Source organism: Gopherus evgoodei, unplaced genomic scaffold, assembly GCF_007399415.2.
Source record: "Gopherus evgoodei ecotype Sinaloan lineage unplaced genomic scaffold, rGopEvg1_v1.p scaffold_67_arrow_ctg1, whole genome shotgun sequence".
Classification (NCBI taxonomy): domain Eukaryota; kingdom Metazoa; phylum Chordata; order Testudines; family Testudinidae; genus Gopherus; species Gopherus evgoodei.
The window spans coordinates 311,826-383,171 of NW_022060088.1; the positions used below are offsets into that span (position 1 = coordinate 311,826).

Genomic DNA, 71,346 nt, shown 5'->3' on the forward strand with positions numbered 1-71,346 from the left:
GATGAGGATGTATTGACCCTCATTTGGTGAGATTTAACATTCACTGATTTTTAATCGTTGCCACAATATATAGTGTAAGCAGGGTCAGAATGAACTCTACCCTGCCATCTGTTGTAAAGGCCTTTTGGGGCTGATGTTATTTGCATGGTTACACCCACCCCAGACTGCATGCTGGGAGTGCTTGTCCAAACAGACATTTCACCTGCTGTGGGATCCCCAGGCTCTTTGTTATTGGGACAGGCGTAATCAAGTGTATTTTCCAGTTTATTTTGACTCAAGGACAGAATAACTATACCTGACATAAACCTAGTCCCAGATTTGGACCTTAGCGTCCAAAATATGGGGGTTAGCATGAAAACCTCCAAGCTTAGTTACCAGCTTGGACCTGGTAAAGCTGCCACCACACAAAAAATTAGAGTGTTTTGGGGCACTCTGGTCCCCCCAAAACCTTCCCTGGGGACCCCAAGACCCAAATCCCTTGAGTCTCACAACAAAGGGAAATAAACCTTTTCCCTTCCCACCTCCAGGTGTTCCTGGAGAGAGACACAGAAGCAAGCTCCGTGAATCTAAACAGAGGGAGTCCACCCTCCCTGTTCCCAGTCCTGGAAAACAGAATTACTTCCCTCTTCACCCAGAGGGAATGCAAAGTCAGGCTATTAAATCTAACACACACAGATTTTCCCCTGACTTCTTCCTCCCACCAATTCCCTGGTGAGCTGCAGACTCAGTTCCCTGGAGTTCCCCACTAAAGAAAAACTCCAACAGGTCTTAAAAGAAAGCTTTATATAAAAAGAAAGAAAAAATACATAAAAATGGTCTCTCTGTATTAAGGTGACAAATACAGTGTCAATTGCTTAAAAGAAATATGAATAAACAGCCTTATTCAAAAAGAATACAATTCAAAGCACTCCAGCAACTATAGACATGTAAATACAAAAGAAAAAAACAATAACCCCTATTGTTTTTATGATCTCTGTACTCACAACTTGGAAACAGAAGATCAGCAAGCAGGAAATAGAAATCCCCTCATAGCTGAGAGAGAGTCAGACAGAAAACCAAGAACAAAGGACTCACACACAAACTTCCCTCCACCCAGAGTTGAAAAAATCCTGTTTCCTGATTGGTCCTCTGGTCAGGTGTTTCAGATATTTCTTTCCAGGTGAAAGAGACGTTAACCCTTAGCTATCTGTTTATAACAGAGGGGGCGAGAGCTTTGCCCTTCCTTGAAAAGTACTCACAATTAAGGTTATGGGGTCAAAAACCCAAAGCCCCAGAGAAGGAGAAATGGATGCTTGTTCCCAGTGTGTAAATGTTGCTTTCATTCCTGCTGTCCACGAAGTTGTTTTTGAATCTATTAGAGTTATTAGTTACTGGCACTAAATTTGAGCATTAGGTCTCTTGTCATAGTATGTTTTGGTACTGATAGATAAAAGTCTGCTCCATGCGTGGTGTTATGGAGTGAGGTAAAAAATGCTAGTTGGACAGGTGGTGCATGGACCCCAAAAGTCATCCAGCACCCCACCCCACCCACAGCTCTACTCTCAGAGTCCAGAAGTTAATCTGCAAAATTATCTTGAAGCCTGAGTGGAAAGAAGTGGCTGAATGCCTCATCCCACCATGATGTTTCACAGCTGACTTCACTGCCAGGCACTCAGCACTACATCTTTACAACTATCAGTGTATAAGTGAGGGCAGAGTCAACCACCCGAAGTATGTCTGAAGGACATAAATCCACATCGTGTAGAGGTCAAGCATAGAAATTTATTACACACAGCACTGACGGAGTGTTACCTGGTTTATTAGGCTCAGAGACACTGTCAATCAATTGATTACAATATAATATATAGATTTTCCATGGGTGGGGGAAAGTGATGGGGTAGGCAGTTCCACACCCCGGGATAGGTTTTGCTGCAAGACAAGATAACACGTTAGCCAATGGTTAACAGGATACATACTGCTTCCACCCATGGTCTCAAGTTAGCAAGTTAACATTTAATACTTTGATGAAATGTTATTAGTATAAAATATCTATGTTGAATTCTGATTTGGGGTCCATAGGAATGGAACAACTCCTTTGATTGTCCAGTGGGTACATTCCTAGGGGTTAAAGCAAAGAAACAGTGAAAGTATATGGCAATACAGATTACCCCATTTATGTCTTAAGGCAGGCATTGGTCCCTGGGAAGGGAGGTGAGAGGCTGCCATATCTTATACTGATATGTGCCAATTTTCATAAACTCAAGGTTGGATCTGTGGGAAGAATGTTCCCTACAGAAGAGACTGATGCAATAGGAACAGGGATCCTTTGTTCAATTTGCAACTCTGAATAAGACACAATTATTTAGTTCTTAGCTCCAACACCTGGCAATTTGCTGACCAGGCTTATTTTAGCAAAACAAGCTGACCTGTTTACACTAGCTTTCTCTAAGCTAATCACTATTTGCTAGGCCTCTGGTCTTTGGGTCTGGGAAAGAGCTGGCACAATCCATATACCAGGTTATTATATAAAATGCAGATGGATTTTAACCCCTCAGTGTCTGATGCTTAGAACCAAACATCACTGATTTAAGTTCAGGAGCACAGAACACCACTCCTAACAGACTGAAAATCAACTCTGTTTTTAAAACAGAAAAAACATAAAACCAACATCTAGGGCCATAAGCCCCCATCTATCTAATACCCATATTCAGCTTCATTCTCATTATGGAAACCCATGTCCCTTGCCTAGCGAATGTCATATAGATTAGGGCGAGGCCATCAATCATGCCATGCCAAGTACTGTTCTAGTGTCCTTCATTCATATAACCAGGAGAACTACACTGGACTCTCTCCAATTTGTCCACATCCCTTCTCATGTGGGTCCCAACCCCAAATGTACTCACATTTCACCCCAATGGCCCCAAAATGCCGGCTTTTAATATGCAAATAGGATGTTGCCATGGTCAGGTCACCCCCGAGCTCTCCAGTGGAGCCTGCTGGCAGAGAATAAGGTGAAAATTAGCCAGGACATCGCTCAGTCAATTCCCTGTGCTCCCAGCAGGTGGTATTGGAAAGCTCCAGGATCGCTCACTTCCCTTTCTCTCATCAGCTTCAGGCCACAGGGTTACAAATGCACAAACCAGTTGGGATTGTAACCACAGAACATCCCTTCTGCCCTGGGCTCAAGGAGCATGGGGTGTGGGGCTGCTCTGAGAGAACGGACTTGCACACTTGGGATGTTAGTGCAAAGATACAATTTCAATTTCTCTTAGAGAAATTTGAGGGCAATTTATATTTGGTAAAAATCTTATTTAGTGGAAGAAAAGCTACAGTGACAGCCTGGTTACTGGGGTGAAAAACACTTTCCTCCTGGGAGAAACAAGATGTTAGAATTAGAAATTTACATCGTTTGTTCCAGTGCTGGCACAGGTTTAATATTGCTTCTGTGTTAGGTTTGTTTCAGGCTGTGACCGTTTTGATTTATTGGGGTTTTTTTGGGTTCATTTTAGTTGGAGTGGAGCAATACCACTTTTGACACCGTTCTGCATGCTTTATACAGATTTGGCCAGTATTCAATTCCTTTCTAGGAGGGTGTATTTATTGTATGTTCATTTATCATCCTGCTGTTGCACACTTTTCTGATAAAATGTTGAAATAATTAATTTGTGGCATTTGTATGTTTTTATTTTTAAAAACCAAGTTTTCCTTAACGTTTGGGTTTTAAATTAAGCATTGTTTTTGGATTCAATTTTTTTTGTCTAGGTTTTGGTTTCTGATGGGATATTTAAGAGGATTTTGGATTTAATTCTAAATTTGGATAGATTTAGATTATTTAGAGTAAACCCTGTTTATTATTTTATTTTAATAAAGGTTGTATTGCTGGAACCCCTGGACAGGGGGTAGAGGAGATGAGTGGGAGGGTCTTGGGGCTCCGCAGCAGAGAGCCCATTCGGGGATGATCCCCCAGGGAAGGCTGGAAATCAGGGTCCCCCTCACCAGAATAAAGTCCCCAGGAAGGATTGACTGAGACTGGTGCGAGAGGTTAGTTTGTTAGCATGGCTCTGCGGCTCCCAGGAGGGCTAAAGGGAGGCACCCCCTAGACAAGCTGGGGAGCTGGGAGGTGGGTGACAGCAGAAGCACCTGGCCCTCAAGGCTGAGACTCGCCAACTCATCACAGCAGTGACTGTGCAAAGGGCCACCAGCTCCTGTGTGTCTGCACCCCCCCGCTGCATCCTGAGGGGGTTCTGGTGACTGCAGCCCCCTCCCCGCTGCACCCTAGGAGGGTCTGGTCCCTGCTGCACCCGGGGGCGGGGACTTCTAGTCACTGCAGCCCCCCCACCCCACTATACCCGGGGGTGGGGTCTGGTCCCTGCTGCACCCTTCACTGCATCCTGCTGGGCGGATCTAGTCACTGCAGGCAGCCGCCACCCTCGCACTCACACATGGGGGGGCGGAGCTTTTTTCTTGCACTCCGATTGGTCAGGGCTCTGTTTCCTCTTCCTATTGGCTGTGTTGGGAGGGACGGAGCTTCCCGGGGGGAGGGGGGAGTCCGTGGCCGCGAAGAGGCTCCTGAGCAGAACCTGGCGCAGCCCAGAGCGCGAGCGGGTAAAGGCGGGGGCGGGGGCCTGAGCTGGCCAAACTCCCCCCGGCCCCCAAACACCTCCCGACCCCGTCTAATACCTGAGACCCCCCGAACACCCCCTGCCCCCTCCCCAAATGCGTCCAGCCCCCCCATCTACCTCCCACAACCCCTCCCCAAACACCTCCCATCCCGTCTAATACCCCCCACCCCCGAACACCACCTGCCCCCTCCCCAAATGCGTCCAGCCCCCCTTTCTACCTCCCACAACCCCTCCTCCACCCCCCGCCCCCTCCCCAAACACCTCCCACCCCGTCTAATACCCTCCACCCCCGAACACCCCCTGCCCCCTCCTCAAATACGTCCAGCCCCCCATCTACCTCCCACAACCCCTCCTCCACTCCCGCCCCCTCCCCAAACACCTCCCACCCCGTCTAATACCCCCCACCCCCGAACACCCTCTACCCCTCCCCAAATATCTCCCACCCAGTCTAATACCCCAGACCCCCGAACACCCCCTGCCCCCTCCCCAAATGCGTCCAGCCCCCCTTTCTATCTCCCACACCCCCTCCTCCACCCCCCGCCCCCTCCCCAAACACCTCCCACCCCGTCTAATACCCCCCACACCCGAACACCCCGTCCCCTCCCCAAATGCATCCAGCCCCCCTTTCTACCTCCCACAAACCCTCCTCCACCCCCCGCCCCCTCCCCAAACACCTCCCACCCCATCTAATACCCCCAACCCCGAATACCCCTGCCCCTTTCCCCAAATACGTCCAGCCCCCCCATTCTACCTCCCACACCCCCTCCTCCACCGTCCACCTCCTCCCCAAACACTTCCCCCCGTTTAATACCCCCTGCCCCCTCCCCAAATGCGTCCAGCACCCCATTCTACCTTCCACACCCCTCTTCCACCCCCCGCCCCCTCCCCAAATGCATCCAGCCCCCCTCTTCTACCTCCCACACCCTCTCTTCCTCCCCCGCCCCCTTTCCTCAAATGCGTCCAGCCCCCCCTCTTCTACCTCCCACACCACCTCCTCCACCCCCTGCCCCCTCCCCAAATGCGTCCAGCCCCCCCTCTTCTACCTCCCACACACTGTCTTCCACCTCCCGCCCACTCCCCAAATGCCTTCCACCCCCATTTAGCTCCCCACCCCCAAATACCTCCTCCCTCATCTACCCCCATCCCCTCAAATACCTCTCACCCCCCTCTTCTACCCCACCCCCAAACACCTCCCCTCCTCCCCTTCTCCAATCCCCGCCCCCCCCCCCCCCCGAGATACCTCCCAGACCAGAACATAGTATGGATAAAAGCAGGGTTTTGTCCTAAACATAAGGCCAGCAAGCATTCACAGTAGAAAGTCGAGGAAGATCACCACCAATTAGTTTTTGAAATGGGCTCTGTAGCCAGGACATGATTTCATTGAATTGATGCCTTGCAGACTGAATTGTGTTTGAATACCTCTTCATGCTGCGTATTTAAACCACCCTCTTGTCTCGTGTTGGTTTTTTGCTTTGTTTTTTATTTAATAGAATCATGTTTTGCTTTTAATAGTGTTAGCAGATAAAGTGAAATCCACAAATCAGTGTGTAAGGTTAGGCTGATAAAGAATTATGCAATGTTTGTATAAAGTGCAATTTTAAAAATGTGGTTATAATATTTTCTGTTTAATTCCATTTTCTTCATACTGTTTTTGCTGTATACTATTAAATTACAAAACCCTTCTCTGTTAAAAGAATATTCATGTTATGAAGTCAAATACTTAAAAGTTAGCAAATGCCAGAATTTGAAGGCTGCCCAAGCATCTAATAAAAACATTTCAGCCCCCTTTACTTCCCAGTGCATGATAAACTAATATTGTCCCAAACCCAGGGATAAAACTTTTAGGCAAATAGGTTAAATATATACAGATATGTAATATGTTGGTCTGGATGACTACAACATTAGAGAAGGGAGCTCGGACATAAATCCTGTCCACTGCAGAGATTCTATGGGAATTTTCCCAAGGGAGTTTTCATCCTTCAGATAGATCTTAGTGTAAAATTGCTTGATTGGTTGCCTTTCAGAGCCAAGTCTTCATGAACAAGCTATCGCAATTGATCCATCACACAGAGGAAAGTAGTACCTTAGAGGCCTTTCTGAACTTGTGATTGCTGTTTCAGTTCCACTACATGGTCAGCGGATATCTGGTCTCAGAAGCAAAGCTGTCGTTATGTTCAGTACAGTGTCTGTGCTTTGAAATAAATCAAAGGCCTTCATGGAGGTTTCTCATTGATTTTACAAGAAATGATGAGAGAAATCATGCTCTTCTTGGCTGACATTCACATGTCAGGGTTTGTACATTAATTAGGGGTTTGTGGTTATATAAAAATAGAGCTAAAATAATCAAAGGAAATAATTCTTTTAACTATAATTAATGATCAAATTAATTCAAATAGTTTGGAGAATAAGAAAGGCACATTATCCAATTGACTACGCTACTGAAGCTGCTAAAAGTTTTCTTGTGCTAAAAATACAGTGAGATTTGATATTAAATTAGAAATGTGACCAAACACTGGTTGTAAGGTGCCAAGTAAACCGTTGGTGCTATCTGAATAATAATTAGGGCTCCGTGTCTGTCACGTAGGTTGCAGAAGTCACAGATTCCGTGAGTTTACATGACTCTGCAGGGGCCAGTGTGGCTGATCCCAGGGCCGCCAAGCAGCTGGGTCCTTGGCCAGCCGCTCAGGTGGCCCCCAACACAGCCACACAGGCTGCTGCTGGAGTGGCCCTGGGGATAGCCACAGCAGCTGCCTCTCTGGCAGCTCTCAGCAGTGATCCTGGGGTGACCGGAGCAGCCGTGGTCCACTGACCCAGGCAGCGGTCCCTGGGTAGCCAGCCAGAGCAGCCGCAGCTTCTGGCAGCTGGTGCTGCTGGCCCCAGGCGCCTCCCCCTGGCCCCTCCCCACAGTGTCCCCCTTGTGCCCCCCAACATCATCCCCCCAAGATTTAATCACAGCTATTTTTAGTATAAATCATGGATCGGTCGGGGGGGTGAATTTTTGTTTATTGCCTTTGACCTGTCTGTGATGTCTACTAGAAATACCCATGACTAAATCAGAGCCTTAATAATAATCCCAGAGAGAAACTGATTTTGATTAGAAAACTGACAGTCTCAGTCTCAGATGCCAATTTTATCAGGGCACTTCCCTTTTCAGTTTAAGATGAATAATTGTTGTAGGGTCATTACAGAGAATAATATCACAAAATATCTTTTTTTTTCTTTTAAGAATCCTGACAAAAATTCCCAATTTGCAGCTCAAACGATCAATAATAAAATGATAGTTCAGGGGGAGATTTTTTTTAGAGAGAGGGGCCAAATCCTGGGACTTCTCATCTCACAAAAGTGAGCAGGATGTAGCTGGCTACCCTTTTTTCCTGTGTGTTACCAGGATCCATTCCTCAGCTGGACTGCAGCATTTGGCCCTCAGTTGTACACTCGTGGATAGTGGCTCTGGGACCAAATGCATCTCTGGTGTAATTCCACTGCAGTCAGTGAAGTTACACTAGATTAAATTGATCCATGAAGCCTAATTGTTACCTCAGAAACATCAGTTCTCAAGTCAGTGGGGGTTATTTATGGATTTCTAAGGATATGGTAAAAAAATGGCATCACTGAGAGATGAAGATAACCACTGGGAAACATATAAATCCCTGGAATGCATTTTGATTATAGAGGGTAGGAAAGAAGGTCCTCTCTCCCCCCACCTCCCATCCGCACATACAGACCACTGTTGCTTAAGTGCACAGTCCACAGCTGAGCATTTGCAACATAAAACAGAGCGACTGTCACTGGTATTCCTAGAACCCTGATGAGTCACACAGGTACACCTGGGGAGCTATTCTGTAGTGTACATCTGTCTCCCTTTAACCTTTGCAGTGAACATCTGATTATGTAAATGGTGTTGACCCATCCGTGGGGTTGTGAAGGAATTTCCCCCCCGTTAGTTTGGCAGACCCCCTTGGAGCTTTTCATCTTCCTGTGCAGCATGGGGCATGGGTCCCTTGCTGGTTTGAACTAGTAAATGGTAGCTGTTCTTTGGCTGCTTGCTCATGTCCATTGCACATTGTGTGTGTGCTCTCCACATGCACCGGTGCGGGACGTTTTTCCACCAGCAGTATCCATAGGGGACCTGCTCCGGCCCCCTCTGGAGTGGTGCCCGCATGGCATGGTATAGGGGGTGCTGCCGGTTCTCCCCACCCTCAGTTCCTTCTTGCAGCCAGTGGCGGTGCATGGGATGTTTGCCGCTCTTACTAGCGTTGCTTAGGCTTTGTTTGTATGAACTAGAGTTCTTGTGAAGGGAGTGTTTTATAAGGACAAGGTCCAGCTGCAGCTCCACCCAGCCTTCCTACCAAAGCTGGTATCTTCCTACCACTTGAGCCGGGACGTATTCCTGCCTGTGCAGTGTCGCAGGCCACACAAGGCTGGACATCCAGGGGGCCTTGGCTTGGCAGAGCTGTATTACAATCTGTGTTTCTGTGCACTCCCACCCATCTCCACAGGAACTGCTGGGTCACCTAATGTGGAATGGACATGAGCAAGCACTGGACGAAGAAAGGACGGTTACCTGTTCCGTAACTGGTGTTCTTCGGGATGTGTTGCTCATGTCCATTCCATGACTCACCCTCCTTCCCCCCGTCAGCGTTTGTGGCAAGAAGGAACTGAGGGTGGGGGCTGCTTCAAAGTTTACACAAATGCCTGTGTGGGCAGTCAGGCCATACTCCTGTCTCAGCAATCCAGTCTAGCTTGGGATCCTTGCTGCCCTGCTGTTGTCCTCCCCATGAGGTGATCAACTGAGGTCTATGTGGTAACAGAAAAAGCAGGAAAGAACCCTGTGGCACCTTATAGACTAACACGTTTTGGAGCATGAGCTTTCATGGGTGAATACCCACTTCCTCAGATGCATGTAGTGGAAATTTCCAGGGGCAGGTATATATATGCTAGCAAGCAAGCTAGAGATAACAAGGTCAGTTCAATCAGGGAGGATGAGGCCCTGTTCTAGCAGTTGAGGTGTGAAAACCAAGAGAGGAGAAACTGGTTCTGTAGAAGCTCAGCAGTTTCTCTTTGAAGTCTGGTCCTGAAGTTTTTTTGCTGCAGGATGGCCACCTTAAGGTCTGCTATAGTGTGGCCAGGGAGGCTGAAGTGCTCTCCTACAGGTTTTTGTATATTGCCATTCCTAATGTCTGATTTGTGTCCATTTATCCTTTTCCGTAGAGACTGTCCAGTTTGGCCAATGTACATAGCAGAGGGGCATTGCTGGCATATGATGGCGTATATTACATTGGTGGATGTGCAGGTGAATGAACCAGTGATGGTGTGACTGATCTGATTAGGTCCTGTGATGGTGTCGCTGGTGTAGATATGTGGGCAGAGTTGGCATCGAGGTTTGTTGCATGGATTGGTTCCTGAGCTAGAGTTATTATGGTGCAGTGTGCAGTTACTGGTGAGAATATGTTTCAGGTTGGCAGGTTGTCTGTGGGCAAGGACTGGCCTGCCACCCAAGGCCTGTGAAAGTGTGGGATCATTGTCCAGGATGGGTTGTAGATCCTTGATGATGCGTTGGAGGGGTTTTAGCTGGGGGCTGTATGTGATGGCCAGTGGAGTCCTGTTGGTTTCTTTCTTGGGTTTGTCTTGCAGTAGGAGGCTTCTGGGTACACGTCTGGCTCTGTTGATCTGTTTCCTTATTTCCTCATGCGGGTATTGTACTTTTGAGAATGCTTGGTGGAGATTTTGTAGATGTTGGTCTCTGTCTGAGGGGTTAGAGCAGATGCGGTTGTACCTCAGTGCTTGGCTATAGACAATGGATCGTGTGATGTGTCCAGGATGGAAGCTGGAGGCATGAAGGTAGGCATAGCTGTCGGTAGGTTTTCGATATAGGGTGGTGTTAATGTGACCATCACTTATTTGCACCATGGTGTCAAGAAAGTGGACCTCCCGTGTAGATTGGTCCAGGCTGAGGTTGGTAGTGGGGTGGAAGCTGTTGAAATCGTGGTGGAATTTTTCCAGTGTCTCCTTCCCATGGGTCCAGATGATGAAGATGTCATCAATGTAGCGTAGGTAGAGAAGGGGCGTGAGTGGACGAGAGCTAAGGAAGCGTTGTTCCAGGTCGGCCATAAAGATATTGGCATATTGTGGGGCCATGCGGGTGCCCATAGCAGTGCCACTGATCTGGAGATATATATTGTCATCAAATTTGAAATAGTTGTGTGTAAGTATAAAGGCACAGAGCTCAGCAGCCAGTTGTGCTGTGGCATCGTCAGGGATAGTGTTCCTGACAGCTTGTATTCCATCGGCCAAACTGGACAGTCTCTACGGAAAAGGATAAATGGACACAAATCAGACATTAGGAATGGCAATATACAAAAACCTGTAGGAGAGCACTTCAACCTCCCTGGCCACACTATAGCAGACCTTAAGGTGGCCATCCTGCAGCAAAAAAACTTCAGGACCAGACTTCAAAGAGAAACTGCTGAGCTTCAGTTCATCTGCAAATTTGACACCATCAGCTCAGGATTGAACAAAGACTGTGAATGGCTTGCCAACTACAGAACCAGTTTCTCCTCTCTTGGTTTTCACACCTCAACTGCTAGAACAGGGCCTCATCCTCCCTGATTGAACTGACCTTGTTATCTCTAGCTTGCTTGCTAGCATATATATACCTGCCCCTGGAAATTTCCACTACATGCATCTGAGGAAGTGGGTATTCACCCACGAAAGCTCATGCTCAAAAACGTCTGTTAGTCTATAAGGTGCCACAGGATTCTTTGCTGCTTTTACAGATCCAGACTAACACGGCTACCCCTCTGATACGTGGTAACAGAACTGGTTTGTAACAGGTTTGTCTTTCACATTCTTTTGTCAGGCTTGCTGGCAGACTTGTCTGAGGATCTGACAGAGGCAAAGCACAGGGACTACCCAGAAGAACACAGGCAAACCAGAATCACTCCTCTCCTGCAGCAATGGGTTGGCTGGAAGCATCAAACTGGCAGCTTCATGTTTCCTTGATCGTGCTACTCTCCATGCACATGAAGGGTAAGGAGAAAAAAGTGTTCCGCAATGTAATTCTAACAGGGTGGTGAGCTGAAAGAGAAAAGGTAACTGTTCAATTTTATTAGGAAAGGAAAAGTTTAGTGTGGAGAATCGCAGCTTAAGACTCTCCAAACCGCAGTGCAGTCTGGGAAAGTACAGCATTTTAGCTGTCAGTATGGCGCTCCTCCTGCCACGCACCCCACTTTGGAGACCACTGTATGAAACAGTTCAGCGTTCTGTGATGCACCTACAATCGTTCAGTACTGGACATGTGGTTTGTTTGAGAGTATTTTTTTTTTGGTGCTTTAGGAAATCTTACTCTGGCTTCCTAATAGGACATGATACAGTTAAAACAAATGGCCAGAAGAAACAGCAGTAGTACCTTTGTAGAGTCAATTTGCTCTCAAAGATTGAATATGTGGTAGGAAGGTAATAATCAGTAGGAGAAAATTAACTTAATGAGTCTGCTCTGTGCACCGAGCCCAAATAAAACTGTGGATCCCAACACCCTGAACTATGGTGAAGTTCAGCTCAAGGTCCCACCTTCCCTGATGACAGCTAGCTTGGAATATGGTTCTTAACTGAGTGATTTGGACCAATCTCCAGTTTATATTGGGGAAACTGTTTATGAAGCATAGACGCCATCTTACTTCTTAAAACTCTGTGTAGTAATTGAGTAAATCTTGCTAAGTTAAGGTGAAGCTTCAAAATTCAGTTCTGTATCTTGGTTAAATGTACCGCGTTAAAACTGCCCAATATGGAACCTGAGTGAGGTTGTGTCTGACATTTTATTTTTCCTCAATTCTTTTTAAAGTTTGGGGATACAAATGCAAACTGTGCTTCCTGTCAAACGGAGTAAGTCAGTGCCACTTGCTCTTGAATTCACCCATCTTTTCAGCCAGAGATTTGTTTTGTACCTCAGCACTCACTAACTACTTACAGATTCTTTTCCTTGCTTGGTGTTTCCACACAGTCAGTTCAGAGGATGGTTATAGTAGGAGGTAAAAGAATGAGACTTTTATTGCATGTCAAAAGCAGCATCCTTGTTCAGCATGTGTGTGGTTAGCCTCACAGGAGCTTCAGGCAGTTCAATTCACTCCCTATTTTGGCAGCTAACCAGTACACTAATTTATACTGTTAGTTATTCAGTTACATAAAACACTGACTTTCTGGTTGGCCTGGTGACTTGGCAGGGTGGCATTTGCCTCAGAGGAGTTAAAATTCTTGCAAATGGTTGAGCAGCTCATTCGGCAAAATATGGAAATTTCAGCGCATCACTGAAGTCCATGAGACTTTTGGGTGTCGGGTGTCACTTTCCCATCAAATAACTCAGCACAGTATGTTGGTGTTTTCTGGCGGGATGAACTGATGCACCCACCCAACCCTCGCTGGGTACAGCTTAGGTCAGGATAAGTTATGTTGCTAGGGGTGTGAGAAAGCCACCCCCAGTGTGACATAAGTTAAACGAGCTAAGTGCCAGTGTGGAGATTGCTTCTCCTGCCAACATAGCTACTACCGCGTGCGTGGCCTGGAGTAATTAAGTCGACGGGAGAGCTCTCTCCCATCAGCTGAGAATGTCTGCTCTAGCAACGCTACAGAGGCACAGCTGCATTGGTGCAGCTGCGTCCCCATAAGCTCTGTAGTGTAACTGTAGCCTCTGGCACTAAGGGAAGAGGCAGTGAGTGCTGGCGAACAGGGGCTTGGGGCTTGTGGAGAGATTCAGGATGGATTAATCAGAGAGCCAAATATCATAAAAGTCCCGTACATTTGTAATGTCAAGTGTATGTGTATAATCACTTGCTTGCACAGAGGACACAATTTGTGTCAACTACGGTAGCGTGTATTTAAATTCTGCATGCCTGAATTTCGCAGCTGGCTTGGGATTCATTTGAAAATATGTCCTTAAGAGAGGGGAGATGACACAACTCATGTCATGGAACTGAAAAAGAAATGTCTCAAATATAAATCTATTTCAAAAAGGCGTTGTTACTCTGCGGCGCAGTCCGAACTGATACTGAATTTTTCTTATAGCCATGAACAGCTAAAACACAATTAGTTGGAAGGGCAGTGGCATGTGTGTATTATGTCAGCGCAGTGTTTTGTAAGCTTGGCTCATCCGTGCCGTAATTATATTTTAATATGCAGATATAGACTCTGCTTTTTGGCAAAAAAATCCAGTTGCTATTTTGATTTTTGTACTTAGTATTTTCTCCTGAATCCAAGTGAGATGGTCCTGGATCACTTTTTCATTGGAATAGGGAACAGGAGCTATGATGATTTATCAGTTGTATGGGAGGGATAGCTCAGTGGTCTGAGCATTGGCCTGCTAAACCTAGGGGGCCATTTAGGGAACTAGTTTAAAAATCTGTCTGGGGATGGGTCCTGCTTTGACCAGGGGGTTGGACTAGATGACCTCCTGAGGTCCCTTCCAACCCTAATCTTCTATGATTCTATACTAATAATATTTTTATTTAGATTTCCTGCCCCATGAGCCAGACGTCTGAAAATATTTGACTGGAACATTTTAAAAGTTCAGTCCTTATCCACAAGGAACAGTGTGATATAGTCAGAAAACATGCTTTGTGAAGGCTTGTTGAATGAGGACTTAGTTTAAAAATCTGTGTACCGGTGAGCCACAAAGAGAACATCTATTAATGTTAATTTGTTGCATATAGGCGGGATTTAAAAATCTGATAAATACATATGTAACCCTTTTTAGAGATGTAGAAGCAGATCATAATGTAAATATAATTTATTTAAAAAAGAAAATAATATTAATCATCGCTTCGGGAAAGTAGAGAATACATCAGATGCAGTGAATTCCTTGTGTAAATTGGTTTTAATTTCTGATTTTGCTAAAATTAAAAAAAAAAAGAAGCAGCAGCTCTGTGACTCTGGGGAAGCCAAGTGTATTGTGCACCAAATGCAAATACTTCACAATGAGTTTTTGGTTTGGCTTTCAGGAGTGCTGAGTACTCAGAGCTCTCATGGGGTTGAGTGGGATGAGGGCCCAGGCCATTCATGTATATTCCATGGGTCTTTGACTGTACATTCCGTGGGCTTTTCTTTCTCTTTCACATGCATTACATTGCTGGTTGTATTCAAATGTTTTTCCTGATAGGGATAGTTTGATATTTTCTGCCATGGTCCATGGAGGTGAAATTGGAATGGGAGGGCTATAATCTCCTCAAATCCAAGTTTTCTCTGTAGATCAGTGGTTCTCAGGCATTTCACCATCAGGTCACACTTTTATCAAAGCTTATGAGCTCAGAACCTTTTTTCATAGTTTTCTGAAGACTGTGTTCATTTGTGTCACTCAATGAATGAGGAGAACACTAAAGCTTGTACAGCCTTTGTAGCTGTTATCTGGACAGGTTTCCCTGAGATGGGAGAGCTAAGCTCTGTGTGCAGAGTTTATCCAGGTGTAGAGAGAGTGACCCAGTCTGAAACCCCAAAGCACCCTGTGACTCCCATGAGGAGACTGAGCCTAATAGGGGGAAACAGCCCTATGGTTCCTGTCCCTCTAGCCTTTTACCCCTTCAGCCTCTGCCATCCCATTCGATCCTGATCACATTCTTGCCATTAACATGCTGAGGCAGAGAATTCTTTGAACCCCCTGCCTCCCCCAAAAAAGACAGAGCCCTAAATCACCTCATGCTTGCTGGTTTGAGAAGGGATTAATAACGTCCATAAGGCTTGCAATTGTTCATCCTAAAGTGCATTCCTACTCTGTAGTTACTACATAAAACCTGGCACTTCCTTGCTTAATAGACTACACTATGTATATTTAAAGTAATAGTTCCTTGCTTTTGGTGACAAAAATAAGTTGGTTTTAACAGTTTGTTTGTTTTTTTAAATTGAAGGTAGTGGGGCTGCACAGGTACAACTGAGGGTTAAGTATGAAGCCACGTTTGCAAAGGTGTAACCAAGTACAGAATTTGTTTTACAGAATCTGGTACTGGTAATGATGCATCGAAAGGGGAGGGAGGGGGACCATTTGATTCTCAGCTAGGGTGACCAAATGTTCTGGTTTTATAGGGACAGTGCTGATTTTTGGGTCTTTTTCTTATATAGACCCTATTACCTCCCACCCCCTGTCCCAATTTTTCACATTTGTTGTCTGGTCACCCTATTTTCAGCTCCCACTTGAGGTTGTGTGTATGGCTGTTAGAAAATTTATACAATTAGAAAATTTGATATGGAAACATTGAGGCGCAATAAACGTAAAACCCCACAATTACATTTTTAGAGTCACCTTTCAACTTAAAACTGCGCTTTAATCTCCAGCACAAAACAAAGAACTGTCTGAAAGTTTTGAGAGTAAGAAAAAAAAATGAGACTAGTTCAGAGTCTTGCACGTCTCCCTCCCACCTGGAAACTTACATTTCTTCTTTCTTTTGTAGCCAACGGTGAGAGTACGGTACCTGCTCCTACCCAGAAGCCAATGTGGTGTCGCTGTAATCTCCACTGTAGAGCGGACTCGGTCAACAGCACCTGCAGGTTGATGGGACAACTAGTATTTCAGATATTCTGTGGGGGAAGGTTATGCGCAATAATCAACCTTTTAAAACTTGGGTGCCTCAAGTTCGGCATCTAAATCGCTTTAGGCACCTTTAGTACAATCAGTATCAAATGAAATGGGTGGTGGGTGCTCTATAAATCAGACCATTTTTATTTAGGTGCCTAAATACAGATTTTTAGGGGCTTAACTTGATGCATTCAAGGTTGAACATTTAGGCCAATACTTGTCTTAATAATTTGCATATGAAACAGAGTTGAACTACAAATAGGTTATCAAAAAGAACAAGCCATAGCTTATGGATGGATGGCACAAATTGCTCTTCCCCTGTGCATAAGGACCAGCGTTAAAGAAATTGTGCTTCTCCTGCAGTAGTGTAATGCTTTGCCTCTTTGGAGGGTTAGTGGTGGTTAGCGGGTAAATAATGGCACAATCTAACCCATGATGTATATGTGGTTAGCCTCTCTTGTAGCAACATGAGGGGAAAATGCTGCTGTCAGATTGGTGTGGTGAATCTCAACTCTGTTGTTCTCTTTTCCCCGTATGTGAGGAACTCTGAGTTCTGCTTCTGTAAGGAATGTGGAATACTGAATATTTTGCTATTTAATGTTAAGTCCCTACAGCTTTTAGGCTTTCATCAGAGTCCAGTGGAGTATTGGGTATGCAGGAACTCTAGAACTGGGACACAGATATATTACTGTGACCGGACATTCCAGCTGGGTATGCAGTTCAATCTGTGGAGGTTACAGGGAGTCTGATATTTTAATACTACTGGACTACTTTTTAAGGCAAAGTGTTATAAAAGAACAGGATGAAAGGAATCTCCAAGATTGTTCAAGATATTGATAGAGATTTGGAGGGTTTTAAAAAAAAACAAACCGATTGCTTCTAAGTTCAACGCTATCCTGCACAGCCTGCAATTTCAAGACTTGTCAGACTTACAAGTGCCAAAGCTTCGATAAAAGCCTTGGATAGTATTTTTCTGTCCCACTTTCCACTCCTCTTCCAAGTCCTAGTGCTCTGTCTGGAGCAGCAGTTAACTGCTATTGCGTGGTCTTTTGTTTTTAAGGTTTAAAACTCCACACATGACTATGAGTTTGCAGGTTCTCTGCTGTGGGAATCAGTCATTTCCTGGTCATGTCTAAGGAGAGCCACTGTTTTTACACATACCAGCTTTCACAGCAGAGCACTTGTGAAGCAGTAACTAAAAAGTTGCAGCTGATTAGAAAATAAGAAAACACAAAGGTGTCCGCTTCGGAAACATTCAGTTAGCTGGTGGAAGCATCCCCAGGAGCTAGAAGCAGAACCTGCCACCAAGCTAACACCTTATTAGCAGTGTAATGTGAAGTTTCTGAGGGTTTGTCTATACTTAAAGCACTACAGTGGCAGCAGATGTGCCACTGTCACATCTCAGAGTAGGCACTACCTAGTTCCTCCTGTCACTATAGGTAACCAACTTCCCTGAGAGGCAGCGGCTAGATCAACAGGAGATTTCTTCCATCGACCTACTGCTGTCTATGCGGGGACTTGGGTCGGCTTAACAACACAGCTCAGAGGTGTGAATTTATTACACTCCTGAGCAACATAGTTAAATTGGCGTAATTTTCTAGTGTAGACCAGCCTACGGCGATAGCTACATTTAAAGCGCTGCAGTTGCAGTGCTGCAGTCTAGACTCTCACTACAGCAATAGGAAGTGAGGTTCTCCGGGCCCTGTAGTTAATCTACCTCATCTCCGAGAGGTGATTGCTAAGTCGATGGATGAATCGTTCCTTCTGTTGACCTAGTACTGTCTCCACCAGGGGTTAGGTCATCAGAACTACATCTCTCAGGATGTGATATTTTCACACCTCGGAGAGACACAGCTGTGCCGATGGACGTTTTCAGTGTAGCCAGGAGCACAAGTCCCACAGAGAAACATCAGGATTTATTCAAAGTCCTTCGATGTCACACTTTTAAAACATCCCTTTAGTTTTACATCATAACCTCTAGCTGTTTTCAGCTATGTGTACTTAAAGCTAACCACTTACAAACAGTTAAAAAAAAAAGTGAAATACCAGAATACAATGTCATGTCAGCCCGAATGAGAGGGGAAATTAATGTTAAATTTATGTTCTGTTAACCCGAGTCTCCTGTTGTTAAACACCTGTCGCAAAATCATCCTTATTGGAGTCACACCTCTCTGGAGCTTTATTTCCAGTTTTAATTAAGGTGTCAGATGTTTAGTTTAAACCGGAGTTTACCTAACAAAACCTTATTCTCCCTCCAGCCCAGCACAACCCTTCGACCCCTGAAACGCTTTCATTTTCCCCCACCAGTTGCCCTTTCCTATGTCATCTGAACACAGTACTCTTTGTTCATTTCACACTGAGCAGCGGCATAAAAGAAGAAATTGCTAAGCCAGTAGCTGGAAAATGGAAGTTTGTACCATACTTCTTATACTATATTTCTTTGTAAAGATACCCTATGATTTATCAGCAATAAAGTAAAGATATAATTCAAAGGGGCCTCTTACCAAATATAATATACAAGGACTCTTTTCAAGGATAACGATTTAATATTTGTACACCTCCCATCATTGTAGAATCTATGTCTGAGCTCCAGGTGACCCCGATTTCCCTTATATTTGCAGAGTCCAGTTACTTTTTAATATTTTTTTTCTTTCTAAAATCTTCCGAACATAATTCAGAATTAAGGCAGAGAGATGCAAAGGGACCTCTGTATTGCGAAGGGTGCCCAGCTGCTGAAGGTGGGAAGGAGTGAGTGAGCGATATTAGAGAGACGAGGTGGGTGAGGTAAAATCTCCTACTGGACCAACTGCCATTGGTGAAAGAGAGAGGCTTTCAAGCTACACAGAGCTTTTCTTCAGCTCTGAATGGAAGGATACCAAGATGAAGGGGATAGCACTGAGATAGATTGTGAGGTCACCAGTCAGCTGACTGTATTGTAGTCAGTTCTCAAGAGACTTGGCTGAGCCTACCCTGCTAAACTGGAACTCCTTTTACTTTGGGATCCTCACACCATAGAACCTTTAACCATTTTCACCCTTCACTGTAGTCTGAATTGCTGTTTGCACATTGCAGTGCCTTAAAACAAGCAGGAACTTTCATTCTGCTTCTCTATAAACGATGTTTCTCCTTGTAGCGGGGTGGACCTCCACTCCTGCCCTGAAGGGTTAGAAACAGCCCTGGGAGGGGGCTGTGGCTGGAGAAAGCAGTTTTTAGGCTGGGCTGATTGAGGGAAGTGGCTGCAGCTGGAGCCATTCCCCAAACAGACTCAGCTGGCCATATAAAGGCAGAGAAGCCAGGGGCAGAAGAAACAGTCTTCCTCTGCTTGTAGAGGGAGAAGGGCCTGGTTGCAGGGAGCTAGAGACAAAAATACCTAAGTGGAGCAGGTCTAGGGAAAGGCAGAAAGTCCAAACCCTAATTGCCAGTGATGAGTAGGCTGATACTGCTTGTCGACCACAATGAAAACCCAAGAGTAATGAGGGGCTATGTCAAGTCTCATCTCCCTGTAATTTGGAAGTCGAACAGAAAGGCCTGGATGACATGCAGTATTTTCCATGAGTGGTTTGTAGACCATGCCGTCCCTGAATTTAAGGTTTATTGTCAGAAGGAAAATTTGGCCTTAAAGATTCTCCTTCTGCTGGATAACACAATTGTCCATGAACTGGACTATGAAGCCCTCTGCCCAAAGGTCAATGTCCTATTTTTGCCGCACTACACCTCATTGTTGCTGCAGCCTATGGACCAGGGTGTGCTGGCCACTTTCAAGGCTTATTACCTACGGAGGACATTCTCCATGCTGATTAAGGAGATGGCAGGTGAAGGAAAGCCCAGTGCAGAGGAGCTCTGGACGTCCTACAACATCATGAACAGCATGGAAAACACTGATCCGTCAGGGGAAGAAGTCACTTCACAATGTATGAATGGTGTTTTGCGCTGTGCAGTGCTAGATGCTGTCCACAGCTTCATAGAGTTTGATGCCATTTCTGCTTTCGAGCAAGGAATTGTCAAGTTGGGGAAGGATATTGACTTTGAGGAGGTGGAGGAAGATGATGTACAGGAGTTGTTGGAGTTTCACGCTGAGCAACTGACAAATGAGGAACTGATTGAACTGGACCAACAACGGATATCTGAAGAAAGCAAGGACGATGATGAGGGTGACATAGGGCAGGAAGCCAGGAGTCTAATGACAAAGTATCTCTCCCATTTCTTTAGATTGCTGGGTGAGATGACGGAAATCATGCAGAGGGGTGATCCTTTTCATTTTACGGTCTGCCAAAGTCTCCAGGGCTCTGTGATGCAGTGGCCTGCTACAGGGAGATCTATCATTCAAAGGGTCATGAAGGAGAGCAGACATCGACAAAATCCTTTTTTAAGACTTCTGCAACCGAAAAGCCAGTCCAAGAAAACCCAGCCGCCACCCCTAGCTAAGTTTAGCAAAATTGGCATTGTTGTATCCTGTATCACTGTACAGTATTTACTGTGTTAAAATGTTCTGTGTGTTTGAACAGTGTTAGTGGGATTCTACATTCTTTTGTTCAATGTTTTTGTGTGTAAAATGTGTGCTGTATAAGCCATCAGTGTAAAAAGGTAACACTGTTCAGGTGAAAAGAGCGTTGTCATAGGCGAGTGTGGTGAAGTTGTGAACACATCCAGCTCTTATTCCATTATTTCTTATGGGGAAAAATTCACCGGTATACGTCGTTTCAGTGTCCACCGTCCTTTTCAAGAACACAACCCCAGTGTATATAGGGGACCCCCATATTCATCATTCACCATATTCTGTCTTATACACACATACTTACATGTAATATGCAGTGAACTACAGCATAATAGATGTGCTGCATGCTTGTTCAGATTGTTTTTAATGATGGAAAGATTTTAGTTTCTGACACGGCTGAACAGTGCAGCTGGAGTGTGCTATGCACTCCTCTGTATGTAGAGTGTGTTATAGTCACCCTTTGAGGATCTGTTCCCCACCAGCACAACAGAGCTGTTCCAGGGGTTCTAGGAGACACTCTCTCTTCTATTCTCTTGCCCAGATCTCTGGGTGGCTTTCCAAGGGGTGAAGGTAACTTTTACACTGAAAATTCTCCCTCTCAAATCTCATTTTTCCTATATAAAACATTCCCCTTTTAATTTCGTTCCACATTCTTCATTCATTGTATCATGGGCTGAAGATTGTGTGACATTCTTCTATTGCTGTCTCCGAAAAGAATCATTTCCTCTATCCGTCAAAGTTTTTGAGCTCTCTCCCCCCCTGCTTTCCATGATCTAACTTGCTTTGTCATTTTACATCAGAAGTAAAATTTTCACAAGCACTTAAGTGACTGAGGAGCCTATGTCCCATTTTCAAAACTGATTTATGAGTCTATGTCGTGTTGAAAGTCAGTGGAACGCCAAAACTTCCTGAGTCTTCTCTTTCCCTTCTTAATAGCACCTCTTCTAATGATATGATTCTTTTCTTTCTCCTCCTTGTGTATATTGACTTTATTAGAGAACATCAGTTGTTGACTTCTTTTCTTTTTCAGTTGATTGCAGTTCACTGTTTCGTTACTGTGTCCCTGAGTTACATTTACTCATTGCTTTGAATCTAAGGCACCATGTAAACAAATAAAATGTAGTATATAATATTGTATGCTAATGGATTCTTTTCAGTCTCTTTTCTTGGCAATCCTGTCATTCCTATCCTGAGACTGAGTAATGAAGTCATGGGAGTTGTTATCCAAAAGGGTTGTTGTCTTCCTTACTTTACTCATGCACCACATCTAAGTAGTATAAAAGTAAATTGTGTGCTTTTGTGAGAAAGTGATCTGTAGTGTGCAACTGGTTACTGTTCAGATCCAGAAGTTAGTAACTTGTACTGTTGTTGAAAATAACTGTGAAACAAGCTTACTCTGACTAGATTTCACACAGTTAATTTAAAAACGTGCCACAGCAAATGTTTGGTGTTTTCCTATCCGGCGTCCTTCTGTGCCACAGCTAATATTTCCAAATTGTGTTTATGCCTTCAGTGTGTAACAGGATGTTCCTCTTTTCCTACAACGTCTTTATTGGCATTTGTGGTTTTGTTTGTTTGTTTTGTTGGGTTTTCCTTTCTTTCAAGTAAAAAAAATAATTATCTGAAATTCCAATTTATATAAGTCTTGTAAAACCATTTAGTTACTTCTTCTGTCTGTTTCTCTTTTATTGTCCTTGTTCATTTGTTCTTTTGTTATGAAAATATCTAATAAACATAAATATTCGAAAGAAAATAAGAGGTTAATAAAACATTATATTGCTCTAGGACTTGATTGTTTGAGGATAAGGGGCTCTTTCTTTTTTATTATTTGTTTTATTTCTTATGATCAGGACAATTTTCATTCGTGTTGATAGGGTGTTGAGTCCCCAGAAAGTGATGAGAAATGAGCAGAGAAGATTTTCACTCGGATGCAGGCGCTCTTTTTGTTTCCCTGATAACATTCATGCATTTGACCTTCATTAGGGAAGGACATTTGTCACCAGCACCATCTCGCCATCTGTTAGTATACTTGTCCTCTGTTGTACATGTTCTTGTAAAAGGAAGTATAATGGATCACTTTAGGCTTATAACCCAGGTAAGCAGTTATGAAGGATATTGATAAGTCAAGAATTTGGACGCAACAGTGTTGCAGTTTGCAATATGGTTAAAGTAAGGAGGACCACTATCACTCTTAATAGTGTTTCATGGTCATTAGCTCAGTGACGGTGGCCTCTTCAGGTCTGCTTCTGTACAGTGTGTGCACGCACAAGTGGGCCTGCTTTAGCATTGATGCTTTTCCTAAGATAGGCTTTGCATCACTGGAGACCCATCGATTAGGAGAGACCAATGGTTACCAACCTGTTTACCACTGTGGGCTGCATATGCAACTCTCCATGCGTTATGTGGGCCATATCCACACAATATATTACTCTACCTCTATGGCCCTGAGGATATCACACAGGCCGCAGCTGTGCGCTGATTGAGCGCAAGCGGCCTGCAGGCCATGGATTGAGAGCCACTGGGATAGACATTTGTACAGAGGGGACGGGCCTTGGGTGAAGATTTTTAATTATAGGGGTTAGGGGTTTGTGTGACAATGTCAGCTTTGTGGCCTGGCTTCTTTATGAAGAAAAGTGATCAGTTTGTGATTGCCATCTGTCTTAGTTAAAATTAAATCCAGCAGTGTATGTGTGCCAGGAGCCTACAATAAGCATTTGTTTGTTTTGTACGTTGAAATAACACTGCGTAAATAAATAAGATTTTAAACGTGATAATAGTTTAGTCATACGCATTTTATTACATTGCTGTTCAAAGTGTGTTGATTTATCAACAGTTTGTTTGTGGGGCACAGCATGTCCAATAGCAAATCTCTCATTTTAAAAAAAAACTAACTCTGCTTTGCTCTTTCCAATCTTCAGGACTGATGGCTACTGTTTCACCACAGTAGAAGATGAAGAATCTGGAGGACATACAATTGCCTCAGGATGCTTACACTTCGAAGGCTTAGACATCCAATGCCGGGTAAGAAAACAGTTATGATCAAGATTTGGTCTGGCTATTGTGATAGTTTTCATCCAGCAACAGTGTGGTCAGGATGAATGCACACATCTGCTGCTTTGAATTTTGGTCATGTGGGGAATGTGCTCTCTGCACGGAATGCTGAGGAAATGGAGTCTGCTCCCCAAAACTCTTGCTACTTCTTCAGGCGCACCGTATTGCTAGTTCACTAATGTTAGACCCTGCTCTTCTGGTGAAACTACCACTCTGGTAATTCCATTCTGAATCTCTAAATTCCCCCTGCAGCTTGAATTAGGTAAGACATTCTTCCCTTCCTTTCCCAAACTGCTGTGTGCTGCGTAGCCATAAAAAAGTTGCTGTTTTCACATGCGGAGTTGTTGCATATCACTGATGTGTAACGTAAGTCCTGTAGGTGTAGACAGTCCATCTGGTACATTTGGGGATCCACCTTTATGAAGGTTTTCTTGTTCCAGGGAGAGAAATGTGTGTCCATTTCAGGTACTGCCACCAGCTTCTCACCCTATGTAGCAATTCTCTTTTGGGCTTCTATGTTTAACACAGAGAAATCACTTGGGGTTAAGTCCCCAGCTGTTCCGTGCAGACCTCAGCATGACGGTGGAGGCAGAACAGCCGGTGGAGTGAAGATGACTCTGAGTACCTCTACACTGCAAAATAAAACAATAAAAGACAACGTCCATGGCAGCGATCCTCAGAGCCTGGGTCAACTGACTTGGGCTCTTGCTACCGGGTGCTGAATAAGGGTACAGGGTAAGAATAGCAGTGTAGACACTCCTGCTCAGGCTGGAGTCCAGGCTTTGACACTCTACCCCTTGCTGGGTTTCAGAGCATAGGGTTCAGTCCAAGCAGAAACATCTGCAGTGCTCTAGTGTGAGCCCAAGTCAGTTGACCTGGGCTCTGAGACTGGGCTGCCGCATTTTTTGTTTGTTTGTTTGCAGTGTAGATGTATCCTTAAGTAATCTTTCAGCTCCCACACCTATATCTGGGCCTGTCCAGGGGGGCAACCAGCTATTGGTTCAAGTTAGAGCAGGCTAAGGGTTGCTCTTATTTGCACCTGCTTGTAATAAACTCCTAGGAGCCATTATTCCAGTAAATATCTCCAAAGTATAGTGCACTGTGTTCTGTCCCCTCCTGCTCCCTCTTCATGCCCTTCACAAATCTATTTTGCTGGGGGGAATAGATGACAGAGTTGACTATGTTGGCTTTAAGCCGTCTGAGGATGCCCCTACATGAAGGGAATCATGCACTAAAGCCAAGATTTTCAAAAATAGGAGTCTAAAATGAGGCTTCTAACTGCTTACTAAATAAGTAGCCAGATTTTCCAAAATGCTGAACATCCTAAAGTCTCTGAATTCATGCCTGATGTTAGGCATCTGTTTCTGGAAATCTTGGCCTTGGGGCAAAATTCTGTCTGCTTTGCTCTGGGAGGTGTGATGCTGTTTCCCATGTCAGGTCTGTCTCCTTCTCCAGTGCCAAAACAACAGTGTCTGTTTAAAAGAACCAAGTTGCTCACACAGTTTATTGTGATTTTCTCTGTTGCAGGATATGCTCATAATACATGAGAGAAGAACTCTTTCTATTGCGTGCTGCAGAGACAAAGATTTCTGCAATGAAAACCTTCACCCAGCGCTGCCACCTCTGAGAAATAGTGGTAAGAGGAAGAAGAAAATATAGCCTTAAATCAGTAGGTCCATGTGCTTCTCCTAGAAAAGAAAAGAGAATTAGACGACCTGCATGGAAAAACAACTTTTTTTTGTATCGTGTAGCTGTTCTGGTAATATTCAGAAACAGTATCGTCTTGGTTGTTGCTGGTGTTTACCTCTGTTTGTATTCCCATCATGCCTACAGGCATCAGTCAAGGATCAGAGACCCATTGCCCTAGGCACTGGGCGTAGTAAAAGAATGGTTCCCGCTCCAAAGAGCTCACAGTCTAGCTTGGGCTGGGGCAGGGACTATCTCTTACTTTGTACAGTGCTTAGTGGGGCAGCAGAGGTGACTTACCGAGGCCTCTGGGTGCTCATGCCATACAAATATAGAATAACAATCATGAATGGTGTCACGGAGTATGTGGGGAGACCAGGCCCCGCACCCCCCACTTCCTGCGATTCACCGGGACTGTCAGCCAGCCAGTAACACAGAAGGTTTATTTAGACAACAGGAACGCAGTCCAAAACAGGTCTTGCTGGTAAAGACAACAGGACCCCCTTTAGTTAGGTCCATTTGGGGCCCCAAAGAGATCACAGCCCCGGTGGGAAGCCCAAGCCCCGTCGGGTGCCCCTCTCCATTTCCCAGCCAGCTCCAAACTGAAACTCCCTCCAGCCTCTCACTCAGCCTCTCCCCAGCTCCTCCCCCAGCCTTTGTTTCCTTTGTCCAGGTTCCTGGGAAGAGGTGTCACCTGGCCTCCAACCCCCCTCCTGGGTTCTCATGTTACATGTTCAGGTGTCCTCCCTTCCCCAATGCAGCCAGTCCCAGCAAAACTCCCTTGCAACATTCCCAGGTCAATACTCCTCACTCAGCATTCCCATAATACAGCAAGAACATTCCCACTTCGTCACAAATGCCCTCTGTCATCTCAAAAGATTGTAGTTTGTAGCTACACAACAGTTTCTGAATGACGCTTGGGACCAGATCCTCAGCTGCTATAAATCAGTGTAGTGCCACTGAAGCCAATGGAACTAATGACGATTTATAGCCGCTGATAATCTGGCCCTCTGAGAATAAGGTCTAGGCGTCACCATGACCTCTGTGTTTCAGAGCTATAGAACAAACAATACAGTAACACTCTGCACAAAAGCATGTCCAGTTTGGGTTAGAAGTTGTACAATATTTATTTTTTTTAAATACAGCAGTTCCTGGGTAAGCACGACATTTATAGACATTGGCATAGCCTCCATGGTGTCCTATATAGGGGCCCGCCGACCTCCACCTTCTTACCGCCGGTGACAGCTAGCTGGAACTTCGCTTGCTCTTGCAGCAAGCCTAGCAGTGTCTCGTTTAAGTGTATATAGTTGTTTCCTCTCTCATAGTTTAGAGTTAGTGTTAGTTCTAGATAGTTAATAGTTGTTGGGGGCTTCCCCCCTGTAAGGAGGCGCCCTGGCTCCCCGCCACGCCTGAGGGGGACGAGCCAGAGCAGGCGCTTCAGTGGGCGGAGTCAGCACGGCCTGTCCCTGCCCCCTGGAAGTCAAGGGGCAGGACAGGAAGTATAAAAGCCCGGCCCCAGCACTCAGTTGGGCGCAGGCTGCCGGAGAGGACAGACGCTGGTGCCTGAGCTCCCGCCGGGCCGGACCTGCCCCGCGCCCACTACCCAGAAGAGCGCTGGTCTGACCTGCCCCGCGCCCATTACCCGGAGGAGCACTGCCCGGACCTGCCTCGCGCCCACTACCCAGAGGAATGCTGGCCGGACCTGCCCCGCGCCCACTACCCAGAGGAGCGGTGGCTGGACTTGCCTCAGACCCGGTACCCGGAGGAACATCGGCCTGACCTGCCGTGTGCCCGATACCCCGAGGAGTGGCCTGAACTTCCCCACGACCGGTACCCGGAGGAACCTATGGTCTGGGACCCACCAGACGACACCGACAAGAACCAGGTACCCAGAGAGGGGGAGGTTGGAAGTAGCCCGGGGATAGCCGACCCTGGTTCGGCTCCTGAAGAGCCCGAACCCATGTCAGTGTGTTGTAGCCAGGATCCCCACTGACTGCAGCGGTTCTTGACCGCTGCTAGGGCCCCGGGCTGGAACGCAGTGGAGTGGGAGGGCCTGCGTTCCCCCTGCCACCCGTAACCAGGTGGCAGACTCCCCCTCTTCCCGCCTATTGCCACTGCATTGCCCTGACCCAAAAGGCCAGAGCGACTTAGACTTGTGTTTTGGTGCCCCGCCCGAACCAAGGGCTGGGCCTCATTGACTTTGCCACTGCCCTGCCCTGACCCAATGGGCCAGAGCGACTTAGACTTGTGTTTGGTGCCCGCCCGAACCAAGGGCTGGGCCCCATTGACTTTGCCACTGCTGTGCCCTGACCCAAAGGGCCAGAGCTAATTAGACTTTTGTTTGGTGCCCCGCCCGAACCAAGGGCTGGGCCACGTTGACTTTGCCATTGCTCTGTCCTGACCCAGAGGCCAGAGCTAAACTAGACTTGTGTTTGGTGCCCCGCCCGGACCAAGGGCTGGGCCCTTTGACTTTGCCACTGCGCTGCCCTGACCCAAAGGGCCAGAGCTAATTAGACTTGTGTTTGGTGCCCCGCCCAAACCAAGGGCTGGGCCCCGTTGACTTTGCCATTGCTCTGTCCTGATCCAGAGGCCAGAACTAAACTAGACTTGTGTTTGGTGCCCCGCCCGGACCAAGGGCTGGGCCCTTTGACTTTGCCACTGCGCTGCCCTGACCCAGAGGGCCAGAGCGAACTAGACTTGTGTTTGGTGCCCCGCCCGAGCCAAGGGCCCAGGCTGATACTGTGTTTGCTCATCCCCTGCTAGGGGCCTGAGCCTGAACTATTGCTGCCCGCCCTGTCCAAGGGCCGGGGCTTATTGACTTTGAGAGCCCCGACCCCGGCTAGAGGGCCGGGCTCTACCCTGTTTACAGACCGTATACCCCGCTCAACACCTGCCGAGGGGCTAAGCCGACCCGGACTGCAGTGCGTAAGGAGGCGCCCTGGCTCCCCGCCGCGCCTGAGGGGGACGAGCCCCGACACAACCGGTTTACACCCCCCCAACATATTCGTCGCCCCACTAGGGCATGCCCGTGTCCCCAGGGTTTAAACTCTGCATGGACTGCGTGAAGTTTATGCCAAAGAGTGACCTGCACTCATCCTGCTTGAGGTGTCTCGAGGAGAGACACCAAAGAGACTGGTGCGGTATCTGCAGGGGATTCCATCCCAGGACTCTTAAGGACAGAGAGCACAGACTCAGAGTGCTCCTGATGGAGGCGGCTTTACAGCCACACTCGGACCCTAAGCCTGCCAATCCGGCGCCCAGCACCTCATCCTTGGTGCATGGTGCTCTGGCACCGCTAATGAGACAGGAGGCCCAGTCTAAGATCTCTAAATCCCAACATCGGAGAGAATCGGGACATAGAAAATCGGCCTCTGTGTGGCACCGATCACCATCTCCAGTGCCTGCGAAAAAGAAGAGGCCGGTGAGGGACCAATCACCCCACCAGGACCTTAAAAGGCCAGCGGCATCCACGACTGCGGTGGGACAAGCCGAGCCACAACCGGACCCTCCCAAGGTCCCGTTGACTGCTGCCCCGGTGGGGGTGCTGTCGAGTCCGGACCAGTCTAGATCCCCGGACCTCAGTGAGAATGTGCATCCCCCATTGACGCCGGAGGCGTTCGAGGTGGGCTCTGACTTATTAAGCCTCCCGATGCCGGCCTCCCCACGCCTGTGGAAAGAGCTGCTAGACACGGCACTACCCCCGATTCAATCAAGGGGCAAGCAGGCCAGGATGTTGCCCCAGTTCCCACCTTGTGCCGCTCCGGCAGCACTGGCACAGAGAGAGCACTCCCTGGCCTCATGGCACCGCTCCCCGGTGACAGTGGTTACTGCTCCCCCTCGGTCCTCCTATTTGGAGACCTCGGACTCAAAGGCGGAATCCTACCGCTCCAGTAGATGGAGGAACAGGAGTTCGGCTTCTCAGGCAAGCTAATGGCCTTACCCGGCGTAGTGGCAGCAATAGTGGCAACTGCCGTCCCAGTGGCCGTTCTGGACTCCCTGGGCCTACCGTCAGTCCCTGGGACATGTGCATGGTCTGTGCTCCAGATCTGTGTCGGTCTCCTCGACGTCGGTGGCTCTGGCGCAAATGCATCTACCACCGGCACCACTGTCTGACAGGAGTGTGCCACAACAGAACCCGGCATCGCCTAATCAGACACTAGCACTGACAGGGACCATGTTTCCGATGCCGCAGGCACCGCCCAGCACTCCTCATCGTTTGGCGTTGACCCTGGTACCAGCCACGGTGCCGCATCCTACATCTGCACCAGCCACGCAACCAGAGTACTGTGTGCTGCAGAGCCCTGCAGCGGCTGAGGGTACAGAGGAAGGTCCTTTGCAGGTGGTCATCTCCTCTTCCTCGCCAGATGAGGCACTTGTGGCAACGTCAGTGGCACCAGCCCTAGAGGACAACCAGGTGCTTCAGCAGCTACTTAAGCGTGACGCTCAGAGCCTGGCGATCCAAGTGGAAGAAATCAAGGTGGATGTAGATCCGGTAGTGGATATCCTGGCCCCCTCGGACCTACCTAGGCTTGCCCTACCATTGATCAGAATGCTAGCTGATACATCCCGCACCTTGTGGCAGATGCCAGTTTCGTTGGCCCCTATGGCCAAAAAGACAGAGAGACGCTACTTTGTACTTTGTACCCTACAAGGGCCATGCTGCAAATGTATTTCCCTAGTCTCCAGAGTATGAAGAATTCTCCCCCTATAGTCTGCAGACTCTGTTTAGCCTCTCCTGAGCCAATAGACAGTGACAGCTTCAACTGTTCCAAGCCACACCTTTAGAGAGAAATGACCGGCAGACCCAGACTGCTAACAAACCATGAAATAGAAGCTTGGCCCCCTGAGCTGCCACCTCTTTCACAGAGAGAACTGGACTCCCCAGCGGGCTCTCAGTTTCAGCTCCTGGCACACACAGAGTGACAGTTCAGGTAGAAATCTGCTGCTCCAATGAGAATGATGTGCTCTAGGTTTTTTTCCTGATAGGCCCTGTGTTGGTGTCTCCTTTCAAAGGCGATGGCCATGGCTTGAATGTTTACATTGTTAATGCTCCAGGACCAGGTAATGTCAGGTTAAAACATGACCAATGTGCTCACAAGGCAGATAATGGTAGGTCATCTCTGCTCATGATGGGAAGGAGAGGGAAGGAAAAAGTTGGAAGCAAAGGTGGGAGAGGGAAGTGGATCTTTAAAAGAAAAGTGCATGACAGTAAGCCAAGATTCCCCTATGATCCTCTTTGTCTCATTACCCTAGTACAGGGGTAGGCAACCTATGGCACATGTGCTGAAGGCGAAACACAAGCTGATTTTCACACTGCCCGGGTTCTGGCCAGTGGTCCAGGGGGCTCTGCATTTTAATTTAATTTTAAATGAAGCTTCTTAAACATTATAAACACCTTATTTACTTTACATACAACGATAGTTTAGTTATATATTATAGACTTATAGAAAGATCTTCTAAAAACATTCAAATGTATTACTGGCACGCAAACCCTAAATTAGAGTGAATAAATGAAGACTCGGCACACCACTTCTGAAAGGTTGCTGACTCCTGCCCTCGTAAATCTGAAACATAATAGTGTTATTCCAGGGTGAGTCAATAAGGCTAGAATTGTCATAGTTTACTGTGTGTTCAGCATTTGTGTGGAAGATGCAAGACAATCAGATGGTGAGGACTTGAGAAAATCTCATCTTTATCTGCCTAAGAGTGAACACCAGGCTGGAGGTGGGGAGTGTGCTAAAGTATCACAGTTTTGAGACTCTGCAGTTTTAAAAGAAGATGGTGCAGGATTTCTTCAGTTTTCAGCATGAGAATATGCATGACGGTCCAACACGTGTGTTTGAAATGCGTCTACAAATTTGGAGATGACAGCTAAATTTTAGAGCAGAAAATGGGTATAGCGTGCAAGGATTAATTCAAACTTTTCAGTTATTTTTATATAATCACAAATATTACGTGTTGCTTGGTAATGTTGCATTTTGAAGCGGTTTTAAAGAATGGCTCATCTGCAATGATACATTTTCCCACAATTGCAAGAATAATAATAATAATAACAAATAATTTTTCCTGCTAAAGTGCTGTGAGAGAGAGATCGATCCTTACATTGATATAAATATAATGTTAGGGACTTTAGCTCTATGCCCTACCAGGGATTAGACATCCCTTATATGTCTTCTGTGCTGGGGTAGATACAGTTGGGTATAGGAATTGCTTTTGTTAAGACTCTCAGTTTTCTGAAATTAATAAAAGTTAGTTAAGATAAAGAGGCATCAAACAGGACAAAGTCTGTGTCCCAGCTGACAAGATACGTAAGATACAGGAGTGTAAATCCCAGGTTTGAGGTGGTGGGGGTTAGTGGATTGGTCATGAAGGGCTAAATACTCCCTTACAAACTCAGTCACAAGCACTAGAGTTACCAGTGAGAGCTTTGACTGAGTAAAGACTGCAGGGTCAGTCAGGCCCTCGATTGCTGTTCCATGTGCTGTGTTTGCCCTGTTCAATGAGAGCTAAAAAAGGAACACCTCAAATGGGTCTGAAATCAAGTGCTGCATTACGCAATGCTGCAGTAGAAAAGAAAGGGAACAATTCTCTTGCTTAATATAGTTATAAATTCTTGTGTGTCTTTTTACATGGGAAACTAACCCCAGGAAGGCAGAATGCATGTTACACCCAACCTAATGGGAAAGGCATCTCAGGTGTGAGAGAGCAGCGTTGGCTTCTAAGACAAAAACACAGCCATTGTACAAAGCTTTTTTTGATTTTTTTAAATCAGATTGTGTTGAAGGAGACATTGGTCATAGGGCCTTGCTGATCTCAGTGATCGTTTGCAATATACTCCTGGTACTTCTCATCATATTCTGGTACTTCAGGTAAGTGGGAAGTATTTCAACTTTGTCTGCTTCAGATTTCTTCCTAACATCACTTTCCCCTCCCCCACCCCAGCTTATGAACTGTAAAATTAAAAAAAAATTAACAGGAGGGAATTGGGGAACAATTAAAAACACATTGTTTTTATTATAGGGAAAAATTGTATATTTTGTTAATGTTAAAATCACAAAGTCATTAATATAATGTCCCATAAAATAGTTGGTCTTTTGTATAGCATCCTTCATAGAAAGTATGTCCTAAAAAGTTTTCCAGTGGGAAACAACACAGAGTAGTATACACTGAAAATTAAAGAAAACAATAGTGCAAAGACACGCTATAGTAAATAAAGCTCACAACCCAGTGTACACAAGGTTGACACAAATTCACAAACTCTACCCAAAGAGGCAGAGAGATTCAGAAAGCACAGGTAAATTCATAACAATACCTTTGTTTGGTCATAAAAAACCCACAACATTCATAACTAAAAGGCGAGGGATTTACTACATCTCTGTTTTTAGGACTATTCTCTGAATTAGGGGTTTAAAGTTGGTACTTGGCTATGCAAAATTATGCTGGATTCCCCAGCAGATGATACTCATCCTCTTTCATAGACCGAAAGCGTTCTAATGTTGCGAATAGATCAGAAAATAGTCGTTGATGAGACTAGCTCATACTTTGGGTAATTGCTGGGGACTTCTGAATGACTAAATATTAAATGTGAGTAGCGTTTTCTGTGTAGCATCTGTTCCTAATTGCACTGTCAACTAATTTAATTTTCACTAAAATCGTAGGCACAAAAGGCAAGCAACCAGACCTCATTACTGCATTGGAGTTGAACAGGATGAGACTGACTTTGCTCCAGGGGAAACCCTGAAAGACTCAACTCAATGGTCTCAGAGCACAGGAAGTGGGTCTAGTTTCCCTATGGTAAGAAAGGAATGTAATTTAGATACACACAGAGAGTCCTGTGGCACCTTATAGACTAAAAAGTATTGGAGCATAAGCTTTCGTGTGTGGATACTCACTTTGTCAGACGCATATAATGGAAATTTCCAGAGGCGGGTATAAATATGCAGGCAAGAATCCATCTAGAGATAATGAGGTTATTTCAATCAGGGAGGATGAGGCCCTCTTCTAGCAGTTGAGGTGTGAATACCAAGGGAGGAGAAACTGCTTTTGTAGTTGGCTAGCCATTCACAGTCTTTGTTTAATCCTGAGCTGATGGAGTCAAATTTGCAACTGAACTGAAGCTCAGAGGTTTCTCTTTGAAGTCTTGTCCTGAAGTTTTTTTTGCTGCAGGATGGCTACCTTTAAATCTGCTATTGTGTGTCCAGGGGGGTTGAAGTGTTCTCCTACAGGTTTCTGTATATTGCCATTCCTAATATCTGACTTGTGGCCCGTGCATTCCAGCTTTGTGCAAGGGTTCCTATGTTTTAGCATGAGAGAAGGAGATGGACAAAGAGAGATGAAACCCATGTTGTGGAGTATATTTAAACAACATTTCTTGGGATTTAACAGGTCGAAATTACTATAGCAAGGCAGATTGAGATGGTGAAACAGACCGGTAAAGGTCGCTATGGAGAAGTTTGGATGGGAAAGTGGCGTGAAGAAAAGGTAGCTGTAAAAGTGTTCTTCGCCACTGAGGAGGCCAGCTGGTTGAAAGAGACTGAAATCTACGAGACTGTCCTGTTGAGGCATGAAAACATTTTGGGTGAGTGAGTGAAATAAAAGATAGAAATGATGCTGTTTAAAGTTTCTTAGTTATTCTTGCTAATAACTTTGTACTTGCTGATGTCCTTTTCTTCATGCATTTTGTCACCTGCCATGCTTTGCCATTAACCACAATATGCTTCTCTCCGTGGGGCAGATATCAAAAAGCAAATCGTTTTAAGGGTCTCCATGCAGATAGGGAGTAACTGGCTTTGGGAGGTTGTAATCCCCAACAACCATACACCTGTTTTTCCCACCGGTGTCTGGGGTTCTTTTTTTAGAAAGCAAACTCCAGGCCACTAAACTGACATTTAACAATGACACCATGTGGAACTGAAAAAGAAGAGACACTGAAGGCATTCTCAGGGTATTTGTTTAAAACTCAGTTATGCACGTTGTACAGAGCTCTCTGTAGGGGACGATGTGGAGCCACGCTATGCTAGGGAGAGCCGTCAGGAGGTATGTCTCCCTTGTGGCTGCTGGATGTTTGTGTGATCCTTCCCCACACAATTATGTCCCTAGAGTGACCAAGAACTGAGCAGACATAGGAACATAAGAACGGCCGTACTGGGTCAGACCAAAGGTCTATCCATCCCAGTATCCTGTCTGCTGACAGTGGCCAATGCCAGGTGGCCCAGAGGGAGTGAACCTAACAGGTAATGATCAAATGATCTCTCTCCTGCCATCCATCTCCACCCTCTGACAAACAGAGGCTAGGGACCCCATTCCTTACCCATCCTGGCTAACAGCCATTAATGGACTTAACCTCCATGAATTTATCCAGTTCTCTTTTAAACCCTGTTATAGTCCTAGCCTTCACAACCTCCTCAGGCAAGGAGTTCCACAGGTGGACTGTGTGCTGCATGAAGATCATCTTCCTTTTATTTGTTTTAAACCTGCCACCCATTAATTTCATTTTGGTGATCCCTAGTTCTTGTATTATGGGAATAAGTAAATAACTTCTCCTTATCTACTTCCTCCACATCACTCATGATTTTATATACCTCTGTTACATCCCCCTTAGTCTCCTCTTTTCCATGCTGAAAAATCCTAGCCTCTTTAATTTCTCCTCATGTGGGACCCGTTCCAACCTCCTAATAATTTTAATTGCCCTTCTCTGAACTTTTTCTAATGCCAGTATATCTTTTCTGAGATGAGACAACCTTGCTTAACCGAGTGGTTTCTTCGACTCTTCCCTTGAACAAGCAAAGGACAGAGAGGGTGTTTTGTTTTGTTTTTTTGGTGAAGTCCCTGTCCCCCTCGATCACAATTTAACCTTTAACCTGGGGATTAGACAGAAACCAGCGCTAACCTTTAGCTTGAGCTGGTCTTAATATAGCTTTGAAATCACTCAGAGTAATTGTTGCACACTTTTTTCATGCAGTATAATCCACATTTTTAATACGTGCTGATGCAGGCATGGTTCATATCCTTACTAATTGAATACAATATAGATAGAATAAAGAAGTTGAACTTTGTAGCTGAAACTCACAAGTGGATGAGAGAGAATGTAGAGTCACGTGTGGTGTTCAAAAGCCCCAAAAAATATTAATCTGAAAACATTTCCTCCCTCCCCATAGGGTTCATTGCTGCGGACATTAAATGTACGGGGACTTTGACCGAACTGTATCTTATCACAGACTACCATGAGCATGGCTCCCTGTATGATTATCTGAAATCCACTCCCTTGGATCCAAAAGCCATGCTAAACCTGGCCTATTCTTCTGCTAGCGGCTTGTGCCACTTGCACATGGAGATCTTTGGGACTCAAGTCAAGCCAGCTATTGCCCACCGGGATCTGAAAAGTAAGAACATCCTAGTGAAAAAGGATGGAACCTGCTGTATAGCAGACCTAGGCTTGGCAGTTAAATGGTTTAGGTGAGTAAAATGAGGTGCATTTCTTTGTGGGTGAATTCTTTCCTGCCCCCAGGCTTGTTAATGTCAGCAATAAAATGGGTGTTTTTTAATTGAAAGGGATCGGAGAGATACCACGGTATCTTTTTGTATCATTGACATGCATCCGACGAAGTGGGTATTCACCACGAAAGCTCATGCTCCAATAGGTTTGTTAGTGTATAAGGTGCCACAGGACTCTTTATTGTTTGTGGGGTGTAATATATATGATACACCCTTATACTGTACTAGGGGCAGGTACAAGTCTGTGACATCTTATGCGCATTTAACTTGCACAGTTTCAGTTTTATGCGGTTGGCAAAAACAAAAAAAAGAGAAAAAATAGCAATTTTAATATCGTACTTGTAGTGCGGGCGATTCCGCCCGCCATTACACTCAATGTAATTTTGACTAGACGCGATTTTCGCTTTATGCTCTGAGTGCGGAACGTAACCCCAGTGTAAGATGCGACAGACCTGTATATTATATATTGCATGTTTATAAACAGCGGTTTTGTATTTAAATGGTAGTTCTAATAGTTCCATTTTCAGTAAGTTGTCCTTAATAGATAACCAATTAATATTACTGTATGCTGAAAACAACATGTTAAGAAAACAACATTTAATGAAGATTTGATTGGTATCGCCTGCATTAGCGTTAAGTCTAATGCTAAACAAAATCTCCCAAATGTTGCCAGGGTCCCTATTGAGTCTTCTCTCTGTTGTGGTTCTGCATTTGAATGCTTAATACCACCTGAGGCAAGTAAGCCTTTTAAGAAGTTGGGGGCTGGTCACAGTCTGTACCTTTCTCTAGAAGAACTGTTCCATTAAGATTATGCATTATTTTTGACCTTGTTCAAGAGTGATTTTTGTTTGAATTTGTTTTTTCTCCACATCCAGTTGGGTTTTCTGAGGTGATTTTTTTTCAGATTACTTTTTGTATGTTTGATTTTTTTTTCTTTTCCTTTTAGTGATAAAAATGGGGTGGACGTACCACCTAAAAAACTGGTAGGCACAAAGCGCTATATGGCTCCTGAGGTGCTGGATAAAAGGTTGAATAGGAATCGCTTCCAGTCATATCTCATGGCCGATATGTACAGTTTTGGACTCATCCTTTGGGAGGTAGCAAGGAGATGTGTGTCAGAAGGTAAATGGCAAACATATTGTTGGTAAGTGGGACGTGATTTTTCCTTGTAGCAGCAAACTCCATTTATAACCTGAAGCTTCAAGTTCCGTCCTTTCTTTCTCGGTAGTAGATTTTGTTGCAATAAACTAAGCTGGGTAGACACCTTGGCAGTCCTGAGCCTATTCATTTCTGCTTCCTTGCACTGAGGGCTTGTCATCTTCAGTCTTAGTTTAACAACAAAGATTTACACTATGTTTTAGTAGCCTATTTAAAGATGCAATGACTCATCCCTGTGGTGGGAACATGGAGCTAATTTGTGGGCTTTTTCAGGGAAGGTCTACACTGCAGCCAGGATTGACTCTCTGAGATCAATCCACCAGCGGTCTGTTTAGTTGGTCTAGTAAAGACCGACCAGATCAACTGCAGATCACTCTCTAGGCAACCCCTATACCGTAACCCTGATGAGAAAAGTAAAGTAAGTCGATGGGAGATTTTCTCCTGTCGCCCCCCACCCCCACCCCATGGTGTAGACCCCGCGGTAACTCCACCTAACGTACGTCGACTCCAGCTACATTAGTCACGTAGCTGGAGTTGCGTAGTGTAGGTCAACTTACCGTGGTAGTGTAGACATAGCCTCAGAGTGGTAAACATTTCTGCTGGAGTAGGAACACTCTGCTGTTTGAGCAGAAAAAAAATGAGGTGATTTTGCATAGGTGTTACAGTTGACAAATGATTTAAACAGACAACTATTAGGCAGTTGACTGTTTTTCTCTCTCTGTTATCTTTAAAAAAGACAAGTTGCTTCCGTGGCAAGCAGAAATGCAGCCAGGATGCAGGAATTAGTAAGAGGGAAGAGAGGCACCTATTCAGTCATCACCATTCCAACATCATCCTGAATTTTCCTTGGATATCTGCTATCCAGGTACAGAATGAGGCCCCGATATTACAGTTGGATGCTATATGAAGTCATCGAGGCTCTCTGTAGGCCCATGAATCCACCCATGTGTATCACATTGCAGGATCAGGTCCAAAATCCGCTCATGCTCAGATTGTGAGATCTGGATCCCAAATGGTATTATTACAGGCCGCAAACCCAGAAAAGCAACAAAGAGTTCTGCGGCACCTTATAGACTAACAAATGTATTGGCGCATATGCTTTCATGGTTGAATACCCACTTTGTCAGATGCATACTTCATTTTCTTCAAAAAGATGACCCCCTCTCCAAAGCAAAATAGAATAGCTCACATGGCTAATACTCTTTAAGCCTGGTCTACACTGGGGGAGGGAGGGGATTGATCTAAGATATGCAACTTTAGCTACGAGAAAAGCATAGCTAAAGTTGACGTATCTTAGATTGACTTACCTCCCATAAGGATTGATGGCCATGGCTCCCCTGTTGACTCCGCTTCTGCTGCTCGCTCTGGTGGAGTTCCAGAGTCGACGGGAGCACGTTCGGGGATCGATTTATCACGTATGGACGAGATGTGATAAATCGATCCCCGATAGATTGATTTGTACCCACTGATCTGGTGGGTAGTGTGGACGTATCCTTAGTGTCTATGCTGAGCAAGACAGAGGTAAGTGTGACTGGTAGAGTCCAAAAGGGTGTAGTTGATATAGTCCAGACATCCTTAGTCCCCTGGGATTTTTATCCTGCAGTTATGATGCATCTGGAAAATGTTTCTTTCAGGAATAGTTGACAAATACCAGCTTCCATACCATGATCTTCTGCCCACCGACCCCTCCTGCAAGGACATGTGGGAGATCGTGTGTAGAAAGAAGCTTCGTCCCGCATTACTCAGTAGATGGAGAAGTGACGAGGTAAGAAATCCTTTTAAAATAAAGCAAGTTTTATTACGTTGCCATTTATCTGTCTTCAAAACTGTTGTGATTTCACCCAGAATAGACACGTGGGATTTTCAAACATAGCACTGTGCCTGTTAGGATCAGTGAGATGGTTATATTCGATTTTAGCACCTGCCATGTTGCCCCAGAACGGAAGGGCCACTGAGGTAGATGCTCTGATTCCCTGAGGAGCTGGCCTGAAGTCTTTTCAGAAAGATGTGTTATGTTTTTCCTACCGACCGGAATCACATCGTGAAAGCACGCAGACTGTATGTTTCAGCTCTGCTCTTATGCATGTTTTCCCTTTCCCTTGTCAGAATTACTGTTGTTAAAGACTAGCTGGCCAGAAGCTCAACCTATTTGCAAAATTACCCGCTGCACAGTGTACTGGGTACGACTGTTTGCTTTAATGCAGGGCTACGATTGTCAGTGGCCCTTTTTCTGAGAGCCCTGGTTCTGTTGCGATGGGGGCAATCCCAGGCTTGCAGTTCTGAGGGCATGATTCCAGTAAGTTTCATTTTACCATTTGTACACAATACCACAGCGTCCAGGAATCGCAGCCAAAACCCTCACCTACTGCACTTATTTAGAAATACAGCTAACGGGCTACGTTGGGGTCCACTTGCCTTTACACTGTACCTTTTAAAAAGGAGATTGTATTGTATCCGCATCCGATCCGCCATCTGCAAAAATTCATGGGGGGTGCGCTGGCAGCTGTGAGGTGTCTGCGTGGAGTTGGCAGGTGGAGACACGGCTGGGGGCTGCTCTTGGTGCGGGCAGGAGGAGAGTCCGCTGCAGCTCCCTGCCTGGGTTCCACGCCAGCGTGGCCGAGGGGAGGGAGGAGACCTGTGGAGCTGCACTGGGGCTGCTCGGGGGCCCCCGGCCAGGGCAGGTGGAGGATCCGCTGCTGCTCCTCACTGCCGCCTGCCCAGTTCTTACCATGGCCAGGCAGCAGCTCTGAGCTGGCAGCTGTGAGGAGCCTCCACTTACCCTGGGCCTGAGGCCCAAGCAGCCCCAGTGTCCCTGCCACGGTTCCTCACAGCTGCCTGCCAGCTCTGACTGTCTGAGCCCTGTGCAGATTTGTAGCCACAGCTGCGCTGCTATCTGCAGAAATGGTCCGCGGATCGAAAGCAGCTACTGGTGGATTTGCAGGGCTCTAGGTATCGATGCATCTCTTTGCCTGCACATGTGTATGTTTCCCCTAAGAATGGGCTCTAGGAAACGGCATTCCCAAGCGTACTGGTGTTTTTCCTTTAGGGATGCTGGGTTTGAGGGGAGGGGAGGATCTGAACTCAGTCCTCTGAGAATTTCTAATGAATCAAAATGGCGTTTCTGCTCAGTAGAGCAATAATGGATGTACCTCAAACAAACTTGCCTACTGACAATGACGCTCTGCGGAGGTCACTCATCTTGTGGAAGGGGATAGTGTAGTGCTGTTATTGTAGCAGACAGGTGTGGTTTGGGAATAGCAGCATTCGGCTGAGCATTTGGCAGTTGGATCAAAGATCTCAGCTGCAAGAGCTGTAAGCGGTCAGAGAAGTGGGGTGTGGGTTAACACCCCCCCACACACCCCCATCCCTGGAAATTTGAGTACTTGTTTAACAGTGAAGGAACCACCTGTCTCGCACTGCCGCTGACCAAAGCCTAACGGGGACTTCATCTTGAGAGTCAGGCAAATGGGAAGTTGTGTTGTAGTGTGGCTGGTTAGAAAGGATTTAACGCAGAGAAATAAAGAATCTAGTCTGGCTGCTACCACCCATCAGGTGCTGGGCAGGCTTGCTGAGTTAGCTACTCTTCTCCGAGCAGTTGGCATCACCAGCTCCAGGATGGGGACCACACTGCCAGGTAGCAAACCTAGTAAATTAGTGCATGCGACCACATGGGTTCCAACCCATTTTTATCTAAGACACTTTCAGAAAAGAATCTGGCTTCGTTGGTTATTTAGTAAATGCTGCTGCGCTTTTATGCTCTGCACCCACCTTTCTGACCTGTGCTGTTTCACTGTTCTTGCCATTAATGAAGGAGGGTTCATGGAGGTAGTATCAAGGAGTGGTGATGAACAGGGCCATCCCTTGGGGTGTGCAGGGCCCAGACATCACCCCGATTCACCCTATCCAGGGGATGGCTCTGGTTACAGGACACTCCTATCTAGGGCCCCTCTCAGGCCGCTAAAGCCTTCCTGGCCTTATGCAAACATCAGGAAGGGTTTTTTCCAAAACCATTTTTTTTCAAATATAGCAACAGGGACTTGCAGTGATTTAAATCCTAGGATTCACCCCAGTGCAGATGGCCTGCGAGGGCCCTCTGTGACGGAGCAAGGAAAGGCAGAAGAGCTGTGCATCACGTCCTCTGTACCTCCTTTCCCATGTCAGGAGCAGTGACTGTCCCCCAGTGGGCCAGCACAAAAGAAGGAATCGTTGTGGCAGACAGCAGACATCGACCAGATCGTCTCATACTATGGGGATAAGGGTAACATAGAATAGAGTCGGGTGAGTGAGAAGTCCTGCAAGACAACTCAGTGGGACAGCAGCTGGAAAAGCTGCCATGCTCAGGCTGTGCTGAAGCCTGGGGTCACTTTGCAGGCTGAAAGAGTGAATTCTACCCTATCGTCCGTGTTGCATTCCAGACCCAAAGCCCTGCTGCACAAGGGTCATGCAGCCCACATTAAGGGGAAGTTATCAGAGAGGTTTTCCTTAGCATCCAGGGAAGGGAGATGGGAAAAGTGCTTTTCTGATGTTGAATTTTTGAACCAAATGTGGAGCCCAGTTTGTTATAAATGTTCAAATTGAGTGACCTGCTGAGAACTGCAGTCAATATACAGAAAATGTCATCCCATCCAGCGTGTACCTTTCTTTGTGGCATAGCAGCTGGCATCACCTTTAGAATACACTGCAGTTTTTTGGGACAGCAGTCTTACATTCCAGCTGACCCAAGTATGAGCCTTTTTAATCTTTTCTTTCCACAGTGCCTGAGACAAATGGAAAAACTCATGACACAGTGTTGGGCTCACGACCCTGCTTCTCGGCTCACAGCCCTGCAAGTAAAGAAAACACTTGCCAAAATGATGGAGTCACGGGACATTACAATCTGAATCAACAAAAGACATCTCTGGCGAAAGCCCATCCAAAACGACTTTCCCTTATGGTCAGAGGACACAAAGAGGAATCAGAAGCATTCACTAATATGGATCCTGAACACAGTCATGCTTCAGAGCAACTGTGGATTTAACTAACATCTTTTGAGGAGAGGAGCCTTTGCAAAATCAGCGGCCTTTGACACACAAGATCAGAAAAGGCTCGTCTGCTCCCTGTTTGCATGGGGAACTACCATTTCAGTAACTGGTTCGAGATTATGCATTTTGTTTTCTGTGAAAGCCCATTATTTTTATTTTATTGTATTTTTGATTGTTTAAAAGAAGACACTGTTTTAAATTTTTATGAAAATGAAACTTATTGTGAGAAGTAAAGACCTATATTATTACATTAAAAAATCAGAAGAAACTGTGCCTGAAGATGAAAGTAAAGTGACTTTTTTTTGATTTATAAAAAGATTTGCATGCCACCAGAAAACAAAAATATTGAGGAGCGGCTCTGAAGTTAAAAGAAACTGTCTTAAAAGCTACCTTCGTATAGAGACTACTTTTCACAGTCTCGTGTGTTCTGTTCTCTCGGTGTAGATGTACCCTGATTAGAAAGCTTCCCTATGTAAAGGTACTACTTTCTTGACTTTCTGCCGGTGGCCTGTCACAGGCAGAACTTACTGAATTGGAGAAAAACAGAAGCCATGTAGCAATGGCAGTTCTGTGGGCCTTGTGGTTTTTCATACACCCTTTGGATTTCTGGTTTCGTTAGTTTCTAGGATAAGCCAAAGCACACTTTTTCTAGCCTTTTTTACTGAAAAGTAAAGAATTTTTATGTGAAAGGAACAGGTTCACTCAAGAACGAGTTTAGTTCATCTTAACAGCCTTTCATTTACCAGAGAAACCACTGGTGAGTGAAGCTGCTGTGAACCGCATATGAAAATGTTGCATAGGAGACACTTATACACAACACGAGTGAGAGTTCCCCTTCAGCATGTGAAAGAAGCATTAACGCTTTTAGGAAAAAAATATCCCGTTTATTCTGGGAGATTATTTGTTGTTACTTTTTAAAATGTAGTGAGACTTCTTAACTTCCTGTTGATAAGGACTGAAAGGAGGGAACTGCTGACAGTTAGTTGATCGTGCGGTTTGGATTTGTTTAGGCAGAATTGGACCCAGTGCTGCGTTTCTCTTTCAACCAAAACCTCCCGCTGCAGTCAGTGGAGGAGGTGAGGGGTGGGCAATCTGGTCCAAGCTTTCGCCCATTATGAAGTGTTACTGTTTATGAAGAAAAATTCCATGGTTACTGCACAAAGAAACATTAGTTCTCAGAGTCCCTTTTGAAACACTGTTTGAATTATTTCTTTATTCTGACCATTATCAGGTCCTATCACTTTTTTTTAAAACCTAGATATGCATAGAGAATTCTTTTTCTAAAATGCATACAAGGTGTGACATTTCTAACTTTAGGAAAACATTTCCCACAATATGTTTTTCTTCTCCAGTTATGTTTAATAGAAGGTATTTGGGAGAAAATTAACAAAAATTTGAGCTGAACGCTTTCAGAAATCTGAGACCAAAGTTCATTCCCTAAATCTGCGTTTAGATGCAGGAACAAGAGGCCCGATTTCCAAGAGCACTCAGCCCTTTTGGAACAGGCCACTGATTTTGAACACCTAACTATGGATTTAGAGCCTAATGTTAGGCTCATGGTTTTTTTTAAATCTTGGTGTGAAACTTTAGCGTTCTTGTTACTTTAAACAGCCTTTGCACTAACCTCTGCATCTCTGGGTGGCATTGCTCAGTCATGGAGTCTTCCACCTGAGGACTTGTAAGTCATAGTGCTTTCATAAGGAAAGGAATTGTGTTTCCCTTTTTGGACAAAACTGATTTATTTGTATCACCCAGGTAAACGTCATTTGAGTTCAGCTTTATCGCTTGCCTCAGTTATTTATAGGTTGAAAAAAAATGACTTCATATTTTAAAGCTGATAAAAATGTGCAAAGTTCAAGACGTTTGAACAGAAGAGTTTCAGTATTGGTTAAGCATTTTCTAAGGTCAATTTCCATGGGCTTCAGTGGATGATGCATATGGTTATCTGAGAGCAGGATCTGGCCTTCTAAAGCAGTGGGGTTCTGTGCTTTTCTTTACTGAAATGTTTGTTTTCCAAGGTGGAAAGAATAGCACAAACCTTTTCTCTTTCTTCTCCTGTGTGCACTGAGTCTAGACAACTGTACTATAAATTACCCCTTTTGTGGTGTCACCATTGGTGATTAGATAATAGTGGTTAAAAATGCAAAACCTCAAAGTAATTAACGACAGTAGACGGAAATGGGAAAGGAAATGAACCAGCGATTGAACAATTCCTCATATACTGTGCCTTTGCAAATTATTTTAATCCTGAGGTCCTCGCTCAGATGAATAGAGAGAAATTTTTCAGGTTGAATAATAACCGAGGGACAGATCCTGGTCTCTGCCACTGCTCTAATTCCTCAGTAACTCTGATGAATGCAGTGGAGTTAAATCAGCTTTTGCTGCAGTAACAGACAGCAGAATTAGGTCATGAATAAGAAATGCCCAAAGAGGGGAAATATGTTAATCTCCATTTTGAGGACAGTGAAGGTGCTAGAGGTAATCTTCACAAGTTCCACCAGTCATAGCTGTGTGAGTTTCCAGCAGTAATCCCCAGCAGTATAGAGATGAACATGCTGCAGGGAGGGTTCTCCCTAACAACGACCCTGAAATGACCCACTCCAAAGCTGTGAGGCCCAGACCTTGCTAGTTCTCCTGCAGATGGTATCCCAGGTGGTTTTTCCTTGTCCATTTTTCCCCAATAGAAGGAAATGTGCATCTCATTTATGTTAAAATATTCAATTTTTTTTTAATTTATTTTTCCCAGACTTATCTTAGAGCGGCTCAGCTGCCATTGTTCTGGTGATTGGCAGGCACAGTGCAACCTCGCTGTTCAGCAACTTTCAGATAGACTCCTCCAAGCGCCCTGAACCAGATGCTCTCAGTATGTAGCAAGGGAGAGAGGCCTCGCGCCAGCCACTCGCTGATTGTCCCAATGAGTTCCCAAGGATTTTAATTTTTTTGTTCATGAAAGGAAGGGATTCTAAGATGCCGGTTGGCAGGTCATAATATTTGTTATGTTAAGATGTTCAGGTTTATATGTTATAGATATAGATATATTCAGTTGGGAGTTAGAATAACTCTCATATGTGGATTAAGAGGAAAATATTGTGGATGATAAAGCACTAAATGAAATACAATATTTATGCAAATGCGCAGATTGACAAGTAACAGTGACAGTGCTATGTGGGAGGAGGGGAAAGAAGAATACGAGGAGATGCTGGGCCAAATTTTGCCCTCAAACCACACGCAAAATGGTCCAGGGCCTTCTTCAAACTACTGCAATGTCACTTTCAGTTTTAGCAGAGGGCTTCATCCTGCACCAGTGGAAGTCAGCGGCTTACGAACGAAAAGACTTCATGGAGAAGCTCAAGTGTTGTCCCTTCTCTAGCATAAACAAAACAGTTTCTTCTGAAGGAAGGTTGCCAATGTAAAGACTTTTCAGAGACTAATGTGCCTTATGGAACCTGTCAAATTAAAAAACTTTATCGGGGTTGTGGGAAAATCACTTGGACTGCATGGACTGTATTGTAAGTTCAGGACATCAGTAATTGACCTCACAGTCCCATGCATCATAATTTGTGCCATATACACAATAAGTTGGCAGAAGTGTTAATGGGCTAGACTGGACCTCAGCATTGGCAGGCAGCCTGTCCACTGCACCCCCTCTCCCCCGTTTTCTGACTGTCAGAACTGATGCCTCCATAGCACAAGTTAAGCCACGGTTCATTGTTCACAGCCAGCTGACCCTGACACTACCAAGACATGAGGCTCAGAATGAGACAGGCATTTTGGGCCATCCCCTCTCCAGTGCAGATAAACCCTATTGGAAGCTTCTGAGACTCTTAGGAAGAAACTGTAAGGACAAGGCTCTCTGCTCCCCTTCTCCCAGTATGGAGCCCCAAAAACCATGAGTTTGGGATCTGGTAGACTTGCTATTAATCATAGAATATCATGGTTGGAAGGGACCGCAGGAGATCATCCAGTCCAACCCCCTGCTCAAAGAAGGACCAATCCCCAGACAGATTTTTACCCCAGTTACCTGAATGGCCCCCTCAAGAATTGAGCTCACAATCCTGGGTTTAGCAGGCCAATGCTCAAACCACTGAGCTATCCCTTCCCCCACTACTATAGCTCTTACCAAGGAGGAAATGAAAAGCTCTGGCATAATTTCAATGGGTCAGGAAAATTAACCAAGGAGAAATCAATGGTTAAAAGCTATTCAGGAAGGCCAGTACTAAAATACATTTTAAAGAGGAACTGTAATGTGGAGATAGCCTATAGACTAACATCCAGACCCGTGAGATAGATACATGTTGCTATAAAAAATGCAAACAAACCACAATCGAGGAAGAAGGGTGGATTGATGTAAGCAGCTATGAAAAAAATGGAAGAAAGTTGATAAGGGAAGTAAAGAGAGACAAGGAGAAATCTGCCAGCAGAGTAAAGGTCAACACGGAGAAGGAGTTTTTGAAAAGGGTAGTGGGAGAATTATCACTAATAATTCAGAGCAAGCAGAAGTGTTAATTAGTGGAGAAGGAAAAGCCCGATATTAAACAACTACTGTCTAGTTAGTGGTAACAGGCCAGTGTTCCAGCCCAGTCAGGTCTCTGCAATGAGGCGGGTGCATGGCACGAGATCAAGGGACATACCAGACAGCACTGTGGGAGGCCCTTTAGTACAGGTGAGCCCTGTCACTTAGCAAGCCTCTGAGTATGAGCCCATCCCACACATCGCCCCTTCTAAATTAACAGTACATCCCCCCATCCCCATGTAATAACCGGGGGGGGGGTCCCAACCCCCAGTCTGAGACCCCCGAGTTAGATACCTCCGTCTGGGTCTGTTTCTGTGCAACTGTAACTAATCCAAGGGTGATGCGGCTGCACTCCAGCCCCGCCGGACTCCAGCTTTTTCAATCCTTGCCCCCCCCCCCCCCCCCCCCCCGTGTGCGGCCGGCAGAAAGCCAGCCCATGCCACAGCGTTCCTGCTCGGCCTAACCTAGGCCAGAGATGCACCCTCCCAAAGCAGGGAAGTTGTAGGCCCTCCCTCTTCCTGCCCGTTGACCTTGCCGAATGCCGGGAGGCCTGTAGCACCGAGCCTGAGTAGGGAGCGGGCCAGATGCTCCTGGGGGCCCGGCAGCCACTTGCCTCTCTGGCCTCTTCTGTACTCTGGATGCTGGAGCAGCTGCTGCACGTGAGCCGCTTCCTGCTGTATCCTCCCGCTGTCATGGCCCCAGCCAATGGGAACGCTGGTCCCAAATGCCGCGCTGCGCAGACTGCCGGATAGCGCGGGACATGGACTGGTCCAGGAGGCAGGGGCGGGGCCTGGCTCCCCGAAAGAGATGCTGCTTTATTCCCCTGCACAGTGTGTCTGCACCCGGGGCCGATGAGGGAGGCGGGATCACGTACAAATTACCAGGGCCTGGCAGTCCAGAAGGGGACCTGGGGCCCGGCTTCGTGGGCCCTGTTTAGCCGGTCTACCGTTGCTGAGGGGCCTGTCTGCACCACCACCACCAGGCCAACTCACTTTCCCCACGTGCTCCCTGCACGACCGGGAGCAGCCGGCTTGTTCCTCGCCCCTGCTCGCTGCTTCCCTGTGCCAGTGCCTCGGTTCCCGGTGAGGCTGCTGCTTTCCCCCACCCCTGAGACCGCACAGGCCAGGCTCCCGTAATGGCTGTTATCGCTTGAGGAACCTGCTCACCGAGCCAGGCCAAGCCCTGCACAGACCCAGAGCCAAAACCAAAACCCACCAAAAAGCTGAGAAATAAGCACACGCCAGCGGCTGGGGCACAGCAATAACTGAGCCGCTCACACTGATTACCACCCCCCACCCCCGCCGCTGCACGTGTACACAGCCCACACTCACTGGAGACAAATGGGAGAGTGTTGTGCTACCCACCGAGAGCAGGGTCATTGAGTTCCACCAGGGACTAGTACCTGCACACACGCACACACACACACACACACACACACTATAACCCCATCTCCCTCCCTCTCTCTCTCTCTCTCTCTCACACACACACACACAAACACACTATAACCCCATCTCTCTTTCACACACACACAAACACACTATAACCCCATCTCTCTCTCTCACACACACACAGAGTAACCCCATCTCCCTCCCTCTCTCATGCGCACACACACAAACACACAATAACCCCATCTCTCTCTCTCTCACACACACACTCACACACTGTAACCCCATCTCCCTCCCTCTCTCTCTCACACACACACACACACACAAACACACTGTAACCCCATCTCCCTCTCTCTCTCTCACACACACACACTGTAACCCCATCTCCCTCTCTCTCTCTCTCACACACACACACACATACACTGTAACCCCATCTCCCTCCCTCTCTCTCACACACACAAACACACTATAACCCCATCTCTCTCTCACACACACACACTCTGTAAGCCCATCTCTTTCTCTCGCTCTCTCTCTCGCACACACACACTCTGCAAGCCCATCTCTCTTTCTTTCCCTCCCTCCCCCTCTCTGTGGGGCCCCAGGGGCACCTCACTGCTCTTAGCCTGGCTATGGAGCCGCTCTCTGATGCCTCCAGCCTCTAGTTACAAGCGCGAGGTCCCCACGCCCAGTGCACTGCCCAGCCTGTGCCGCTCAGCACTGTCTCAAAGGAACAGCACATGCGGGTTTGTAAGGACACGGCTTGTCACGGAGTGTGGGGGAGTCAAGGTCCAGCACCCCCGGCTCCCTGCGATTCATCGGGATTCTCAGCCAGCCAGTGACACAGAAGGTTTATTTAGATGACAGGAACACAGTCCAAAACTGGTCTTGCCGGTACAGACAACAGGACCTCCTTTAGTTCAGTCCATCTGGGGACGCAGGGAGTTCACAGCCCCATTGGGGAGCCCAGGCCCCGTCGGGGCCGCTCTCCATTTCCCAGTTAGCTCCAAACAGAAACTCCCTCCAGCTTCTCCTCCAGCCTCCCCCTGGCTCCTCCCCCAGCCTTTGTGTCCTTTGTCAAGTGTCCCGGGCAGAGGTGTTACCTGGCCTCCAACCCCCCTCCTGGTGTCCTCCCTTCCCCAATGCATGCCTGTCAAGGTATGATTCCCCACTCTGAACCTTAGCGTCCAAAAATGGGGTTCCTGCATGAACCCCTCTAAGCTTAATTACTAGCTTAGAAATGGTAGAGCTGCCATCACCCAAAAATATAGTGTTTTGGGACACTTTCTGGCCCCGAGGCCCTTCCCTGGGGACCCCAAGACCCAAAACCCCTTGGGTCTCACAACAAGGGGAAATAAACCATTCTCCTCCCTTTCTTCCTCCCAGATTTTCCCCTCCCTGGGTTACACTGGGAGATCACTGTGATTCAAACTCCCTGAATCTTAAAGCAGAGAGGAAATTCACCTTCCCTTGTCTTCTCTCCCTCTCCCAGACTCTCCCTGAGAGAGAGACAGTGATTTTAACACAGAGAGAAATTGGGCTTTTCCTCCCCCCTTCTCTCCTTCCTCCCACCAATTCCCTGGTGAGTCCAGACCCTGTCCTCTTGGTCTCACACAAGAATAAAAAAAACATTCAGGTTCTTAAAAAGGAAAAGCTTTTAATTAAAGAAAGAAAAAAAAAGTAAAAATTATCTCTGTAAAATCAAGATGGAAAATGTTACAGGGACTTTTAGCTTATAGACACCAGAGAGAATCCTCCCCTCAGCACAAATACAAGTTGCAGCAAACAGAGATACAATCCTTCCAGAAAAATACACAGCTGCAATAAAGAAAACAAACATAGGCCTAATCCGCCTTATCTACCTAGAACTCACTATTCTGAACATATAAGAGCCTGTATCGGAGAGATTGGAGAGAAACCTGGTTGCACGTCTGGTCCCTCTGAGCCCCCAGAGTGAACAACCATCAAACACTAACAGCACACACAAAAACTTCCCTCCATCAAGATTTGAAAGTATCCTGTCCCCTGATTGGTCCTCTGGTCAGGTGACAGCCAGGCTTACTGAACTTGTTAACCCTTTACAGGCAAAAGGGACATGAAGTACTCCTGTTCTATTAACCCTTAACTATCGGTTTATGACACACACCCCAAATTCCCCTCCAGTCCCCCGCCTGGGGTCTCAGGTTACATGCTCAGGTGTCCTCCCTTCCCAAATGCAGGCCACTCAAACTCCCCTCCAACCCCCAGCCTGGGGTCTCAGGTTACATGGTCAGGTGTCCTCCCTTCCCCAGTACAGCCAGTCCCAGCGAAACTCCCCTGCCACCTTCCCAGGTCAGTATTCCTCACTTAGCATTACCATAATACAGCAACATTCCCACTTCCTCACAGCTCCCCAGTCGCAGCTCTGCTGGTGCCCCTCACTCCTGACCTGCAGCCCTTTCTATCCCATCTTTGGACTCCCCAGTCACCACTCTGCTGGTGCCACTCACTCCTGACCCACAACTCCTGATTCCCAGTCCTGGGCACCCCACTCACTGCTCTGCCACTGCCCCTCAGCCCCTGCTATCCCAGTCCTGACCTCTAGACTCACAGCTCTGCTGGTGCCCCTCACTCCCGACCCACAGCCCCCTGGGCTCCCTGCTAAGCTCCCCAGTCACTGCACTGCCGGTGCCCCTCACTCCCGACCCGCAGCCCCTGCTATCCCAGTCCTGATCTCCAGACTCACAGCTCTGCTGGTGCCCCTCACTCCTGACCCGCAGCCCCCTGGGCTCCATGCTAAGCTCCCCAGTCACTGCACAGCTGGTGCCCCTCACTCCCGACCCGCAGCCCCTGCTATCCCAGTCCTGATCTCCAGACTCACAGCTCTGCTGGTGCCCCTCACTCCTGACCCGCAGCCCCCTGGGCTCCATGCTAAGCTCCCCAGTCACTGCACAGCTGGTGCCCCTCACTCCCGACCCGCAGCCCCTGCTATCCCAGTCCTGATCTCCAGACTCACAGCTCTGCTGGTGCCCCTCACTCCCGACCCGCAGCCCCTGCTATCCCAGTTCTGACCTCCAGACTCACAGCTCTGCTTGTGCCCCTCACTCCCGACCCGCAATCCCCTGGGCTCCCCACTGAGCTCCCCACTCACTGCTGTGCCACTGCCCCTCACTCCCACCCCACAGCCCCTGCTATCCCACCCCTGGGCTTCCCAGTCACTGCTCTGCTGGTGCCCCTCACTCCTGACCCACAACTCCTGATTCTCAGTCCTAGGCTCCCCACTCACTGCTCTGCCACTGCCTCTCACACCCACCCCACAGCCCCTGCTATCCCACCCCTGGGCTTCCCAGTCACTGCTCTGCTGGTGCCCCTCACTCCCGACGCGCAGTCCCTTGGGCTCCCTGTTGAGCTCCCAAGTCACTGCACTGCCGGTGCCCCTCACTCCCAACCCGCAGACCCTGCTATCCCAGTCCTGACCTCCAGACACACAGCTCTGCTGGTGCCCCACACTCCCGAACCACAGCCCTCTGGGCCCCCCCAGCTCTAGTGGTGCCCCTCACTCCCAACCCGCTGCCCCCTGGGCTCCCCGCTGAGCTCCCCAGTCACTGCATTGCAGGTGCCCCTCCCAACCTGCAACCCCTGATTCACAGCCTTGGGCTCCCCACTCACTACTCTGCCATTGCCCCTTACTCCCGCCCCACAGCCCCTGCTATCCCACACCTGGGCTTCCCAGTCACTGCTCTGCTGCTGCCCCTCACTCCCAACCCGCAGACCCTGCTATCCCAGTCCTGAACTCCAGACTCACAGCTGTGCTGGTGCCCCACACTCCGTAACCGCAGCCCCCTGGGTCCCTCCCAGCTCTAGTGGTGCCCCTCACTCCCAACCCGCTGCCTCCTGGCCTCCCCGCTCACTGCACTGCCGGTGCCCCTCACTCCTGACCCGCAACCCCTCATTCCCAGCCTTGGGCTCCCCACTCACTGCTCTGCCACTGCCCCTCACTCTCACACCACAGCCCCTGCTATCCCATCCCTGGGCTTCCCAGTCACCTCTCTGCTGGTGCCCCTCACTCCTGACCCGCAGCCCTTGCTGTCCTAGCCCTGGGCTTCCCAGTCACTGCTCCGCTGGTGCCCATCACTCCTGACCCGCAGCCCCTACTATCCCAGTCCTGACCTCCAGACTCACAGCTGTGCTGCTGCCCCACACTCCGTAACCGCAGCCCCCTGGGTCCCCCCCAGCTCTAGTGGTGTCCCTCACTCCCAACTGACAGCTCCCTGGGCTCCCCGTGAGCTCCCCAGTCACTGCACTGCCGGTGCCCCTCACTCCCAACCCGCAGCCCCTGATTCCCAGCCTTGGGCTCCCCACTCACTGCTCTGCCACTGCCCCTTACTCCCACCCCACAGCCCCTGCTATCCCACCCCTGGGCTTCCCACTCACTTCTCTGCTGGTGACCCTCACTCCCAACCCACAGCCCCTGCTATCCCAGTCCTGACCTCCAGACTCAGAGGTCTGCTGGTGCCCCTCACTCCTGACCCAAAGCCTCCTGGGATCCTCGCTGACCTCCCCACTCACTGCTCTGCCACTGCCCCCCACTCCCACCCCACAGCTCCTGCTATCCCTCCCCTGGACTTCCCAGTCACCTCTCTGCTGGTGACCCTCACTCCCAAACCGCAGCCCCTGCTATCCCAGTCCTGACCTCCAGACTCACTGCTCTGCTGGTGCCCCTCACTCCAGACCCACAGCCCCCTGGGCTCCCTGCGGAGCTCCCCACTCACTGCACTGCCAGTGCCCCTCACTCCTGACCCACAGCCCCTACTATCCCACCCCTGGGCTTCCCAATCACTGCTCGGCTGGTGCCCCTCACTCCCAACCCACAGCCCCTGTTATCCCAGTCCTGGGTTCCTGCTTCACCGCTCTGCCAATGCCCCTCACTCCCGACCCGCAGTCCCTGTTATCCCAGCCAGAGGGTCCTCACTCACCGCTCTGCTGGTTCCCCTCACTCCCAATCCGAAGCCTCTATTAAACCAGTCCTGAGCTCCCCCATCACTGCTCTGCTAGGGCCCCTCATTCCTGACCTGAAGCACCTGAAATCCCAGCCCTGAGCTCTCCTGTCACCCTTCTGCCAGTGCCCTTCATTCACGACCCACAGACTTTCCACATTGTATCTGTGAATTCTGCTACCAAACCACCAATGCACTGACTCCTCTCGTGAGACATTTCTCTGCACAATACTGCTGCTATTCCACCTATTGACTCCAGGAAACGTTTTCCTTACCCTGGCTCTGTGTGTCACTGGTTTCTCTAGCAAAGGCCAGTCCCTGGCCCGGTGGTCCTGACATCCTCATTCACATCAAGCTTTCAGTTCAGAATCATTTCCCATTCCCGCTCTGTGGGAGGGGAGACTTTTCAAAGTGCCGTCTGTGTGATGGCACATGGCTAGGCAAAGAGAACAAACCCCAAATCCCCCAGGTGCTTTGGGAGCCAGGTTTGCTGTGGGAAATCTGGATTTCAGATGACGTCACGCCTGGACGTTAGGATTCTTTACCAGTTTCTGTGGTATTGAAGCATTACTGTGCTTACAGCTGTGATGACCAAGTGGTTAAGGTGTTGGACTTGAAATCCAATAAGGTTCCTTTCTGCAGGTTCAAATCCTGCTTACAACGAGGTCAGTGTTTTAGCCAGTCCCTCACCCAGGCAATACCTCTGTACAGCCCCCTGAGACACTCTCAAATCTCTCCCCACCCCAAGCAAATCCTGCTCTGCTCCTTTCCTAGAGATGCCTGGGACATCACCTCACACTGTGTCCCTGAGGTGTCAGGGAAACTCTCAGTCCCTGAAGCCTCTGCTGCTCACCTGTCGCCCCACAGATTAGCCATAGCCCTGGATCTACTCCTCTCTCTAGTGTGTTAAAGGAGCCAATTCAGCGACTCCATGGGTGCTATGGGGCTGCAGAACCAACAGGAAAAAAACCAGGTGCCTGGCAGCCAGCTCTGCCCCTGCACCTGCCACCTGCTAGCAGGCTTGGCTGACAAGCTCCTCCTCTTCCCCTGCAGCGCCTCCTGCCTGCTAGTGATCGGGTGTGTGAGAGGCATGGGGAGATGAAGAAATAGGGTGTGGGGAAGAGACTGGACAGGGTGGAGGTTTAGGGGCAGGGCCTGAGGTGGAGCAGGGGCCAAGCAACCCCCGGGAACTCAGAAAGTCAGTGCCGCAGTGCAGAAGCCTTCCCTGTGTCTGAGCAACCAGAAGCCCTGCACAAAGCAGGTGCCACAGGGCTCAGCCTCCCTGGCCCACAAGTGGCTCTAGGCACCACCGGGAGTTATTTGGCTCCTGGCACACAAGGCAACTGAAAAGCTGAGTCCCTGGACAGCAGCTCAAACCCTGGCCCCTCCCATTAAGAGCCTGATGCTCTCCTGACTGAGCTAGCCAGGCTTGCTGAGAGGCTCCACCCCTCTTCTTCTCCTCCACGGGCACTGCCAATTCCTTGTCTTCTTCCTCCCTCCTGCACCTCAGGGTCACTAAATCTCTGCACCTAGACAGCCACTCCATCCGCTGCCCCCCAATTCTCCATACCTGAGCCTCCCTGTCAAAGTCCTGCACCTGGCTCCATGGAATTAAGTCTCACATCTTGCTGGGAACTCTACTTCTTGCACCCAGAGAGTCTCATCCCCTGTCAGGGTTCCTTCCCCACTCTGAACTCGAGGGTACTGATGTAGGGACCCACATGAAAGCCCCCAAGCCTATTTCTACCAGCTTAGGTCAAAACCTTGTATGCTAAAACCACCAAGTGATTTAACAAGAAACATGGAAAGGACCACTTGGAGTGCCTCTTCCCCCAAAATATCCCCCCAAACCCTTACACCCCCTTTCCTGGGGAGGCTAGATAATAATATTCTCACCAATTGGTTACAAAAATGAACAAAGACCCAAACCTCTGAGTCTTTGGACAGTGGAAAAATCAGTCCGGTTCTTAAAAGAAAGACTTTATTAGAAAGAAAATGTAAAAATCATCTCTGTGAAATCAGGATGGAAAATAACTTTACAGGGTAATCAGATTCAAAGAGTCCAGAGGAACCCCCTCTAGCCTTAGGTTCAAAGTTACAACAAAACAGAGATAAATTTCCCTCTAGCAAAGGAAAGTTCACAAGTTGAGAAAACAAAGATAAACTAATACGCCTTGCCTGGCTGTTACTTACAAGTTTGAAATGTGCGAGACTGGTTCAGAAAGATTTGGAGAGCATGGATTGATGTCCTGTCCCTTTTAGTCCCAAGAGCGAACACCCCCCCACACACACACACACACAAGCCTCCCCCTGTCATAAACAGATAGTTAAGGTTAATGTCTCTTTTACCTGTAAAGGGTTAACAAACAGGGACCCAAACACCTGACCAGAGGACCAATCAGGAAACAAGATACTTTCAAATCTAGGTGGAGGGAAGCCTTTGTTTGTAGTTTTTGGGTTTTGCTTTGTTCTCTCTAGGCTCTGAGAGTGACCACACGTACCTACAGGCTCTCTAATCTTCTGTTCCAATTTTGTAAGTACAAAAGTAGAAAGAGAGTATAGTCTTTTTAATTGTTTTTCTGCATTTGCAACTGTGTATCTGGCTGGTAGAGTTTTAATGTGTATTTGGGTGAAAGTATTTTAAATTGTATTTCTGCTGGAGAAAGCTTTCTTTCTATTGTCTATAAGCTGAAAAACCCTGTACTTTTTACCATCTAAATTGCAGAGATAGACCATTTATTTTTCCTTTCTTTTTATTAAAAGTTTTGCTTTTAAGACCTGCCTGATTTTTTCCCCCTTGTTGAGGCTCTAGGGAATTGAGTCTGTACTTAACAGGGAAAGAGAAGGGGGGCGGGAGGGTGGAATCCCTTTGTTTTAGATTCACGGAGCTTGAATCTGGATTGCCTCTGGGGTAAGGTATAATTCCTCTCTGTGTGGTGATTCAAGGAATTGAATCACGGTGATCTCCTAGTGTACCCAGGGCGGGAAAGATCTGGGAGGAGGTAAAGAGTGGGGAGGGAATGGTTTATTTCCCTTTGTTGTGAGACTCAAGGAATTTGGGTCTTGGGGTCCCCAGGGAAGGTTTGGGGAGACCAGAGTTTATCAGGTACTCAGAATCCTGATTGATGGCAGCCTATCAGATCTAAGCTGGTAATTAAGCTTAGGAGAATTCATGCTAGTACCCCTATTTTGGACGCTAAGGTCCAGATTTGGGAATTATACTATGAAATATGAGAGACTGGTTCAGAAAGATTTGGAGAGCATGCATTGATGTCCGGTCCCTTTTAGTCCCAAGAGCGAACACCCTCCCCCCCCCACAAGCCTCCCCCCCGATAATATTTGAAAGTATCTTGTCCCCTTTTCGGTCCTTTGGGTCAGGTGTCAGCCAGATTACCTGAGCTTCTTAACACTTTACAGGTAATAGGTTTTTGATGTCTCTGGCCAGGAGGGATTTTATAGTATTGTACACAGGAGGGTGTTACTCTTCCCTTTACAGTATGACAGCCTCCCTCATACCGTAAAGGGACGAGTACCACGAAGCCACCGCCAATCCCAGAAGTGAGCCAGTGTGGCTTCGTTCACCCATGGGGGGGGGAACCTATAAACTCCCCCTACCGAAATATAACCCCTGAGCCCTGAATCCACTGAACTGGATTCCACTATGTGAGGGTCATTCTGTCCCCATTACCCGGCCCCTTACCTTACTTTACCTTGATCCCACCCACCGTACACCCCGCATTGAGGACATTACAGACTGTATATATTATGTGCTAACCAATATCCAAATACCAGCATCCCCCTATACTCTGTATGTTACCCCCGATGACCAATAACGGACGATTCAAACTCTCTGTATCATCTTTATTTAAATATTCTCTAATAAACTTTTAAATCTCGATTTAACCCTATTTGCTACACTTATATACAATGTACTTACTACTCTTAAAAAAGTGTAATGGTGGTCAGGGATGCACCCTGTTGCTCCTAAAACGCAGGCCAAGGCACCGATCTCTTCCCCGGTACGCCGTACCGCCCGACACAGGATCCCGGTGGTTACTCGCCAGAGGCTCCCGAGTGCTGCCCTTGTGGTCCCACGGACACGGCAGGTTGGTAAATCCAGGGGGCAGAAGGAGACCAAGAAGGATCTCCCCCGAGATGCCGCTACACGTGGCTCCCACACCACGAGACCAGCCTGCCAGAACATTACCACGGAGAAGGGCTTGCGCCCCGCTCTCCAGCCAACGGAAGACCGCCCTGCAGTGCTCCAGCCCTGAGGAACCCCCAGCTGCTCGCCCACAGCTACAGCCACCGGGAGTCTGCCCCACTGGGCTCCCAGCACCGAAGGAACCTCCCCGATGGCCAGCAGTTACAAGGAGCCTGCACCACCACGCTCCTCCCGCGGGAGGAATCGCCTCCCGACCACCAGCAGCCACAGAACGATGACGCCCCCACGGCCCTACCGCCGGAGAGACCTACAGCCGCCCAGCCGCTGATGCAGCCTGAAACTTGTCCCTCAGCATCCCAGCTGCCTGAAAGAAGCCCCGTTGCCCAGCTACTGCTCTCAGCGATGGATGAGTGCCCCACTGAGCCCCAACACCTACTCCCAAGGGGGACCCCCCCCCGCGGCCCTGCTACTATCATCCATACCTGCGGGGGATCCCTGTCCCATGCCGCTGCCACGTGCTCCCTGGAGAGCCCTGCCGCATGCTCCGGCCGCTGCTGCCCTAGTCGCCCGGGGATCCCTGCTCCACGCCCTGGCATGTTGTCCGGCCTGGGTAGCCTCAGCACCCGCTCGGGCCGGTGTGGTCTGAGCCGCTGGGAGACCCCTGCCCTGCGCCCCGGTTGCCACTGCCCAGGCAGCCCCGTGGCGTGCTCCAGCTGCCGCTGCTCAGGCCGCCGCGGGATCCTCACCCCGCACCCTGGCTGCCGCTGCCCGAGGGGCCTGGGAGGCCCCGAAGCATGTCTCCGCCGCCGCTGCTCGGGTTGCCGGGGGATCCTTACCCCGCACCCTGGCTGCCACTGCCCGAGCAGCCCGGGAGGCCCCGCAGCATGTCTCCACCGCCGCTGCTCGGGCTGCCGGGGCACTCCTCCACTGCCGCTGTTGGAGCATCTGGGGGAGCTCCGAGGGGCGCCCCGGCTGCTCGGGCCACCGGGGGACGCGGACCCCATGCCCCAGCCGCTGCTGCTCGCGGCGCCTGGGGAGCTTCTTAATGCACTTCAGGAGGCAAGACCCGGCACCGGGGGACTGCCCCGCCACGTGCCAGCCATCCCAGAGGCAGAGAAATGCCCCTGCTACACCCCGGCTGCAGAGGGACTCCCCCGTCGCCCCCCAGTGGCTGCAGCCGCCAAGAGTCAGCCTCACCAGACAGGAGCTGCCCCAGGCACCGAGCTCCCCTACACTTCAGCCACAGGGGGGTCCCCCACCACCCACCAGCAACTGCAGCCACTGAGAGACTGCCCCCCTGAGGACAAGCCGCTTCAGTTCACGAGAGACCTGCCCGCCGATCACCAGACACTCCAGCTGTCAAGAGATGTCTCTCTTGTCTTCCTGTGGTTGCTGGACACCCCCCCTGCGCTCCAACAGCTCCAGCCACTACAAGATGGCTCTCCTGTCCTCATGTAGTCACCGGACACACCCCCTGTGCTCCCACAGCTCCAGCCGCTATAAGATGGCTCTCCCGTTCTTCCGCAGTCACCAGACATGCCCGCTGCGCTCCAGCAGCTCCAGCCGATTCGAGATGGCTCTGCCGTTCTCCTGCAGTCACCGGACACACCTTCTGCACTCCAACAGCCCCCGCCACCGAGGGGCAACCCCCCTGGCCTCCAGCGGGACACCCCACGAGATGACTACTCAGCCTCAGACACTGTCTACTTTAAGTACCCCCTTGCCGTGGATGCACTCATCTGTCCCATCTGTTGGCAGCCCCGACACTTCCCTCTCCTCGGAAGGGTCACCACGCATTTGAGAAGGTGCCACAACAAGTCCACCGCCTTCAGCTGTGCCCTCTGCAGCCTGCCCTTTGAGTCCCAGAAGAGTTTCAAGGAGCACCACGCCAGCTGCAAGAAAGTCCACACAACAGCAGCTCCGGCTCTGACCCCCCGCCATCCTATGTCCTGGCCCGCTGCTCCTACCCTGCAAGGGAACAGTACGACCCCACCAGCCGCTGCCCAGAAACCTACCCCAGTCCCTGAGCTAGTGGACCAGGGCCCCGCCGCCAGGACGAAGCCTGCTGCAGAAGGAGACGCCAGCCAAGCCCCTTCCAGCAGGGGTCCTGTCACAGCCTCGCAGGTCGCTCGGAAGCTTTCCGAGCTGAGGCGTCTCAGTGCTTCCTCAAGGCCCAACCAGCGTGACCCCACCTCAAGAAGGGTCAGTGCTCCACCACACATGGCCGCCCGAAAATCTGCCGCTGGCCCTCGGACCACCCCACGAACACCAGCCACAAGGGGAGCCAACGCAACTCCCCCACCCGCACTACGAACCACACCCGCTGGGGGAGCAGGAACCACCCCCTAGACCACTCCACACACTGCTACTGTCGCAGGATCCACCGCCACGACCAGACCACACCACCAGTCCCCCATCATCGGACGGACCGACACGGCCCCAAAAGACGCCAGGCCGATCCCCGCCAACAGAAGGTCACGTGCTCCTACAGGTACCCACCAGATGACAACCATGCACGAAAGACCAGGCGTCACCTCCACACCCACGAACCCAAACCAAGTCCCACCAACAACCAACAACGGTGCTACCATACTGGTGACTCTGCCTCAGGAACCAGCCGAAAGGTCCCCTGAGCCGCAAGTGAGACAACCTGTTGATCACGCGGCAAACCCACTGCCCACACCGGTCAAAGAACCCGAGGAACAGCAGCCAGATAGGCCAGCCACACCTTGGCAGGCCACCTGGATCGAGGAGCTCCAAGCGGCAGCTTCCTTCGAGGACTTTGACTTGCTCATCGACAGGCTCACCCATGAGCTATCTACAGAGGCTGCTTCAAAGAGGGCACCAAACCAAGTGACTACCCGACCTGCCTTCAGACGGCCCGTCCCGAATCATGCCACCACCTCCAGAGGAACTGGAAGAAGGAACACCAACCATCGCTACGACCCGGCAGCAGCCTCCAAGATCCAGAAGCTGTACAGAACGAACCGCCTCAAGGCTGTAAGAGAGGTCCTCGATGGCCCCCCATCCTACTGCACGATTCCACCCGAGCGCCTCTACAGCTACTTCCTTCGAGTGTTTGGCAGCATGCCCAGGAACGATGCGCAGCGCCCGGACTGCCTCCACCCCCTTCCCCATGTCACCAATACAGGCAACCTAGAGGCCGACTTCACGCCCAAAGAGGTGACAGCCAGGCTTTCCAGAACAAAGAACACCACGCCCGGAAAGGACGGCATCCCCTACAGCCTGCTCAGAAAGCGAGACCCTGGCTGCCTTGTGCTCTCTGGCATCTGTAACTTATGCCAGTGCTTTGGCAGGCCTCCCATCTCCTGGAAGAAGGCCATGACTGTCCTGATCCACAAAAAGAGCTAGCGAGACAACCCCAGCAACCGGAGACCCGTCTCCCTCTGTTCCACGATGTACAAACTGTACGCCAGCTGCCTGGCAGCCAGGGTCACGGAGTGGGCAAAGGCTGGGGGAGCCATCAGCCCGGCCCAGAAGGGCTTCATGCCGTTGGAGGGGTGCTACGAGCACAACTTCCTGCTCCAGACCATCCTCCAGATGACCAAGAGGGCGCGGAAGCAGTGCGCGATAGCGTGGCTTGACCTGTCCAACGCTTCCAGGTCCATCCCCCACCACCATATCTTCAGCACGTTGGCAGAAGATTAATGCCCTCAACACTTTCTTGATCCCCGGCATAGCCTACATCTTGAGAGTTTCCGCAGTGGCAAAGGTGCCCCTCAACAAGGCAGACAACACCATCCAGCAGCAAGTCAAAAAGTGGCTGTCCCTGTCCCAGAGAGCCAGCAACAAGCTCATATACATTGCCCACAGGCACGGTGGTGTCAACATCCCCCGCATGGGTGACCTCTGGAACATCATGGTCGTCACGCATGCCTTCTGCCTCCTGACGTGCCCGGATGCCATGGTAAAGAACGTCGCAGCGGCCGCCCTACGCACTGTCATCGAGAAGTGAATTGGCAGGCCTCCCTCCAGCGCAGATGTAGCCACTTTCCTGAGCGGCTCCCTGGATGGCGAATTCGCCTGGGACGGGGGCAACATTGCCTCACTGTGGTCCCGCGCCTGCAATGCCATGCGGCGGCTGGGAAAGCGACTGGGCTGCCTCTGGGTATGGAGCGAGGAGCGACAGGAGCTGGGAGTCCTGGTGCCGCGGATTGAGATGGAGGGCAACACCATCGTCAGCCCTGGAGCCAGAGGCGTCCTGGAGAGGTCACTGAAGGCCGCCGTCCGCGCGCTGTACATGGACACCCTGAGGAAAAAAACAGACCAGGGCAAGGCCTTCGAGGTGACCAGCAAGTGGGACTCCAGCAACCACTTTATCCCCGCGGGCAGCTTCACCCGTTTCGCTGACTGGCGGTTCATACACCGTGCCTGACTGAACTGCGTCCCGCTCAATGGAGCCGTCCACCACAGGAACCGTGACAAGCACTGCAGGAAGTGCAGGTACGCCATGAAGACCTTGCCCCACGTCCTGTGCAGCTTCAAGCCCCACGCCAGAGCCACAACGCCCTCCAAGATCGACTGGTGAAGGCCATCGCCCCACATCTGGGTGAGATCGCAGTCAACCGCACCATCCCCGACACCAACAGCTGGCTGCGCCCAGACATCATCGTCATGGACGAGGAGCAGAAAAAGATCATCCTCGTCGACGTGACGATCCCGTTCAAGAACAGGACCCCGGCCTTCCGGGAAGCCCGAGCCCATAAACTCGAAAAATACACCCCCGTGGCTGACACTCTGTGGACAAAGGGCTACAAGGTTTACACCAACACCTTGATCGTCGGGGCGCTGTGTGCCTGGGACCCCTGTAATGAATGTGTACTTAGGGCCTGTGGGGTGGGCTGTCACTATGCGTGGCTCATGAGATGTTTGATGGTCTTGGACACTATTCGATGGTCTAGGGACATTTACAAGGAGCACATCACCGGCCACCACCATTACCAGGAGTGAGCCGGCGTGGCTTCGTGCACCCACGGGGGGGAGGAGACCTATAACCCCCCCCATTGAACTATATCCCCTGAGCCCTGAACCCACCATACTGGATTCCACCCTGTGAGGGTAATCCTGTCACAGCCCGCTTACTTATACCCATGACTGAATGTAACCCACTGTATGAGCGATGTACCCTCACTGCTTCCTTACTGTACCTTGATCCCACCCACCGTACACCCCGCACTGGGGACATTGCAGACTGTATATATTACGTGCTAACCAATATCCAAATACCAGCGTCCCCCTACACTCTGTATGTTACCCCCGATGACCAATAACTGACGCTTCAAACTCTCTGTATCATCTTTATTTAAATATTCTCTAATAAACTTTTAAATCTTTTTGTATCAGTTTGATATCTGGTATGTTCCCATTGAAAGCCTTATATCAAATAGATCTGTGGAGTGGGGAGATGGATTAGGGGCTTTCTCTATCCACTCCGTGCATCATCCTGGTATTGCAGTATCTTTGGGTGTGGTGAATCTTCCTGGGGAAAGCAGACTGGTTCAAAAACAGAAAAAGCAGGTGCTGGGTTGTGCTTTTCTTTTGTGTTTTTTGTTAGTTTCTCTCTTTTCTTTTTGTGATGTAAGTTTATCAAGCTTTGCAGCTGCCCTGCTTATTCCTGCTCTAGTGTTGTATCGTAAAGCACTTAGGAGATTTTGGATGAGCATCTCTCAACAGTGTCCCCCAGGACAGAGTTATTCCAGGAATAGTCTCTATGACTGGTTTCCCCAGGGACTGGGGATAGTTTATAGGATCAGAAAAGGAAGGTTTGAATCATATTCATACACCCAGAGGCTGAATGGGGAGAGAGGCCCCAACTCCCTAACAATCCTCCCAAAGAAACTGTTCCCTGCTGTCCCATCCACACCCAACAACCCTCCAGGGTCACTCCCAGGCTCCTTCCCTCTTCCTCGGCTGCTCCACTCTCCCCTAGACTGGAGCGCCCCGGCGGCACAGCCATAGCGGTTCAGGGGGAGCCATACCCTCAGCCAGGCCTTCCAGCTTTGTCCTGCCCTAATGCTGGCCCCGGAACTGCCACAAGGTGGCGTTGTTGTAGCCCAGAAAGACTCTGGGCAAAGGCAGAGGAGCCGGAGAGCTGACAGAGTGGGGGCGGGTGCCAGTCAGTGCTGGGCTTCCCCAAAATCTACCCTCTGCAGGGGCTGCTCCCCTTGAGAGCACCAGCCTCGGAGCCGCTCACATGGGAGGAAGGATCAAGTGACAGGGGCGGTTCTGGGACTGCTGCCTAGGGGTGCTGGAGCCTGGGACTAGGGGAGCTCAGAGGGGCTGCCACAGTCCCTGGCGGGAAGCAGTTTCCATCCTATCCAGGGTTTGCAGTTCGTTCAGTGACTCTCAGTCCTCTCCCCACTGTACACGTCCCAGTGCCCTGGCCACTGCCCCACTTCCACAGAGGGGTGCCCCCTTGTGCCGCCGCCTCCCAGAGCTGCCCGAGGGCAGGCATGTCCCAGCCCCACGCTCTCAGTGCCAGGAATTAGGACAAGACGTCAAACACCCTCCTGGCTTGTCAAGTGCACGAGGCCAGAGGGGTGTTCCTGAGCCATGGCTGTGGATGCACCAAAGCCTCTGTGTCCGCCGGCGAGGAAGAGGAGGGCGCCCTGGATGGCCTCACCTGCAGAAAGGAAGCCTGGGAAGGAGGGAAGCTGGGTGGAGAAGGGGCTGGGGGTGGGAGGCAGAGTGAGGAGGGGGAGATGGGGAGTGGTAGCTGCTAAGGGAAGCAGAGTGGCTCTGATAGCGGTTGTCTCAGGAGTAGCAGGGTGATGAGTAGCTTCTGGGTCCTGGGCAGTGGGTGAGGTTCTCCGGGGGGCCTCCTCCTGAAGAGCTGGTGAGATGTTGCTCCTGGCTGTGAGGTCCCAAAGAGCCATCCTCTTGGTGCAAGATCTCCCTGCAGAGGAACCCCGGGGGGGTTTCTTCAGCCAGGCACTGATTTTTTTCATCCTTGCTGGTTGTCCGTGTCTCCCTAGAAGAGCAGAGGGTGGTCTTTGAGGTCAGTTACTACTGAGTTTTCCATGAGGCAGTAGATGCAGGAGCAGCTGCAGCTGAAAATTTCTGCAGAGCTGGCAAGAGAGTGATCTTCGTCTTGGTCTGTCCTGAAGCGTAGTGGTCTTCTTTCTTAGTCTTCCACAGTGCCCCTTCCCCTGAATTCCTGGGGTTGTGCTTCCTCTTCTCCTCAAGACACTGGCCCTGCACCACCCCCTCCCCCCAAGGCTCCATCACTGCCCCGCCCTCACGCCACCCCTTCCCCCAAGTTCCTACCCTGCATTGCCCCTCCCCACTAGGCCCCGCCCCATACTGTCTCTTCCTCCAAGGCCCCACCCCTACACTGTGACTTTCCCTGAGACCCCGCCCCTTCAACCTAACCCCCACCCTGACCCTTCTCCCCGAGACCACACACTTGCACTGACCCTTCTCCCAGTCCCATCCCCTCATCACCCCTTCCCCTGAGGCCCCACCCCCGCACCTGTTGCTGCTGGCCCTCTCCATCCTGCCTGGTGAGTGGTGCTGGTTGCACTGGGCCTGGGGCTGGGATACAGTAACGGGGATGAACTGGGAGCCAGGAATGTTGGAGACTCTGCCATGCCACCAGCTCCACTTGCCAATGCTTGGAATCCAGCAGGGGGCATATGGAACGTCTGGGGTTCAGTTGCAACCTCTAAGGGATGCTGTGCTGCAGAGGGCAGGGTGGGGGCTCTCCCCTGGCAGTCAGGCTGGCCTCGATGTGCCAGGACAGTATGAGGGGGCGCTCTGCTCAGTGAGCGGGGTAGTCCCCTGGCAGTCAGGGCTGGCCCAAATGCCCCATGGCAGCACCAAGAGGTGCTCTACTGCAAGGGACAGGGTGGGGTCTCTCCCCTGGCAGTCAGGGCTGGCCACAATGCCATAGGACAGCACCTGGGGGCCCTGTGGTGCAGGAGGCAGGGTGAGGGCTCTTCCCTAGCAATCAGGCTGGCCCCGATGCCCCAAGGCAGGACTAGGGGGTGCTCTGCTGCAGAGAGTGGGGTGGGGACGCTCCCCTGGCAGTGAGGGCTGGCCCTGATCCCCCAGGGTAGGACTAGGGGGTACTCTGCTGCAGGGAGTGGGGTGGGGACTCTCCCCTGGCAGTCAGGCTGGCCCCGATGCCCCAGGGTAGGACTAGGGGGTGCTCTGCTGCAGAGAGTGGGGTGGGGACTCTCCCCTGGCAGTCAGGGGTGGCCCCAATGCCCCAGGGTAGGACTAGGGGGTGCTCTGCTGCAAAGAGTGGGGTGGGGACTCTCCCCTGGCAGTGAGGGCTGGCCCCGATGCCCCAGGGTAGGACTAGGGGGTGCTCTGTTGCAGAGAGTGGGGTGGGAACTCTCCCCTGGCAGTCAGGGCTGGCCTCGATGCCCCAGGGGAGGACTAGGGGGTGCTCTGCTGCAGAGAGTGGGGTGGGGACACTCCCCGGCAGTGAGGGCTGGCCCCAATGCCCCAGGGTAGGACTAGGGGGTGCTCTGCTGCAGAGAGTGGGGTGGGGACTCTCCCCTAGTGGTCAGTGCCGGCCCCAGTGCCCTAGGGTAGCACAAGGGGGCTCTATGCTGAAGATAGCAGTGTGCTGCTGCCCCTCCAGGTACTGGCTGTCAGGGCTGGGGGCTGACCCTGCCTGTGGGCCCCCTGGCTGGATGGAGCGGCTCATGCATGATGATCCTTTGCTCCTACACCTACCCTGAGGGGCAGCTCATCAGAGCTATGCCCTGGAGGCAGGACCAGGAGAGAATTGTGCTGCTCACTGTAGCATTGGGGCAGGGCTATGACAAGGCTGAGCATTCCCATTTCCTGGGTGACCTGCAGCACAGCTGCACCCTGCAGCTCAACCCGCTGGCCCTCGGAGACGGGGAACCGAACTTTTTCGAGTTCCAGACCCAGAGTCAAAACTGGAGAAGCCCTCGAGCCCTGTTTCTCAAGGCATCAGGTAATCCCCAGCTCCTCTTGCAGAAACGTTTCACCAACAACTCAGCCTGGCCCCATGTGGTGTTATGTGCTGCTGTAAGAGAGCGCTGCCCCATCTTACGTGATGTGGCTCTGGGGATGCTGGCTGGGGTGCTGAAGCCGGAGCGTCAGTGTGGGTCAGGGTTGGAATCGGCAGGGTGTCATGAGGAGTCCCTTGCATGTGGTCTGATGATACTAAGATTTCTTTTGAGTCTTGAAGGGTACATTGCAGCTGCTATACTGAAAAGCAATCTGTTTGTTGTAGGTCTTACGAACGTGTTTGCTGAGGGTCCTGAGGGTCTGGTCTGCACAGAGGGGGAGGCAGAAGGGGAAGAGGAGGAGGTCTGTAGGGATCGGGTACTGGAGGTTGATGCAGTCATCTTCCCCTGCCTCATCCTCCGTGGGGTGGACCTCTGTTTTGCCGGCAGACTTGCCAGGTGGTTCCTCTCGGTCTGGCAGAGAAGCTTGAGGAGGTGAAGTCACTCCGGGGTGGGGGCGCAGGACTCGTTGACCACGATATTTTTTTGCCTGGAAGGACAGCATGCAGAATCGAGATCCTGGGCTGTGGAGTGCATTCCTCTTGGAGCGGCCTTCCTCCGGGCAGGGTGGTAAGTAGTTTCGGGGTCTGGGGTTGAGGAGGTGGTTCCTTCAGGAGCATCCCTCTCTGGAGCAGCAAGGCAGCACTCAGCATCCTCATCCTGGGTCATCGGGAGGACTCCTCTGGTAGCAGCCTTCCCAGCAGGGCAGCGCTCAGCATCCTGGTCCTGGGCAGTGGGAGAGGTTCTCCGGGGGTCGTCCTCCTGAAGAGCTGGTGAGATGTTGTTGCTCCTGGATGTGAGGACCCGAAGAGCCATCCTTCCAGGAGGTGTAGGGATCCAGGACTCTAGTGCCTGCAAGAAGCTTCAGCCAGCTTCTCAGATAGAAGCCACTTTCTTTCCTACAGTGCCACTAGTGCCCTTTCTGCTCTCCAGGCCTGCTTCCTCCAGCAGGACAGAGACACCCCTTAACTTCTCGAGTCCTGATTTCCTGCCATTCAAGGGGCTGGGGGCTTCCATTGCCCCCACCCCCTGCCATCAAATACTTTTCCTATGGGAATCTCCCTAGAGCAGGGAAGAAATCTGTTCTTCCCTTCGAACTAGTCTGCTCAGTAAATCCACCCACACTGACCTCATCTTGGCTGCTTTGTTTATCCGAGATTAGTGGTATCTTTGGAAAACCCTTAGTGTGCGGGGGAGTGAGGAGATCCGGGAGCTCCAGCAGATGCCCCTGAAGAACACCACCCTAGCTTTCTCTGGTCAGGCTCAGACTCACCGTCCATTAGGAGGTGAAGACCAGATGGGAGCTGCTGGATTGACCTTGATGTGCCATGTCCTTGTGTGGATGAAGGACCTACATCTCAGGGATGGCCAGCAGCAGATGTCAGATGTGTCCAGGAATAGTCTGAACAACCTTCACTGATAGGTAAGTAAAGTCATGGCCACATGTAGACCCCACAGGAGTTGAACGGGATTGAACCAGGGTCCTTCAGCACCAGCTGCGCTCCCTCAGTGTCATCCAATCCAGCTCCATCCACTAGAGCACACCCTCTTCCAGAGTCACAGAACCCAGGAGCCCTGATTCTGGAACCCGGGCCTCACATCACAAGGCCAAACAACCTCCCATTATGGGCACTGGAGAAGGGACTGTCTGCAGAGTCCCCTCAACATTCACCCCTCAGAGACTTCAGCCACGGGTGACCAGTGAATGAGCAGAGATCTCTGCTGTGGGAACCCGAAGGGCTGCGCATTTGGGTTTCCCAGGGAAGGCATCTGGCAGCCACTGACAGAGTGTTCCTGTGAGGAGAGTTTCCATCTCTAACAAAGGTTTTCTGTTCCCACAGATCTCAGCCGCTCAGCAGAATGCAGGAGAGCCGAGTGCTGACGGGCTAGAGGGGTCCCAGGTGTCACCCTGCGGCTGTGCAGCAGGGGCAGTGTCTGCAGTCACCATGGCCAAACTCTGTGCTCCAGACAACCCAGGCTAAGGCTCCCTGGATTGCGAAGGGGACTTTCACTTGGGGAATCAGTTGCTGGTGCCTGTGTCCACAACTGGGATGTTTTCCTGAGTCTACTCAATGGTCCATGAAGTGCCATGCAAGCACGGGGAGAATGGACATTAAAGAGTGAGGCTGGGACCTCTGCAGAGCTGCTGCAGTCGAGCATCTGCAGCCAGAAGAGCGACGATGGGAAATGCGCTTCAATGGCTGGCAAGAGCAGCAGCTGTCTCAGAAAGCTCTGCTCAGGCTCTAGGCAACAGAGGCAGAACAAAGAGCCACACAGTGAAAGCCTTTAGCCAGACACGGTTTTCCAGTGGATTATGCTGGAACCAGACAGAAGACCCAAGGGACGACACATTGTGACAAAACTGGGCAGCCATTCATGGCTCTGGAATACAAAAATGCAGCAACAGAAAGTACCCCCACCTTGCTAGCACTCTGCCTTGTGAAGGCTAAAATCTATAAGCATGCTGGAAACATGAAAGAAGCTACAAGGTGGATGGATGAAGCCCATGCCTTGGACACAGCAGATAGATTTATCAACTCCAAATGTTCAAAATAGATGTTGAAAGCCAACTTGATTAAGGAAGCAGAAGAATTATACAGGGCCTCCCAGAGGTGGGGGGCAAGTGGGGCAACTTGCCCCAGGCCCTGGGCCCCGCAGGGGCCCCCACGAGAGTTTTTCGGGGCCCCTGGAGCCGGGTCCTTCACTCGCTCTGGGGACCCCGGAAAACTCTCGCGGGTCCTGGGCCCCCAGAGCTGCTTCTGCTCTGGGTCATTGTCGGCAATTCAGCGATGGAGGGTCCTTCTGCTCCGGGTCAAAAGGACTCCCTACCACTGAATTACTGCCGAAGACCTGGCACTTAGACGGCGGGTCCCACTTCGGTGGTAATTCGGTGGCGAGGGGTCCCCGCCACGGGTCTTCAGGGCACTTCCTGAAGTGGCGTGTCCCAGAGCAAAAGGACCCCCTGCTGCCGAATTACAGCTGAAGCAGGCCCCCCCACACCGTCGAAGACCCAAGACCCCCTGAATCCTCTGGGCGGCCCTGGAAATGTGTTCTAAGTTTACAAGGCAAGGAACCTCAGCAGTAGAGAACTTGAATGGACTGCAGCGCATGTGGTTCCAGACAGAATGTGCCCAAGCTTACCAGGCAATGAATAAATTTCGAGAAGCACTTAAGAAATGCCATGAAATTGAGAGACATTTTGTAGAAATGACAGATGACCAGTCTGACTTCCACCCTTACTGTATGAGGAAGATTAAACTTAGGTCTTATGTGGACCTTGTTAAAACTAGAAGACATACTTTGACAACATCCATTTTACTTCAAAGAAGCACAGATTACCATAGAGATAGATTTGAAGCTTCATGATAATCAGGGCCAGCTCCAGGCTTTTTGCCACCCGAAGCGGCAGAGGAGGAAAAAAAAAAAGTTGCGAACAGTGGTACTTCGGCTGCAGCTCCACCACGCCACTTTCTTCTTCAGCTGCGGGTCCTTCTCTCTGAGAGCAAGTGAAGGACCCGCAGCTGAATGGCCGCCGAAGAGCCTGACGTGCCGCCCCTTCCCCTTGGCCGCCCCAAGCACCTGCTTGCTGAGCTGGTGCCTGGAGCCGGCCCTGATGATAATCCTCTAACAGATGAGAATAAAGAACACAAGGCTGATACTGCAAATATGTCTGACAAGGAGCTTCACAATAAGCAGAGAAGAGCACAGAAAAAGCACAACTGGAGGAAGAGAAGACAAATGCAGAAAAAGAAAAGCAGCAGAGAAATCAGAAGACGAAAAAGGATGATGAGGAGGAAATTGGCCGTCCGAAAAAGAACTTATCCCTGAGAAACTAGCAAAGGTTGAAGCACCTTTGAAAGAAGCCACTAAATTTGAAACACCATTGAAGAATTTGGTGAAGAACAAAATAGAGACCCATCTTTTTGCTTTTGAGATTTACTTCAGGAAAGAGAAATTTCTTTTGATGCTGCAGTCTGTGAAGAGAGCATTTTCTTTTACTCCAGTCATCCTTGGCTGCATGAGTGTATGATTCACCTCTTTGGCCGTGTATCTGAAAGTAAAGATCTACCAGATGGTTCCTGTCCCTTCAACCTTTCCAATTCACTATACAATGCTGGAGTGGATGCCACCATCTGGATGCCAACCAGTCTGACCCAGGCTTACACAGGACCCCGGTGGAATTGGCCAGCAAAAGGATCTGAGTCCCCACCCCATTACCTAGAGGTCTGCCTGACATTGAGGCCTCTCTTTCTACTCTCGTGTGTGGCAGAGTCCTCATAACCCTGACAAGGCTGGGCCCAGGCTTCCTGAGAGGCTCGACCCCCAACCTTATCATGGTCACTTAGAACAGGGGCTGGAGTGTCCCCACTCTGGGCTACCCCACCCGGTTCCCTGGTGTAAAGGGCAGGATTCTGAATCCTGTAATCTGAGGTCAAATCTCAGTGGGACCCCCCCTGGCACCTTGTTGGTTTGCTGGACAGCCTGGAAGCTCAATGTGCTCAGCTACCCTGTCCCCATTTGTACACGAACGAGTCTTTTCCTTCCTGCTGGGGGACTCGCGCCCACTGGAGCCAGAGGTAAATACAGCGGTTCCAGAGTGCCCTTCTGAAGTAGAACGTGTCACCATGTGGCTTTGGGGGTCTGACTCCCTGGGAGCGAATCCCAGAGCAGTTCTGGGCATGTCCGGCCCAAGAAATGAGAGACTCCAGGTAGGTGAGGTAAAAGCTTTTATTGGGCCATGTTCAGTAGGTGGAAGAGAAGTTTTGAGCTGCACAGAACTGAATTACTTGTAGGTCTCTGTGGGGCTTGAAAATTTCTCTCTCTCACAACTTAACTTCGTCCAATGAAAGAGATTCCCTCACCCCCCTTGTCTGCCCATGTTGGGAATGTCCAAGGACAGTGTTTGGACTGGGAACAGGGATGTACAGAAGATAAACTGGAGCTGCACAGAGTTCTTCTGTGGTACAGGTGTGGTTTTATACCAAAAAACCCACCACAGTTCAGTCCAGGGCCAGGTGCACTCTAGGAGCAGGGATGGTGCAGAGAAAGGGCAGATACAGAGCAGCTCTGAACACTGTGCACAAAACTGGCTGTCCTGTCCAGCAGCCCCTGTTTTCCCAGCCCCAAGCTTTCCAGCCACTGCTCTGCTGGTGCTCCTCACTCCAGACCTGCAGCCCCTGTTTGCCCTACTCTGAACTCCCAAGTCACCCCTCTGCCAGTATCCCTCACTCCCAACCCACAG

At 49.3% G+C, this 71,346-nt stretch overlaps 1 protein-coding gene and 1 non-coding gene across 2 annotated transcripts; both read left to right on the forward strand.

The window, feature by feature from the left end:
* Window positions 1-11,557: 11,557 nt before the first annotated feature.
* Window positions 11,558-41,919, forward strand: LOC115643684 (bone morphogenetic protein receptor type-1B-like). The gene is made up of 11 exons (XM_030547701.1): window positions 11,558-11,630; window positions 16,031-16,127; window positions 23,569-23,671; window positions 25,229-25,337; window positions 32,160-32,256; window positions 33,046-33,181; window positions 33,773-33,965; window positions 35,545-35,842; window positions 36,828-37,003; window positions 38,674-38,804; window positions 41,794-41,919. The coding sequence occupies exons 1-11, from the start codon at window positions 11,558-11,560 to the stop codon at window positions 41,917-41,919; spliced, it is 1,539 nt and encodes a 512-aa protein (XP_030403561.1).
* Window positions 41,920-62,409: 20,490 nt separating this feature from the next.
* Window positions 62,410-62,597, forward strand: LOC115643697. The gene has a single exon (XR_003998360.1). It is a non-coding gene; the product is annotated as a U2 spliceosomal RNA (small nuclear RNA).
* The last annotated feature ends 8,749 nt before the right edge of the window (window positions 62,598-71,346 follow it).

Coding starts and splice junctions, on each gene's coding strand:
- LOC115643684 (XM_030547701.1), top strand. CDS start 11,558: ATGGGTTGGCTGGAAGCATCAAACTGGCAGCTTCATGTTTCCTTGATC. Junction 16,128..23,568: donor TCGGTCAACAGCACCTGCAG/GTTGATGGGACA, acceptor TCCAATCTTCAG/GACTGATGGCTACTGTTTCA. Junction 33,966..35,544: donor GAGGCATGAAAACATTTTGG/GTGAGTGAGTGA, acceptor CCCTCCCCATAG/GGTTCATTGCTGCGGACATT.